The sequence below is a fragment of the Amphiura filiformis genome, unplaced genomic scaffold, assembly GCF_039555335.1.
Source record: "Amphiura filiformis unplaced genomic scaffold, Afil_fr2py scaffold_162, whole genome shotgun sequence".
NCBI lineage: Eukaryota > Metazoa > Echinodermata > Ophiuroidea > Amphilepidida > Amphiuridae > Amphiura > Amphiura filiformis.
Genome location: NW_027305626.1, coordinates 88,693 through 149,759, shown reverse-complemented (window position 1 = coordinate 149,759; position 61,067 = coordinate 88,693). Strand labels below are relative to the sequence as shown.

Genomic DNA, 61,067 nt, shown 5'->3' with positions numbered 1-61,067 from the left:
AAATCATGCATATGGGTCGGAAATGATATCCATTTGACCCCTTGAGATCTTCTTTATAGAACCACAGACCTCAATGTCTATGATAGAACCCATACCATTCCTCTTGTGTATCAGCTTTATTTATCTTAATATTTGAGTGCAAACACCGCAAGGTCATGTTCCCGACCCGCCTAAAGTATTTTAAGTGCGCTCAACAAAACTATGTTAATAAAGGCCACTCAAGAGGGTTTTGTAAATGACCTCGTGTTGCTGATTATGAAAATCAAGGCTACGAGTCTGATGTTTGTTGTTGTAGTGGTCAAATTAAAATACAAAAGGCTTTTAGTTGCAACAACCCGCTTATTGTTCCAATAAGGCCGCGATCCTAAATCAGGTCTCGACCTCTAAATATGGAGTTGTGAGACTTGAATAAGTGGACATATGACACACTTTTTGATATGGGTCGGGGTAATCCTGATGGATTTATTGGAACTCTTTATTCATGTTATTACAACTGCTTTACTCGCTGTAAAGGTACGAGAAGCAATAAATAAGTAGCCACAACACACTTACCAACCGATCCATTTATAGTTGTATCTCCAGTTCTTATCACACCAATAGATACATTTCCTTGCGTCTCGAGTACGTAATAGACAGGCTTCATGAAAGTATAGACAGCTGTAAGAAACGATTGAATGCATGAATCAGAATCTCCGATTTTTATACGGGTAAAAATCTTATACGGCCTGCTTTTAAATATAACATAACCAAGTGACCGCCCCAGATCGACACTTTGCAAATGTATTTTCACGTAGGCCTAAAAGTTTGACGAGTTGTTAGCAGTCATCTCATTTGCTCTGCGATTGTCAGTTGAGGATAGTACGCACGACTGGGTGTATTATGTGACTTTCTACCACAAGTAACCTTACCCTGGGTTGACCACTAAGTTTGAAAACTCCAGAACTTTTTACAGTTACAGGTATCGGTACATCCGACGGTGCATATCTGTCTTTATATATACCCCTTCCTTCTAGAATTCGTGTATGCATTGTGTATAATCGATCGATGATTTCTTGTGTTAAGACAACATAGGTCTACTTAATAAAAACCCATAACTTCCGATTGAATCGCTCAGCTTACATGGCCTTGTTGGATTTTGTTATTATGTTTTTATGGGTGTGCAAAAGAAGACGCCTGTGTATACGCACATGCGTGCATGTGGGGTGAGTAGGGGTTTGTGTTGTGTGTGTGGGGTGTTTCTGGGTGCGTATACGGCGTCTGAATCAATGCTGGTGCTGATGATGCTTTTATTATCTGAAACTCACCACCGGGATATTTGTCACAAGTATCCCCAATGCCGTCCCCGTCCATGTCGATTTGATCTACGTTAGGAGTAGAGACACAATTATCGCATGCATCACCAACACCGTCATTATCACTGTCTAGTTGATTAGTGTTCGATACGTTTAAGCAGTTGTCACAAGCGTCACCAATCATATCGCCATCTGTGTCGTTTTGATTAGGGTTTGGTGTTAATGGGCAATTGTCATCGCCATTCAGATCTCCATCTCCGTCAATATCTTCGTCACAAGAATCGCCTTCATTGTCTACGTCCAGGTCTGATTGGTCTTCATTACGAATGAAAACACAGTTGTCCATGTCATTCTGTATTCCATCACCATCGATATCTTTGTCGCATAGATCGCCTAGGCCGTCACTATCAGTGTCCGCCTGATCTACATTGGGTACTTTTACACAATTGTCACAATCATTCGGGATCCCATCACCATCAATATCATCATCACAAGCGTCAGCGATGCCATCTCCATCAGTGTCGTTTTGATTTAAGGTGAATGTAAAAGGACACGTGTCGTTGTCATTTGGTACTCCATCGCCGTCGATATCATTGTCACAAGCATCTCCTTCTCCGTCGTTATTGGTGTCTATTTGATTACCATTTGGTGTGTATGGACAGTTATCCATATCATCTGGTATTCCATCACCGTCAGTGTCTGAAAAAACAACCCATAGTGTTTATAGTAAAAGTGAATTTATACACCATCGTTCGCGCTTTTCCCGACGCTACAAAAAAAAGCGCTACCTCAATGACTCAGCGGTGGAGTATAAATTCAGCTTAACTTTCATCTTGAATAGAATCTCCAAAGCCAGAAAGTAATTTTCCATCATGGAATTTATATCTCGTATGATTTAAATGCTCATTCAGTGATTTGCTCATCGGGAGGATCGTAAAAATCACCAAAATTCAGACTTTGTTTCCCTGGTTACTGTCAAAGATATGCTAACATAGCCTGCTAGTGGTTAAGCTGAAAGCCATGTATCAATGACAAAATGACATTTTCCAAATTCTGTCATTTGCATACTTGCAATCATAAGAAAATGGTCATGTATTTGATTGGGGCTTCAACTTTTCATATGTTTTGATCTGACTTTTCTTTGTTTTTTGCAATTTGTTGTCATTTAAAAATAGTAGTCATAAAAAAAATGTTTTATAAATTTTTAGGTGGACCCATTATCAAAATTGGCCCTGAAAATTTGTTGAAACGCATCACGTGAAAGACCTGTTGAAATGTAAATGAATCTCGTTAATCCCTCAATTTTACGACTATGTAATGTATTGAATAACGTGTGATGTGGATCAGAGACAACATAAAGCATAATTAATGTAAGAATTAATGTTAATTTAGGGGCTATTCTTGACAGTGAAAAACTGAATTTTTCTTGCATCGTTTGTCCCCATGCCGAAAACACAAAATGAATTTCCAAACTTCTTTTTTTGTTCTTCTTTAAAAAGTATTTTTTGTTCAGATTGTCAAATTAGGTATGCAGTTGGTCCGGTGTAGTACAAATAAATAAAGTTCATTTACCGTTCATTTGGCAAAGAAGTTCACAACTCCCAAAGAAACAGGCACAAAGGGCATCCTTTACAGTACCCCACCATTTAAACCCCCATTCGCACAACTTTACAAAATGGTTATTGAAAAACAAACAGAAAATGTGTAAGTTGCTACAGACCTCAAATTTGCAGGTAGAATAATTTCTGACAAAGCAAAAAAAAATGGGGGTGAATTGGTGTGTGCAAGCGCCATTGGGTTGACAGTTGATTAAAGTCCATCTATTATAATTGTACGTGAGCAATGGGCAAACAATAGAGAAATTACCAAAAGATGTCGATTTAATATTTTTACAGGTACAACATATGACTAAAATATCAAAGCAAATCAGGGGGCAACATTGTTAGACCTAATTGATAAGCAAAATGGACTGAATTATTTGCAAAGCCATTCTGATTGGTGATTTAGAGATATCATTTAATTGAAACCAATCAGAGGCAATGGTGAGAGAGAAATTAAAAAGATGTCGGTGCATATAATGCAAGCCCTAAGGAAAGTACATTTATAACATCTCAAAAGTTGCATCTAATTTGTGTTAAATCAATCGAACAACGTAAAACCCAGTTTTAACCTTTGATCAAGGAAAAATCCCGGCGCTGTTGCCATGTTAAATGTCTAGGGAAAATACGACAAACTTGGCTCAATTTTAGATTGCCATTTGGTTTTTGGATCGTCGTGACTTTATTTCTTGAACAGTTTCAACAAATGGGTCTTAAATCGAGATAAAAGATTTGTTTGCATATACAGGGGGTAAACATAACTTGTAAACCTTAATTCTTTGGCTTACTGTATATCCCATCATGTACTATTCGAGGTATGACGTAGTGTATCGACTCCTCGTAGATTACATGTACAACATTTTACTGATGGTCACCGAGATGTCTTTTCAATTATTTTGCCTTAATATGACATACCGATTCTATACGTGAATCTCGTTAATCCCATCGATGTTACGACTATGTAATTATTGAATACACGTGTGATGTGGATAGAGTCATTGCGACATAGAGCATATCCCTCATGTCAGAGATTAGTGTTTACTTTTTGACATTCCTGACAGTGTTAAACTGAATATGTCCATCGTTTGTCCCCATCCGAAAAAACACAAAAATGAATTTCAAACTTCTATTTTGTTCTTCTGTAGAGTAAAAAGTATTTTGTTCAGATTGTCAAGATTAGGTCTTGGTCCGGTGAGTACAAATAAATAAAAGTTCATTTACCGTTCATCTGGTACAGGTTACCACCAAATGCCATATAAAAACAGGCACACAGTCCATCCTTTACACATACCCCACCATTTAAACAACCGGTTCCACAGTCTGTTCTTACAAATATGAAAAGTTATTGAAAAACAAACAAAAGAGTGTGTTAAGTTGTTACCATTAAGTTTAGGTAATAACTGTGTTTTCATTATCAATATTGGACCAATCAGCAACATTGTTAGAATAATTTCACAAAGCAAAAAAAAATGGGGTGAATTATTTGCAAAGCGCCATTCTGATTGGTGATTAAAGTGAGAGATATCATGTAATTGACCAATCAGAGGCAATGGTTGAATCAGAAATTATACAAAGATGTCGATGCATCTAATGCATGAGCCCTGTAGGAAGAGTACATTTATAACATCTCAGCAAAAGTGCATCTAATACTTTGTTAAATTTCTCGAACAACAAGTAAAGCTCACTGTTTCATAATAACTTCAAATGTCTGAAATTCACTTAATTGATATTTGCCATCTAAATGTCGGAAAATACGACAAACTTGGCTCGTTGGATTCGTCTATATTGTGTCCATGTTTGTTGTAGTCACACTCCTTTGAAATTTACATATTATCCGCATTAACGGATGAGACGAAATCACCCAGGTTTGCAACCAACATGACCTTTGTAAATCCTAACTTTTTGTTCGCAAGAGTGATTTTATTTCGCTCTGTAATTCTAGATAAGAGAATGATCTTACCTGGTGCACTAGTGTCGCATTCATCGCCTAGGCCGTCACTATCGACGTCCGCCTGATCTACATTGACAATTTTTACACAATTGTCACAAACATTTGGGATCCCATCACCATCAATATCATCATCACATGCATCACCGATGCCATCGCCATCTGTGTCGTTTTGATTGAAGGTGAATGTAAAAGGGCACGTGTCGTTGGCATTTGGTACTCCATCGCCGTCGATGTCATTGTCACAAGCATCTCCCTCACATGCACGTCGTCATCGGTATCTGTTTGATCATCATTTGGTGTTAATGGACAGATGTCCATATCATCTGGTATTCCATCACCGTCCGTGTCTGAAAAAAGTAACAACCCAGAGTTCTTTAACTTATATCTTGAATAGTAATCACGTAATGTCCCTTAAAGTCACAAAGTTAATGTTTTTTCATCATTCAATTGACCACGGTCTCCTTAGGCGTGCGATTTAATGGGATAGTAACAAAATCTAAGTCTTTAATTGAAAGTAATATATGATTGGTACAATATATGACAACAAAATGCACATATAACATAATCACACAAACACAGTAATAATTTTAACTACTCAGTACTTAACCAGCCGTCTTCTTCTAGAGTTCTTGCAATGTTATGGACGGCTGATGCATATATACTTATTTACTTGTCCTGCGAAAATCAGCGAAGTCCATTGTACACTTATACTTGCATTTATAAATCCTTGTGTATAAAATCCTCACACGAAAATGGTGCTGCTTTCCCCAAATACTTAACTCCTTGCGCAGTTCTCCAAATACTAAACTCCTTTCGCCGTTCTCCAATCTCTTTACTCCTTGCGCAGTTCTCCTACTTGACAGACTTTAGAAGCTTTGAATCAGTTATTAGCATGACACCGAAGATCACAATAAATCCCTCCTTTTTGGGATGTCTCCACACTATCTTCTCCGTTCAGCGGTTAAATATTTAAATATAGCACCTTGCTAATGCTGATTCAATATTCAACTTTGTGAATATTTTGCTGCATTATACACACAGCTCACTGTTTCATAATAATCAAATGTCTGAGTAATAAACCTGTTGATATTTGCTTTTATAGGAACCAAAACCCACATCTATTAATAGATCGTTCTATCATATTACAACACTTCCTGTGGGTGATTCCCAAATCTTATCCATTTCACAATCCAAAGGATTTTCCCATGATTATAAATAAAGAGAATCGTCTAGAGATGAAGAGGGGTCCCCAAACAATCTAAAATTAGATATGATTCAATTTGTTTTGATCACTTGATGAAAGAAAGGGAATTCCCCTAAACATGCCATAACACACTCACACTCTTTCATGATTACTTCCCCTTGTCTCATATTTCTCATGACATCCTTTCAACTTGTAAACAAAGTAAAATAATTAAATTAAATTACTGGGCCACATCACATATGCTGAATATGAATGTTTTGTACAAAAAACAACTACACCAAAAATTTAAAGAAAACCAAAAAAAGAAACAATGAATAAAAGAATCAATCTAAACAAAACGAAAATAATAAAGCAAAAACAATGGAGATCTGCGAGATGCGATAAGCTAGTGCATAGACCTTTTTCAACTGCATCTTATCATGCACTATTCGAGCAGGTATGACGTGGTACATCCTCCTCGTAGTCAGTGCATAACTAATAATCACAAAGATGTATTTGCAATTATTTAGTCATTTTTAAAAATATATCATTAAAAAAAAAGCCTAACTTTATTAAATACCAAAATGCGGAAATAGGTGTGAATTGAGACATTTATCTGTTACATCATTTTATTTATGTATTTAAAACAGTTTATAAGCGTGATAAGAAACTGTTTAATTGGAATTTCCAAAAGTTTGTTTGTACTCCTTTGGAGAGTAAAAATCTTTCTGTTTTGTCCAGATTGTTAAGATTAGGGTTGGCCCGGGTTGGAAAAATAAATCTCTGTTATACTTGGGGGGTACACACATAACCCTGTATGTAAATTGTGACTATTTTCATTTATTTTTCAGACAAAACAAAAACTAATATCTGGTGTACACTGGTAACAAAAGTTATGTATATCATTTGTGGCAATTGAACCACTTTACCTGAAATTTCAGTGACTCAAGACAAGCGGTTCAGTAAATATGATAGAAATGATGGTACATCCCAGCGGTACCTCATTTCTTATCATAAATAACGAATCGTTTATCTTGGGTCACTGAAATTTGAACAGTGTAGTAACTGGATTCCTTGACCCCTCTGAAATCAACGAATATACATAACTTTTGTTACCAGTTGTTATTAGCGAAAAATTTTCAGAAAAAAGTGCAAAAATAGTCACAAATTTATCGAAGGGTGTAGTACCCCCTTAAAAGATAAAATGTGTTTCATTTACCGTTTATTTGGCAAAGGTTGCCAGCAAACCCCACAAAACAGGCACATAGACCATCCGCAACACAGATCCCATTATTATAACAACCAGGTACACAGTCTGTTGCAAAAGAGTTATTGAAAAGAAACAAAAGAGTGTGTTTAGTTGTATAGCCATTGATATTAGGTAATAACTGTATATTACTTGTTGAGACTGAAATTGTACAAAAGGATCAATATTGATGCATCTAATGCATGCATGAGCCTTGCTGGGTAGAGTACTTTTGTTCCAGTCACACTCCTTTTTAACTTTACATACTATGTAGTAGATAAACGGTTCAAAACAGACCATTACCATAGATAATCGGTGTCTTGTTGAGGTATGGTGAGCATGTTAGTCGCTCGGAAGGCGAGACCCCGAAGACACCGATTATTTATGGTAATGGTTGAACCGTTTATCTTACATATACGGCGAGCCAAAATAAACGAATTTGGTGTAATAGTTTCCAAAAGACAAAATGGAAAAGCTGATGTATTATCTTGTAAAAGTTTAGGGTTTTCTCAAAATAAAAACACCGAGACAGTGTAATATTCCTTCCATGTGTCCTGCATTCGAGTCTATGGGTCTATCTAGTAACAAATGCAAGAGATTTAATCAAATCAATACAGAATTGATTCAATTGATTTTACGGGAGATTCTATTCAATTCATTTGTGGTCCTATCCCTCTCGAGAGCCTTATTAATTCCTCATTAATTCATAATATTAATAATGTATGTAAATAGTTCAAAGGTCAATTTCCAAAGTGGGTGGGTTATACCTAGCCAACTCTTTTAACACCATAGAATATATATTTATCTTTAATATACTTTTAGAATAAATGTCCCGAACCAAATCAACGCATATTCCTGGGTACCCTCCTCGACCTATTTTGGTTGGGGTTAGGCCGCAGATTGTTGTAGGTTTCCTACATCTAGTCTTGTGGCCTGTAATGTACTGCATTTTAGGTGCACAAAGTATCCTTGGTTGAACTGATGTAAGACCTCATGGCTCTTGTTTTGTAACCAGGCGGTGATGGAAGCGATATCGCCAATTTTGAGGTCGCCATTGGATTAACACATAATCATGAAATCTTCACAAACAATTCTAAATTTTTTATGTGGTGTCAAAGCAAACTTGAAATTATCTTACTCTAAAACCGTCGGGGTTCGACAAAGTACCCCACTGCAAGTATGTTAATTTTCCATTTGTAATTGCTAACCGTGTATTTTGAATGGGGCTGTCAGCCCTATATCTTCGCCAGCCTCGTACGTCACGTGTTGGGCTTCCTATGCCGCCTATTTGTAACCTAATTTGTCGGAATCTTGGTTTTGTTGGGAGAGGGGGGGGACAAAGGTAGATTGACACACTCGTCCTTATTATGCAGGCTTAAGTTAAGGGACATAATACAAACTAATTTGCATTATTCAATAGAGGTGTTCTTGGTGTCATTCAATATATCATCTTCATTTAAATATAATATGCATAAACTTGCATATTAATTTATGCTGATCGTATAAAATATATAAATTCAAAATTAGAGCCCTCTATAATTTGATCAATTCATAATGTACTTTGATGCAATTTAAGTTTGTTGAAATGTCCAAAAGTCAAATAATGTGGCCAGTGTTTCTAAATGCGAACATGTACTTCTCTTGTTCAAAATTTATTGACCTGACCAAGATTATCTTGACCTGACCAAGATTATCTTGACCTGTCCAAGATTATCTTGACCTGTCCACATTACTTGATATAATCGACAGTTGACTTTTAACAAAAGAAATACAATAGATAATGGAACAAAAGAAGAGGGCTAGACGTGTATCAGAAGTTACAGGTGAGACAAACCAAAACTGGTTTTCAACCAACAGACTGGAGAATTATTGTTTATGAAGTTTATCCGTGCCACTGAATTCAGGATTACGCTTTGTAATTATAAAAACACAGACAAAATAAGTGATATTACCTATGTAAAAATGTTTTTTCGTTTACAAGAGTGATTGTATTTCGTTATGAAATTTTAGATATTATATTAGAGATTTATCTTACCTGGTGGAGTAGTGTCGCATTCATCGCCAAGGCCGTCACTATCGACGTCCAACTGAGCAGGATTGACCACTTTTACACAATTGTCACAATCATTCGGGATCCCATCACCATCAATATCATCATCACATGCATCACCGATGCCATCGCCATCTGTGTCGTTTTGATTTAAGTTGAATGTAAAAAGGCACGTGTCGTTGACATCTGGTACTCCATCGCCGTCGATGTCACTTTCACATGCATCTCCCTCAAGGTCTCCATCGGTATCTGCTTGATCATCATTTAGTGTTAATGGACAGTTGTCCATATCATCTGGTATTCCATCACCGTCCGTGTCTGAAAAATAACAACCCAGAGTTCTTTAACTTGTATCTTGAATAGTAATGTCCCTTAAAGCCACAAAGTTAATGCTTTTTCATCATTCAATTTATCACGTCTCCTTAGGCGTGCAATTTAATAGGGTAGTAATATGCTAAATCTTCATGTTTTGTACAAAAAACAACTACACCAAAAAATTTCAAGAAAAACGAAAAAAGAAACAATGAACAACAGAACCAATGCAAACAAAAGGAAACTAATAAAGCGAAAACAATGGAGATCTGCGAAATGCAATAAGCTATTGCATTAAAATAGCTCTTTTCAACTGCATCCTATCATGCACTATTCAAGCAGATATGAAGTGGTACATTCTCGTAGACTGCGTGCAACTGATAATCACAAAGATGTATTTGCGATAATTTTGCCATTTTTAAAAATATCGCTATAAAAAAAGGCCTAACTTAATTAAAAAGCAAAATGCGGAAATAGGTGTGAATTGGGACATTTCTCTGTTGCATCATTTTATTTGTGTATTTAAAACATTTTATACGCTTGATAAGAAACTGATTAATTGGAATTTCCAAAAAAAACAATTTTGGATTCCTTTGTAGAGCAAAAGTCTTTTTTTTGTCCAAATTGTTAAGATTATGGTTGGTCCGGGTAGGAAAAAATCTGTTATACTTAAAAGATAAAATGTGTTTCATTTACCGTTTATTTCGCAAAGGTTGCCAGCAAACCCCACAAAACAGGCACACAGACCATCCGCAACACAGATACCACCACTGTAACAACCGGGTGCACAGTCTGTTATAAAATATAAAAGAGTTATTGAAAAAGAAACAAAGGAGTGTTTAGATTTACAACCATTAATATTAGGTAAGAACTGTATAATACTTGTTGAGGCTGAAATTGTACAAACAATGCACGCCTATTGACACCAATATTGATGCGTCTAATGCATGCATGAGCCCTACCGGATGGAGTACTTTCTGTTCCAGTCACACTCCTTTTAACTTGACATACTATCAGAAGTTACAGGTGAGACAAACCCACCATGGTTTTCAACCAACCGACTGGAGAATTATTGTTTATGAAGTTTATCCGTGCCACTGAATTCAGTATTACGCTTTGTAATTATAACAACACAGACAAAATAAGTGATATTACCTATGTAAAAATATTTTTTCGTTTACAAGAGTGATTGTATTTCGTTATGAAATTTTAGATATTATATTAGAGATTTATCTTACCTGGTGGAGTAGTGTCGCATTCATCGCCAAGGCCGTCACTATCGACGTCCAACTGAGCTGGATTGACCACTTTTACACAATTGTCACAATCATTCGGGATCCCATCACCATCAATATCATCATCACATGCATCACCGATGCCATCGCCATCTGTGTCGTTTTGATTTAAGTTGAATGTAAAAGGCACGTGTCGTTGACATCTGGTACTCCATCGCCGTCGATGTCACTTTCACAAGCATCTCCCTCAAGGTCTCCATCGGTATCTGCTTGATCATCATTTAGTGTTAATGGACAGTTGTCCATATCATCTGGTATTCCATCACCGTCCGTGTCTGAAAAATAACAACCCAGAGTTCTTTAACTTGTATCTTGAATAGTAATGTCCCTTAAAGCCACAAAGTTAATGCTTTTTCATCATTCAATTTATCACGTCTCCTTAGGCGTGCGATTTAATAGGGTAGTAATATGCTGAATCTTCATGTTTTGTACAAAAAACAACTACACCAAAAAATTTCAAGAAAAACGAAAAACGAAACAATGAACAACAGAACCAATGCAAACAAAAGGAAACTAATAAAGCGAAAACAATGGAGATCTGCGAAATGCAATAAGCTATTGCATTAAAATAGATCTTTTCAACTGCATCCTATCATGCACTATTCGAGCAGGTATGAAGTGGTACATTCTCGTAGACTGTGTACAACTGATAATCACAAAGATGTATTTGCGATAATTTTGCCATTTAAACAAATATCGTTATAAAAAAGGCCTAACTTAATTAAAAAGCAAAATGCGGAAATAGGTGTGAACTGGGACATTTCTCTGTTGCATCACTTTATTTGTGTATTTAAAACATTTTATAAGCTTGATAAGACACTGATTAATTGGAATTTCCAAAAAAAACACTTTGGATTCCTTTGTAGAGCAAAAGTCTTTTTTTGTCCAGATTGTTAAGATTATGGTTGGTCCGGGTAGGAAAAAATCTGTTATACTTAAAAGATAAAATGTGTTTCATTTACCGTTTATTTCGCAAAGGTTGCCAGCAAACCCCACAAAACAGGCACACAGACCATCCGCAACACAGATACCACCACTGTAACAACCGGGTGCACAGTCTGTTATAAAATATAAAAGAGTTATTGAAAAAGAAACAAAGGAGTGTTTAGATTTACAACCATTAATATTAGGTAAGAACTGTATAATACTTGTTGAGGCTGAAATTGTACAAACAATGCACGCCTATTGACACCAATATTGATGCGTCTAATGCATGCATGAGCCCTACCGGATGGAGTACTTTCTGTTCCAGTCACACTCCTTTTTAACTTGACATACTATCAGAAGTTACATGTGAGACAAACCCACCATGGTTTTCAACCAACCGACTGGAGAATTATTGTTTATGAAGTTTATCCGTGCCACTGAATTCAGTATTACGCTTTGTAATTATAAAAACACAGACAAAATAAGTGATATTACCTATGTAAAAATATTTTTCGTTTACAAGAGTGATTGTATTTCGTTATGAAATTTTAGATATTATATTAGAGATTTATCTTACCTGGTGGAGTAGTGTCGCATTCATCGCCAAGGCCGTCACTATCGACGTCCAACTGAGCTGGATTGACCACTTTTACACAATTGTCACAATCATTCGGGATCCCATCACCATCAATATCATCATCACATGCATCACCGATGCCATCGCCATCTGTGTCGTTTTGATTTAAGTTGAATATAAAACACTCTGTCGTTGACATCTGGTACTCCATCGCCGTCGATGTCACTTTCACAAGCATCTCCCTCAAGGTCTCCATCGGTATCTGCTTGATCATCATTTAGTGTTAATGGACAGTTGTCCATATCATCTGGTATTCCATCACCGTCCGTGTCTGAAAAATAACAACCCAAAGTTCTTTAACTTGTATCTTGAATAGTATGTCCTTAAATAATGTCCCTTAAAGCCACAAAGTTAATGCTTTTTCATCATTCAATTTATCACGTCTCCTTAGGCGTGCAATTTAATAGGGTAGTAATATGCTGAATCTTCATGTTTTGTACAAAAACAACTACACCAAAAATTTCAAGAAAAACGTAAAAAGAAACAATGAACAACAGAACCAATGCAAACAAAAGGAAACTAATAAAGCGAAAACAATGGAGATCTGCGAAATGCAATAAGCTATTGCATTAAAATAGATCTTTTCAACTGCATCCTATCATGCACTATTCGAGCAGATATGAAGTGGTACATTCTCGTAGACTGTGTACAACTGATAATCACAAAGATGTATTTGCGATAATTTGCCATTTAAAAAATATCGTTATAAAAAAGGCCTAACTTAATTAAAAAGCAAAATGCGGAAATAGGTGTGAACTGGGACATTTCTCTGTTGCATCATTTTATTTGTGTATTTAAAACATTTTATAAGCTTGATAAGAAACTGATTAATTGGAATTTCCAAAAAAAAACTTTGGATTCCTTTGTAGAGCAAAAGTCTTTTTTTTTTGTCCAGATTGTTAAGATTATGGTTGGTCCGGGTAGGAAAAAATCTGTTATACTTAAAAGATAAAATGTGTTTCATTTACCGTTTATTTCGCAAAGGTTGCCAGCAAACCCCACAAAACAGGCACACAGACCATCCGCAACACAGATACCACCACTGTAACAACCGGGTGCACAGTCTGTTATAAAATATAAAAGAGTTATTGAAAAAGAAACAAAGGAGTGTTTAGATTTACAACCATTAATATTAGGTAAGAACTGTATAATACTTGTTGAGGCTGAAATTGTACAAACAATGCACGCCTATTGACACCAATATTGATGCGTCTAATGCATGCATGAGCCCTACCGGATGGAGTACTTTCTGTTCCAGTCACACTCCGTTTTAACTTGACATACTATCAGAAGTTACAGGTGAGACAAACCCACCATGGTTTTCAACCAACCGACTGGAGAATTATTGTTTATGAAGTTTATCCGTGCCACTGAATTCAGTATTACGCTTTGTAATTATAAAAACACAGACAAAATAAGTGATATTACCTATGTAAAAATTTTTTCGTTTACAAGAGTGATTGTATTTCGTTATGAAATTTTAGATATTATATTAGAGATTTATCTTACCTGGTGGAGTAGTGTCGCATTCATCGCCAAGGCCGTCACTATCGACGTCCAACTGAGCTGGATTGACCACTTTTACACAATTGTCACAATCATTCGGGATCCCATCACCATCAATATCATCATCACATGCATCACCGATGCCATCGCCATCTGTGTCGTTTTGATTTAAGTTGAATATAAAAGGCACGTGTCGTTGACATCTGGTACTCCATCGCCGTCGATGTCACTTTCACAAGCATCTCCCTCAAGGTCTCCATCGGTATCTGCTTGATCATCATTTAGTGTTAATGGACAGTTGTCCATATCATCTGGTATTCCATCCGTCCGTGTCTGAAAAATAACAACCCAGAGTTCTTTAACTTGTATCTTGAATAGTAATGTCCCTTAAAGCCACAAAGTTAATGCTTTTTCATCATTCAATTTATCACGTCTCCTTAGGCGTGCAATTTAATAGGGTAGTAATATGCTGAATCTTCATGTTTTGTACAAAAAACAACTACACCAAAAATTTCAAGAAAAACGAAAAAAGAAACAATGAACAACAGAACCAATGCAAACAAAAGGAAACTAATAAAGCGAAAACAATGGAGATCTGCGAAATGCAATAAGCTATTGCATTAAAATAGATCTTTTCAACTGCATCCTATCATGCACTATTCGAGCAGGTATGAAGTGGTACATTCTCGTAGACTGTGTACAACTGATAATCACAAAGATGTATTTGCGATAATTTTGCCATTTAAAAAATATCGTTATAAAAAAGGCCTAACTTAATTAAAAAGCAAAATGCGGAAATAGGTGTGAACTGGGACATTTCTCTGTTGCATCACTTTATTTGTGTATTTAAAACATTTTATAAGCTTGATAAGAAACTGATTAATTGGAATTTCCAAAAAAAAAACTTTGGATTCCTTTGTAGAGCAAAAGTCTTTTTTTTTTGTCCAGATTGTTAAGATTATGGTTGGTCCGGGTAGGAAAAAATCTGTTATACTTAAAAGATAAAATGTGTTTCATTTACCGTTTATTTCGCAAAGGTTGCCAGCAAACCCCACAAAACAGGCACACAGACCATCCGCAACACAGATACCACCACTGTAACAACCGGGTGCACAGTCTGTTATAAAATATAAAAGAGTTATTGAAAAAGAAACAAAGGAGTGTTTAGATTTACAACCATTAATATTAGGTAAGAACTGTATAATACTTGTTGAGGCTGAAATTGTACAAACAATGCACGCCTATTGACACCAATATTGATGCGTCTAATGCATGCATGAGCCCTACCGGATGGAGTACTTTCTGTTCCAGTCACACTCCTTTTTAACTTGACATACTATCAGAAGTTACAGGTGAGACAAACCCACCATGTTTTCAACCAACCGACTGGAGAATTATTGTTTATGAAGTTTATCCGTGCCACTGAATTCAGTATTACGCTTTGTAATTATAAAAACACAGACAAAATAAGTGATATTACCTATGTAAAAATATTTTTTCGTTTACAAGAGTGATTGTATTTCGTTATGAAATTTTAGATATTATATTAGAGATTTATCTTACCTGGTGGAGTAGTGTCGCATTCATCGCCAAGGCCGTCACTATCGACGTCCAACTGAGCTGGATTGACCACTTTTACACAATTGTCACAATCATTCGGGATCCCATCACCATCAATATCATCATCACATGCATCACCGATGCCATCGCCATCTGTGTCGTTTTGATTTAAGTTGAATGTAAAAAGGCACGTGTCGTTGACATCTGGTACTCCATCGCCGTCGATGTCACTTTCACAAGCATCTCCCTCAAGGTCTCCATCGGTATCTGCTTGATCATCATTTAGTGTTAATGGACAGTTGTCCATATCATCTGGTATTCCATCACCGTCCGTGTCTGAAAAATAACAACCCAGAGTTCTTTAACTTGTATCTTGAATAGTAATGTCCCTTAAAGCCACAAAGTTAATGCTTTTTCATCATTCAATTTATCACGTCTCCTTAGGCGTGCGATTTAATAGGGTAGTAATATGCTGAATCTTCATGTTTTGTACAAAAAACAACTACACCAAAAAATTTCAAGAAAAACGAAAAACGAAACAATGAACAACAGAACCAATGCAAACAAAAGGAAACTAATAAAGCGAAAACAATGGAGATCTGCGAAATGCAATAAGCTATTGCATTAAAATAGATCTTTTCAACTGCATCCTATCATGCACTATTCGAGCAGGTATGAAGTGGTACATTCTCGTAGACTGTGTACAACTGATAATCACAAAGATGTATTTGCGATAATTTTGCCATTTAAACAAATATCGTTATAAAAAAAGGCCTAACTTAATTAAAAAGCAAAATGCGGAAATAGGTGTGAACTGGGACATTTCTCTGTTGCATCACTTTATTTGTGTATTTAAAACATTTTATAAGCTTGATAAGAAACTGATTAATTGGAATTTCCAAAAAAACCTTTGGATTCCTTTGTAGAGCAAAAGTCTTTTTTTTTGTCCAGATTGTTAAGATTATGGTTGGTCCGGGTAGGAAAAAATCTGTTATACTTAAAAGATAAAATGTGTTTCATTTACCGTTTATTTCGCAAAGGTTGCCAGCAAACCCCACAAAACAGGCACACAGACCATCCGCAACACAGATACCACCACTGTAACAACCGGGTGCACAGTCTGTTATAAAATATAAAAGAGTTATTGAAAAAGAAACAAAGGAGTGTTTAGATTTACAACCATTAATATTAGGTAAGAACTGTATAATACTTGTTGAGGCTGAAATTGTACAAACAATGCACGCCTATTGACACCAATATTGATGCGTCTAAATGCATGCATGAGCCCTACCGGATGGAGTACTTTCTGTTCCAGTCACACTCCTTTTTAACTTGACATACTATCAGAAGTTACAGGTGAGACAAACCCACCATGGTTTTCAACCAACCGACTGGAGAATTATTGTTTATGAAGTTTATCCGTGCCACTGAATTCAGTATTACGCTTTGTAATTATAAAACACAGACAAAATAAGTGATATTACCTATGTAAAAATATTTTTCGTTTACAAGAGTGATTGTATTTCGTTATGAAATTTTAGATATTATATTAGAGATTTATCTTACCTGGTGGAGTAGTGTCGCATTCATCGCCAAGGCCGTCACTATCGACGTCCAACTGAGCTGGATTGACCACTTTTACACAATTGTCACAATCATTCGGGATCCCATCACCATCAATATCATCATCACATGCATCACCGATGCCATCGCCATCTGTGTCGTTTTGATTTAAGTTGAATATAAAAAGGCACGTGTCGTTGACATCTGTTACTCCATCGCCGTCGATGTCACTTTCACAAGCATCTCCCTCAAGGTCTCCATCGGTATCTGCTTGATCATCATTTAGTGTTAATGGACAGTTGTCCATATCATCTGGTATTCCATCACCGTCCGTGTCTGAAAAATAACAACCCAGAGTTCTTTAACTTGTATCTTGAATAGTAATGTCCCTTAAAGCCACAAAGTTAATGCTTTTTCATCATTCAATTTATCACGTCTCCTTAGGCGTGCAATTTAATAGGGTAGTAATATGCTGAATCTTCATGTTTTGTACAAAAAACAACTACACCAAAAAATTTCAAGAAAAACGAAAAAAGAAACAATGAACAACAGAACCAATGCAAACAAAAGGAAACTAATAAAGCGAAAACAATGGAGATCTGCGAAATGCAATAAGCTATTGCATTAAAATAGATCTTTTCAACTGCATCCTATCATGCACTATTCAAGCAGGTATGAAGTGGTACATTCTCGTAGACTGTGTACAACTGATAATCACAAAGATGTATTTGCGATAATTTTGCCATTTAAAAAATATCGTTATAAAAAAGGCCTAACTTAATTAAAAAGCAAAATGCGGAAATAGGTGTGAACTGGGACATTTCTCTGTTGCATCATTTTATTTGTGTATTTAAAACATTTTATAAGCTTGATAAGAAACTGATTAATTGGAATTTCCAAAAAAAATTGGATTCCTTTGTAGAGTAAAAGTCTTTTTTTTTTTGTCCAGATTGTTAAGATTATGGTTGGTCCGGGTTGGAAAAAATCTCTGTTATACTTAAAAGATAAAATGTGTTTCATTTACCGTTTATTTCGCAAAGGTTGCCAGCAAACCCCACAAAACAGGCACACAGACCATCCGCAACACAGATACCACCACTGTAACAACCGGGTGCACAGTCTGTTATAAAATATAAAAGAGTTATTGAAAAAGAAACAAAGGAGTGTTTAGATTTACAACCATTAATATTAGGTAAGAACTGTATTATACTTGTTGAGGCTGAAATTGTACAAACAATGCACGCCTATTGACACCAATATTGATGCGTCTAATGCATGCATGAGCCCTACCGGATGGAGTACTTTCTGTTCCAGTCACACTCCTTTTTAACTTGACATACTATCAGAAGTTACAGGTGAGACAAACCCACCATGGTTTTCAACCAACCGACTGGAGAATTATTGTTTATGAAGTTTATCCGTGCCACTGAATTCAGTATTACGCTTTGTAATTATAAAAACACAGACAAAATAAGTGATATTACCTATGTAAAAATATTTTTTCGTTTACAAGAGTGATTGTATTTCGTTATGAAATTTTAGATATTATATTAGAGATTTATCTTACCTGGTGGAGTAGTGTCGCATTCATCGCCAAGGCCGTCACTATCGACGTCCAACTGAGCTGGATTGACCACTTTTACACAATTGTCACAATCATTCGGGATCCCATCACCATCAATATCATCATCACATGCATCACCGATGCCATCGCCATCTGTATCGTTTTGATTTAAGTTGAATATAAAAAGACACGTGTCGTTGACATCTGGTACTCCATCGCCGTCGATGTCACTTTCACAAGCATCTCCCTCAAGGTCTCCATCGGTATCTGCTTGATCATCATTTAGTGTTAATGGACAGTTGTCCATATCATCTGGTATTCCATCACCGTCCGTGTCTGAAAAATAACAACCCAGAGTTCTTTAACTTGTATCTTGAATAGTAATGTCCCTTAAAGCCACAAAGTTAATGCTTTTTCATCATTCAATTTATCACGTCTCCTTAGGCGTGCAATTTAATAGGGTAGTAATATGCTGAATCTTCATGTTTTGTACAAAAAACAACTACACCAAAAAATTTCAAGAAAAACGTAAAAAGAAACAATGAACAACAGAACCAATGCAAACAAAAGGAAACTAATAAAGCGAAAACAATGGAGATCTGCGAAATGCAATAAGCTATTGCATTAAAATAGATCTTTTCAACTGCATCCTATCATGCACTATTCAAGCAGGTATGAAGTGGTACATTCTCGTAGACTGTGTACAACTGATAATCACAAAGATGTATTTGCGATAATGTTGCCATTTTAAAAATATCGCTATAAAAAAAGGCCTAACTTAATTAAAAAGCAAAATGCGGAAATAGGTGTGAACTGGGACATTTCTCTGTTGCATCATTTTGTTTGTGTATTTAAAACATTTTATAAGCTTGATAAGAAACTGATTAATTGGAATTTCCAAAAAAAAATTGGATTCCTTTGTAGAGTAAAAGTCTTTTTTTTGTCCAGATTGTTAAGATTATGGTTGGTCCGGGTTGGAAAAAATCTCTGTTATACTTAAAAGATAAAATGTGTTTCATTTACCGTTTATTTCGCAAAGGTTGCCAGCAAACCCCACAAAACAGGCACACAGACCATCCGCAACACAGATACCACCACTGTAACAACCGGGTGCACAGTCTGTTATAAAATATAAAAGAGTTATTGAAAAAGAAACAAAGGAGTGTTTAGATTTACAACCATTAATATTAGGTAAGAACTGTATTATACTTGTTGAGGCTGAAATTGTACAAACAATGCACGCCTATTGACACCAATATTGATGCGTCTAATGCATGCATGAGCCCTACCGGATGGAGTACTTTCTGTTCCAGTCACACTCCTTTTTAACTTGACATACTATCAGAAGTTACAGGTGAGACAAACCCACCATGGTTTTCAACCAACCGACTGGAGAATTATTGTTTATGAAGTTTATCCGTGCCACTGAATTCAGTATTACGCTTTGTAATTATAAAAACACAGACAAAATAAGTGATATTACCTATGTAAAAATATTTTTCGTTTACAAGAGTGATTGTATTTCGTTATGAAATTTTAGATATTATATTAGAGATTTATCTTACCTGGTGGAGTAGTGTCGCATTCATCGCCAAGGCCGTCACTATCGACGTCCAACTGAGCTGGATTGACCACTTTTACACAATTGTCACAATCATTCGGGATCCCATCACCATCAATATCATCATCACATGCATCACCGATGCCATCGCCATCTGTATCGTTTTGATTTAAGTTGAATATAAAAAGACACGTGTCGTTGACATCTGGTACTCCATCGCCGTCGATGTCACTTTCACAAGCATCTCCCTCAAGGTCTCCATCGGTATCTGCTTGATCATCATTTAGTGTTAATGGACAGTTGTCCATATCATCTGGTATTCCATCACCGTCCGTGTCTGAAAAATAACAACCCAGAGTTCTTTAACTTGTATCTTGAATAGTAATGTCCCTTAAAGCCACAAAGTTAATGCTTTTTCATCATTCAATTTATCACGTCTCCTTAGGCGTGCAATTTAATAGGGTAGTAATATGCTGAATCTTCATGTTTTGTACAAAAAACAACTACACCAAAAATTTCAAGAAAAACGTAAAAAGAAACAATGAACAACAGAACCAATGCAAACAAAAGGAAACTAATAAAGCGAAAACAATGGAGATCTGCGAAATGCAATAAGCTATTGCATTAAAATAGATCTTTTCAACTGCATCCTATCATGCACTATTCAAGCAGGTATGAAGTGGTACATTCTCGTAGACTGTGTACAACTGATAATCACAAAGATGTATTTGCGATAATGTTGCCATTTAAAAAATATCGCTATAAAAAAGGCCTAACTTAATTAAAAAGCAAAATGCGGAAATAGGTGTGAACTGGGACATTTCTCTGTTGCATCATTTTGTTTGTGTATTTAAAACATTTTATAAGCTTGATAAGAAACTGATTAATTGGAATTTCCAAAAAAAAATTGGATTCCTTTGTAGAGTAAAGGTCTTTTTTTTTGTCCAGATTGTTAAGATTATGGTTGGTCCGGGTTGGAAAAAATCTGTTATACTTAAAAGATAAAATGTGTTTCATTTACCGTTTATTTCGCAAAGGTTGCCAGCAAACCCCACAAAACAGGCACACAGACCATCCGCAACACAGATACCACCACTGTAACAACCGGGTGCACAGTCTGTTATAAAATATAAAAGAGTTATTGAAAAAGAAACAAAGGACTGTTTAGATTTACAACCATTAATATTAGGTAAGAACTGTATAATACTTGTTGAGGCTGAAATTGTACAAACAATGCACGCCTATTGACACCAATATTGATGCGTCTAATGCATGCATGAGCCCTACCATACCGGATGGAGCACTCTCTGTTCCAGTCAAACTCCTTTTTAACTTTACATACTATCAAAAGTTACAGGTGAGACAAACCCACCATGCTTTTCAACCAACCGACTGGAGAATTATTGTTTATGAAGTTTATCCGTGCCACTGAATTCAGGATTACGCTTCATGATTATAAAAACACAGACAAAATAAGTGATATTACCTATGTAAAAATATATTTTCGTTTACAAGAGTGATTGTATTTCGCTATGTAATTTTAGATATTATATTAGAGATTTATCTTACCTGGTGGAGTAGTGTCGCATTCATCGCCAAGGCCGTCACTATCGACGTCCAACTGATCTGGATTGACCACTTTTACACAATTGTCACAATCATTCAGGATCCCATCACCATCAATATCATCATCACATGCATCACCGATGCCATCGCCATCTGTGTCGTTTTGATTTAAGTTGAATGTAAAACGGCACGTGTCGTTGTCATCTGGTACTCCATCGCCGTCGATGTCACTTTCACAAGCATCTCCTCAAGGTCTTCATCGGTATCTGCTTGATCATCATTTGGTGTTAATGGACAGTTGTCCATATCATCTGGTATTCCATCACCGTCCGTGTCTGAAAAATAACAACCCTGAGTTCTTTAACTTATATCTTGAATAGTAAAGTCCCTTAAAGCCACAAAGTTAATTCTTTTTTTTATCATTCAATTTATCACGTCACCTTAGGCGTACGATTTAATAGGGTAGTAATATCTTAATGTTTTATAGAAAAAAAATACACCAAAAAATTAAAGAGAAAAAAAAGAAACAATGAATAAAAGAATCAATCCAAACAAAACGAAAATAATAATGCAAAAACAATGGAGATCTGCGAGATGCGATAAGCTAGTGCATAGACCTTTTCACCTGCATCTTATCATGCACTATTCGAGCAGGTATGACGTGGTACATCCTCCTCGTAGTCAGTGTATAACTGATAATCACAAAGATGTATTTGCAATTATTTAGTCATTTTCTCTGTTATACTATGTGTTTCATTTACCGTTTATTTGGCAAAGGTTGCCAGCAAACCCCACAAAACAGGCACACAGACCATCCGCAACACAGATCCCATTATTATAACAACCGGGTACACAGTCTGTTGCAAAAGAGTTATTGAAAAGAAACAAAAGAGTGTGGTTAGTTGTACAGCCATTGATATTAGGTAATAACTGTATATTACTTGTTGCGACTGCAATTGTACAAAAGGGCACGCCAATTGAGATCAATATCGATGCATCTAATGCATGTTTGAGCCTTGCTGGGTAGAGTATTTTTGTTCCAGTCACACTCCTTTTTAACTTTACATACTATCAGAAGTTTATCTATTCCACTGAATTCAGGATTACGTTTTGTAATTATAAAAACACAGACAAAATAAGTGAAATTACCTATGTAAAAATAATTTTTCGTTTACAAGAGTGATTGTGACAATTGTGTAAATGTGGTCAATCCAGATCACCACAAGATTCTCATTAGGGCCGCCTGCGTATCGTCGCTAAGGTACTTGACTGGGACTGTGCACTACCAGTGAAGCACCAGTGTAGTACCAGCGCTATACCACTGCTGGTGGGTCCTGAGCAGTAGCAGCATTGGTACTGTGTAGGTACTCTGTGTATAGCGACGATGTACCTGTGCAGGGGGCCACAATATGAATCTTATAGTGTCAGAAAACGTTTTACTTAGGCACCAGAACCAAATTTGTCCGATCTGTAGATCGGCCATCGATGCTGCTAATTCGTTTCTATTGCCTTACCTGGAGTGTCATTGTCATTAATAATGACAGAAGCCTTGTGGACGGGTTCCAGGACAATCTGGCCAGCTGCAGCCGCTGGTGTAGGGTCATCAAATTCAATTTCGATAAGTAGCTGTTCAAGTCCTTCTTCAATATCATCATCAGTTATTTGCAGCGTGATTTCTTTCATGTATTCACCCGAGAGGAATGTCACTTCTCCGTTAACTGGAATAAAGGCGTCTGTGTCATCAAAGAAGTCAGCTGATAAGGACGTTGCTTTGAGCTCTGTAAGAAACAATTATGCTAGTAGGCGATTGACAGATATTCCCGAATATTTACACGTTCGGAATAACATCTAACCGTTTCGATACCTTAAATGATGTTTACTAATTTTTGAGTAATAAGGCAAAACAAATGTTTGCTTGCTCTCCACCGACCGACTCCAAAAATGGGCACAACCAGGGTCGGCCCTTAAAAAAATTTTATTTTTAATTTTTAGTTCATAATTTTAATGGTTTTTTATTACTTTTTTCTGTGTGTAAATTTCGTTTCAAAGCTAAATTTGGACAACAACAGTTTCTTTAGAAGAAATTCATTGCTGTAAACTCATTATATATCATTTATAACTGTCCATTCCTGCATCAATGTGTCCAATAAACTTGGCGTCTTATCTTGCGTATTGAAGGTATGAAGTGAAGTATTGATGTATCTTTCCACATGACCAATGTTCATTGCCTACAGGCTTATACAGTAGTGAGTCATTAAAAATATATATATAATTTTTCCGACCGTCCGACCCACCCCAAAAATCCAACTGGAGGTCAAGCAAACAAATATTGGCCTAATTGTGTGTGCCAATGTGCATAAATGCAGCTGTGATTACATAATTTTTAGAGTTTTTTAAAGCTACAAGGAAATTATACAAGCAAACGTTGGTATTTGTTATCTTACTTGTTGTTGTCTCAATACTAAGATCCCCTCGCCTCATAACAGTGAAAATAAGATTTCCAGAACCTTCATCGATCAAATATTCCGTACAATCTAAGAAGTATAGTGTTTCTGTAAATAGGAAAATATCATTAAACATGAAATGTTACTGAATGTATTAAACACACATTGTACATTGAGATGGATATTAACTGTTTCGATTCCGGGGAACAATATAACATACCGTAAAACCCCGTCTACAAGCATATATAGTGTTTTTTATGAACAAAGCTAAATGCAAGCGTTAATACACCAATATAATAGATTGGTCTTAAAATATTACTTGTTTGTATATGCTTAGATCCGTAATTTATTTGTTCAAATTCCATAATGGCGCCTAAATTAATGTAGCTTTCATCAGAGGCACTCTATGCTTGTAGACGGGGTTTTACGGTATTTAATGCAAACTAGCTTCATTAAACGCGAGACATGAAAATGACGTCAGACACCAGTATTGTCACATACAAAATCGCCGACAATTATAATTGAAGACAGAGATAAAAAGACTAGTTTTCGACGTTCTATCAACCAGGCCAAAAATATCGTACTGCGCAGGTCAACGACCAATCACGTCGCGCCTTTGCACTGACGTCAGACGCAAACTAGTCTTTTTAATTCGGTCTTCAATTATACAATGACAACCCGGCAAGTAGGTGTAGTATAACTTGTCGAGGAAACGTAACTTCTCTAAACATGAAGCGGCTGCAGACGACCAGTTTAAAATTTTGTTTAGAATTTCAATGACCATTTGGAATCAGCATGAAAAATGCATTAAAAATTAGCACTGAAAACTTAAACTAGTCAGGCAGTTGCTTGACTAACTTAAAGCTAGTCAAGCAGGTTAGTCCGGCCCGCCTGACCAACTTAACATTAGTCAAGCCCGTAGCTCAAGCTAGTCCAGCTTGCAATTTTGATAAGCTAGTCAAGTCTGCTTGACTAACGTGTAATGCGGTGCTTGACTAGCTTACAATATCGATGGCTTGTAACTTGAAGATACAAACCGGCTTGACTAGCTTTAGGTTAGTCAAGCCGGCTTGACTAGCTTTAGGTTAGTCAGCCAATGACTTTCGTAACTTTCATTTTACAATACTAAATTGCGCAACCGCTTTGCACGTAAATGCTCAACACAAAGGAAATTGCTTTGAAATGGCTACCCCATTTATAATATACGTAGTTGTCTAGTAATAGTTAAATAATATTATCGGAATGGAAAGTTTAGGATTGACAAGTACAACCTGGCACTAGCATCATTGTTAATAACACTGCTGTTTATATTTGTAAAAGCTTTCTGATGGTTTTAATGTAATTTAGTGATATTTTGGATATTCACATGCGATTACAGAGTTTAAAATCTAAGGTAAGCATACTAAACATTATAAGTACTAATATTATGTTCTATGAATTGTAAGTGCCTCCGTGGTCTAGTGGTGAGTGTATAGGGTTTGTAATCTCTAGGTCCGAGTTCAATTCCCAATGAAGGTAAGTGGTCATAAATGTGTTGTCATCATGATTACCAGGTAAGCGGATTTTCTTCAGTTTCAAAACGCAAAACTATGAGAATAAATCCCACCCGACAAGATAAATATCCACATTTGTCTCTTTTTTTAAATTTTTTACCAGTAACGTGGTTTGTAGCACGCTAGTCAAGCAGCTGCCTGACTAGCTTAGAACTGCTTGACTAACGTTAGGTTAGTCAAGATGGACACCATCTGGACTAACTTAAAGTTAGTCATAAACTAGTCGAGAGACTAACCTAACGTTAGTCAAGCAGGCTTGACTAACGTCCAAGCTAGTCAGGCAACTTCCCAGCAAACACAAAAACGTTTTAAAAACGTTTTAAATAAGTTATATTTCGGCTTTAGGTTTAGGTAAAAACGTTTTAATAACATTAATATGTCGGGTTATATAAAGGTCATGATAACGTTTTAAACGTTTTGTATGAAAACACACTACAACAATATTTTTAAATGTTTTGAAAAAATGTTATTGTAAACAATTTTTTGCAAACATTTTTGCCAAATATTGTGTCAATACTTAAATAACATTATGTTAAAATATTTGAACCCAGAAACCACAGAAATGTTCTTCTTTTAAAACCTTTTAATAACATTTAAATGTCGGGTTATATAAAGGTCATGAAAACGTTTTTAAAACGTTATTGAAAATATTTTGGGCAAACTTTTTTCGCAAAATATGTTTTCAACCCCAAAATAACATTCTGTTTAGAATGTTTTGTATCAAGTTTTCAAGAATGTTTTTGGAATGTTATTAACACGTTTTTATACCCTTTATATAACCCGACATTTAAACGTTTTCTGTAAAACGTTTTTGTTTGCTGAGCAGTAGATTATCAAAAAATGGTTTTTTTAAGGTTATGAAGACGTTTATACTCTTAATATACCCTTTATATAACCCGACATTTAAACGTTTTCTGACAACCTTTTATAACCTTTTGCGAATGATGTCGAAAAAGTTTTGTGTTTGCTGGGTTAGTCAAGCCGGCTCGACTAACGTCAAGTTGGTCAAGCACGTTAGTCAAGCAGGCTTGACTAGCCTTACGTTAGTCAAGATGGACACCATCTGGACTAACTTTACGTTAGTCAAGCTGACCAATTAAAGTTTAGTATTAGTTCAGTGGTTCTAAAGATAGCTCTTGATATTTTGAGAAAATATCTCGAATCCGCAATGAATGGTGATATGGCATAAACTGATGACGTATCTCTACACAAATTAAATGATGGCATAAACTGATGACGTATCTCTATATTGTCTATATTAAGATATATAAATGACTGAGCGCTATCGTTTTGCTATTTTTTTTTTCTTACAAATTTTCAAAAAGGTATTTATTTATTTATTTATAACATTTGGCCGAAGCCAGGCTAAGCCCAATAGTGCTCAGAGGCTACTAAATTCGACGGGACAGGGATGATGGGAATAGGTCCGATTTTAGATGCAGGAGGAAAACCGGAGCACCCGGAGAAAAACCTGCAAGGACGAGCATGGATCGGCAACCAAACTCACATGTGGCACCGCGGGGAATTCAACCCCGGCCACAGCGGTGAGAAGCGAGAGAGATAACCACTACACTAACCCGCCCTCCCCAAACATGCCAAAGATATACTTACTTCCATCATCATCGTATATATTTAGTACAGCTTTTTGAAGTTCACCTAACACGTGTCCCGCATCGTTTGCTGTCGTTGCATTGGTGAATGCTATTGATATACGGACTTGCTCGGTATCTTCAACTAATTGATCATCTTCTATATCCAAGGTTATTTCCTCACACTTGCTATTAGCTGGAAAATCCACTACTCCTTGTATCATTGTAAAACCACCAAATTCGCCGTAATCAGATGCATTGGCTGATAGACCAACGGCATCGGCAGTAAAGGCTGCGTGTATCAAAATATTACAACAATAATGACGATGATGACGATGATGATGATGATGATGATGATGATGATGATGATGATGATGATGATGATGATGATGATGATGTCTAGTATTGGTTCAGTGGTTCTTAAGATAGCTCTTGATATTTTGAAGAAAAACAATAGCTCAAAACTTTTTTATGTTAAAGGCTATGGCTTGGGCACAGAGCATTAAGGAATTCTGATCAACACGGTATTTTGAAAACCTCCGGTGCTAATAACACCCTGCACCTTTAGAAACTGACTATAATAAACGTGTTCAAGTATTATTCCGTAATCTCTATACACAGAACTGAGGGCTCAAAATCCATGAAGGATAAGGACAAAGGATAAGAATTAGAGAACCACTGTGCCATGAAGTCCTCACTACTTAGTTTTTAAGGGAATTCACTAATGCTAACATGTAAGCAATATGCTCAAGAAGAAATGGAGGGTTTAGAGCCAGAACCACCTATGTCCATTTGTTTTCTCAATTACATGTTTCTCATTGTGGCAACAAATGGACGGCTAATTATACCCTCCATAATAAATACTAGTCACTTTGGGGTATATGCATGCTCACTTGAACAGTTAGTTAGACGCAAGTGACCATGCATATACCCCAAAGCCACTTACAATTTCTTATGGAGGGCAGAATTAACCGCCCATTTGTTACCGAAATGAGTAACATGTAATTGAGAAAACAAATGGTCATAGGTGGTTCTGGCTCTAAGCCCTCGAAATAAAACAATTTGTATTAAGAAAAAACCAAGAGCCTAATGGGAGATAATGACAGAATGTTGCAACACCACTCACCTATAGATTCGGTATCGGCTAAATAACCACTTCTACACACTGTAATGGTTGCGTATCCATCATCCACATCCTCATTTACATAATATTCAGCACATTCTAAATAATACTCGGCCCCTATTATAAGAAAAGAAAAAAATAAAAAGACTAGTCTGCGTATGCCGTCACTTCCAATCAAACACCCTATGACCCTTGACTGGTTTGTTTTAACCAATATCAAAATAGCGCGTAAAAGGAAGGTTGATTCATCTGGTGCCAATCGGAGAAAAGGGATCGCAGGAAATAACGAAAAAGAACGTACTCTTACAGCAAGTTTTCTAGGCACATGTATTATTATTGAGCTGCGCTTCACGCAGTTGGGACGTATACATACGAGGGTCGGCCAGTATGTAATGAAAGTTGACCTTTGACCCCATATATTGAATGTTTGTTTGGAATTTCTTTAGGATCACATAATTAAGACTGAACATTTGCCTTTCAAACCACACACATGCAATAGATTACAGCAAAGGCACACGTTGAACGTCGAAGAACGGCAAAAGTGCATAATGAATATGGCTAGTTTTGGGCATGAATAAGCATTATAGTTTGATCAGCTCGTAATAAGCGGGAAATGTTAGGCTTTTACCACTACGCCGAAAAGTAGACCCACGCAGATGACCTGCCTGGTCTTTATTTTGTGTGTTAAAGAAAGTATACAAAGTATAGGACTTGAATTAATAATTTGTGATGCTTCTGGCGAGATGTCACAAGAAAATTTTCAAAATAAAATATTTTGATATTAATCCGCGATGTTATAAGGCCCGCCGATTACGAGCTGATCAAAGTATAGATCCTGGGTTTCCCGTTGGTAAAATACGAGACTTGCTATTAAACTTGGGTGGAATAAATAAAACCAACCCATTCATTTGCAGGATTAGAAATGATTATGTAACAGTAAGAAAAAAAAAGCTCAGTACAATTTAAAACGTATACGATATGCAATATTTCGTCGACATGATTTAAATTTTACAACAGAGCGTGCAATATTAATTTTGTCTGTCTTCAACATGTCTTGACTGACAAAGAGAACAGTATTTACCATGAAAAATCATTGACATATACATGTATTTAATTTTACAGCAGAATGTGAAATATTTATTTATCTTTTAATCTGTCACAAGTGGGAAAAGATAATCATTATACCTGTATCATGATAAAACAGTAAAACAATTTTGTATTGTTGTGTAATCGATGCATTCTTTTGATTTCACGAAGGAACTCTTGATAAACTTGATGCTATCAGTGATCTACATGTAGGCCAACAGCCCTCTTCCCTAGCACAATAATTGTGATTTTACCAATGTTTACCCTTTCGTTGTTAATTAAATATATCTCGAGATTAAAACAAGCAAATTGAACAGAACAAACGGCATGTATATAAAAGCTAAGAGTGCGCACTTGACGTTGATGTAAGCACCATGTCACAACAGTATTTTCTATATACCAAAGAGGGCGTTTTTGACTGGCACAAATTTGTATTGAGACAGGCTTTATTACTATTCAAACGACAGCACTATCCGTGCTTTAATTCTCGAGAAAATCTTAAATAAACAACAATACCTCCTTTCAGCCTCTTATTGACCTTACAAATACGACTAACTTTCAGCCAGTGACTCTAGACCATTGATTTTATGCTAATGCTGTTACGTAATCAAGTGTGTGATATAACTTTTACACGTGTTGTTTGAAAGACAAAGGTGCAGTGTTTATGTGATCATAGAGAAATGCCATGAAAATAATCCATATATGGGGTCACTAGTCAACTTTCATTACATACTGACCGACCCTCGTAAGACGTAAATAAGACGAATAGGGATATATGTACAAAGTTTATACGTCAAAACGTAAGACGAATAGCGATATGTACACATTTTATACGTCACTGATTCAATGATACACGTGCACGGTAGTGTATATGCACGAAATGTGTTAGCCATTACTTGATCGGTGATTTCGGAATAAACCGGAGATCTACGGATTTTTACTCTAATTAAAGCACTTCAGGCTTAGGGGCTGTGCAATAATTATGAGCCCTGGGGGGGGTAACATTGGGGGGGAAAGAACTTTTGGCAAGCCGAGAGGGTTCGCCGACGAGTATGATTACCCGCGGAGTGCCTCTCTCTTAGGCCTAAAAAGAAATTGTTTAATTGGCGTAACCGTACCGACACTAAAAGTAGGCCCTATCCTAAACTTTTTTTGAAAAACAAACAAATTAAACTTTAAAAAAGGAAGAAAAGTTCCAATGCCTTCATCATACGCAATTTACAGGTTTAAAAGCGTGTATAAAAATCCCTACCCACCTACCATATTTTATATGTTGCGTCAATGAAACAGTTTTTTCTAGACCTTATGAGTAGTTTTATGCAGTTTTATTCAAATCACCTGGAAAGTCGTCATCTGCTATGGTTACAATGGCCTTGTTGAGTGGTGGACAAACTTTTTCATCAGCCTGAGTGCCATTAGTAAATTCGACTGAAACAAGAAATTGTTCCACGTTTTCTTCAAACATATCGTCTACAATTGTCAACATAACCGTCTTTTCCTCATCTCCAGGGAGAAATTCCACTTCCACTTTCCCTAGAACCAATGCTGCATAGTCAAGGGTGCTCTCCGCTGACTGATCAGTTACTAACAGGTCTGTAACGGTAAACGTTTAACTGTGTAAGTGATATAGTCACAAAGGTGACTTTGTTGAAATTGTTTGCGAGTGCAACTTTTGATTCTTTTTACATAATGAACCATTGTGATCGAACGCAATGATGCGTGACGCTAGAAATTGGTCGAGATATGTAAAACAAAAGGGATACTAATTGATACATTTTATCATTTTGCACAATATTTTCCATGGTTCTGTTCGCCGTAGAAGTAGTAACAGGATTAACTACATTAGCAATAGGTGAAAACATATTTTGAATGTATTGCCCATCACTATAAGTAAGCTGCACTCATCACCTGTCATGTCTGTTTTTGTGTGCAATCAATCATAGATTGAATACCTGTCAGGCTGATATGAATATAATGAATATATGAATACATGAATATAATACCACTCTTTTCAAACACAAGTCGTGTTCACACAGTCGGATATAACTGAGTTATTACCGGTATTAAGCGACTTATTACCGATTAAGGGACTTAAGTCCGACCGTGTTAACACGACTACACTAATATTGCAGGTGCGAGTGAAACGTCCATCACGATCCAGGTCTTTATGGTTATTCTTTGATACACGATGGAGAGTTATGTGCAGCGTCCATCTAGTGAAGGGTAATACAAAATTTGTTTTCACCTATTGCTATGGTAATTAATCCTGGTACAACTTCTACGGCGAATAGCATTGGTAAATAATTGAAAAACCGTACGTCTATAGCTGCATATAAGGCTGTGAAACTATAATTTTCCGAAATGACTTTTTATCATCACGTCAAACATTAATTCATGGTTTGTGTTTACCGATGAATGAATTGAGACTTGGATCTCCTTGTCGTAGTATGGTAATGTTTATATCACCGTCACCCTCTGTCACAAAAAACTCCATGCATTCAAAAATGTAACATGTTCCTAGTAACAGAAAGCAATAAATAGAACAAACGTTTATTCGCTTCTCGGAATTAAGACAAACACAGAGGTACAACGTATTTCGGAGGGCGGCTAGAATGTAATACATTAGAACATTATTAGAAAAAAAACTTTGACCAAGTTTCAAGGCAAAAGTATGCAAAATAAAAGTACCCCGATCATTTATGCATGGATTTTTAGCACTTGAAAATATTGGCAAAAATTACATATTAATGAGCCTTTCCAGTCGTCATTTTAGCTTGATAAAAACAACGAGATACAATGGAAATATAAATTGATAGGGGCCTATATTAGGAAAAACCGTATGTCCGATTTGCTTCATACAGAAGGCATATTGATCAGTGTAATTTGCTCTACTCAATAAATCTGTTTAAAACATGCTCAGAGCATTTTATAATATCCCGAAATATTTTCCTATTACACCCTACCAGTGAGTGAAACCTGAACTTACCATCAGGGTAGGGGTCACATGCATCACCGATGTCATCCCCGTCCGTGTCCTTCTGAACTGGGTTAAAGTCATTGACGCAGTTATCACATATATCACCGAGACCATCATTATCGGTATCCTGTTGAGCCTGATTTGTGTCATTGACGCAGTTATCACATAAATCACCTACACCATCATTATCGGTATCCGTTTGGTCTAGACCTGTCACTGTGTCACAGTTGTCACATGCATCACCAAAAATATCGTTGTCACTATTCATTTGATTTGCGTTAGTGGTATTGACGCAGTTATCACATAAATCACCTACACCATCATTATCGGTATCCGTTTGGTCTAGACTTGTCACTGTGTCACAGTTGTCACATGCATCACCCAGAATATCGTTGTCGCTATTTATTTGATTTGCGTTAGTGGTATTGACGCAGTTGTCACATACATCACCTACACCATCATTATCGGTATCCGTTTGGTCTAGACTTGTCACAGTGTCACAGTTGTCACATGCATCACCAAGAGTATCGTTGTCACTATTTATTTGATTTACGTTAGTGGTATTGACGCAGTTGTCACATACATCACCGACACCATCATTATCGGTATCCTGTTGAGCCTGATTCATGTCATTGAGGCAGTTATCACATAAATCACCGACACCATCGTTATCAGTATCCTGTTGGTCTAGACTTGTCACAGTGTCACAGTTGTCACATGCATCACCCAGAATATCGCTGTCACTATTTATTTGATTTGCGTTAGTGGTATTGACGCAGTTGTCACATACATCACCGATACCATCATTATCGGTATCCTGTTGAGCCTGATTTATGTCATTGACGCAGTTATCACACAAATCACCGACACCATCATTATCGGTATCCTGTTGGTCTTCGTTTGTCACTGTGTCACAGTTGTCACATGCATCACCCAGAGTATCGTTGTCACTATTTATTTGATTTACGTTAGTGGTATTGACGCAGTTATCACACAAATCACCGACACCATCATTATCGGTATCCGTTTGGTCTAGACTTGTCACTGTGTCACAGTTGTCACATGCATCACCCAAAATATCGTTGTCACTATTCATTTGATTTGCGTTTGTGTCATTGACGCAGTTATCACATACATCGCCGACACCATCATTATCGGTATCTTGTTGAGCCTGATTTGTGTCATTGACGCAGTTGTCACATAAATCACCGACACCATCATTATCGGTATCCGTTTGGTCTTCGTTTGTCACTGTGTCACAGTTGTCACATGCATCACCAAGAATATCATTGTCACTATTTATTTGATTTGCGTTAGTGGTATTGACGCAGTTATCACATACATCACCGACACCATCATTATCGGTATCCTGTTGGTCTTCGTTTGTCACTGTGTCACAGTTGTCACATGCATCACCCAGAGTATCGTTATCACTATTTGTTTGATTTGTGTTAGTGGTATTGACGCAGTTGTCAACCTGGTCAATAATTCCATCCATGTCTTGGTCGTCTGTAAGATAAGGATAATTCAGTGAGTATAGAGTGCATTCCGGGGAGGGGGGCTTCAATATAAAATTGATATAGTTGTAGGGCTGGCACTTTCACAGTAAGGGGCATTCGGTGAGAGAAAAATGTAAAAATATGGGGTCATTGGGTGAGAACATGACCTTTTTTGTGAATGGAAACTTTGGGTGAGAGCCGAAACAGCGCCACAGTAACTGCGAACATTGAATTTTTAGTTTTAAATGGCTTCAAATTTCTTTTATTTTTCAAAATAAGTAACAAAATCAGTGATAAATGAAAGTTGCTGTTCAAATTGAAAAATACGGGCCTTTGGGTGACAGATCAAATGGAAAAATAAGGGTTCTTCGGATGACAGAGCATGTGTTCGTATGGTGTCTTTGGGTGACAGCGACGCTGAAAAAGGGGTCGTAGCAGTCCTATTCATACACGTCACATCCAAAGTGGGAGTCCCCCTCCCCCCTCCCCTCCGAGTGCATTGTCAAGATAATCGCACGAGACCGTAGAATTATTGCATTTAGCTCGAGAGCCTGTAAGTGTTAGTTTACCTCACTAACTTAGGGACCTGGTTAAATACAGTAACAGCTTCAATATTACTAGTCGGTTTAACGCGTCGTGTCGAGTAGGCTGCGATCATTCAGCGTGCAAATTGAGTTCAAAGTGTATGATAAATATTGTGTCCCATAAAAGAGAGATAAATGACGATTTTGAAAAGCCGGGGTTTTGAGTAGGAAACCAGGTTTATGGATAAAAAAACCTTGTTCCTGATCGAAACCAGGTTTTGGATCAAAACTCAGATTGCAAAACTGACTACCATGTCCATATCATATGCTATCCATCATGGCTTCCATGCACACACAGTGTATTGCTCAATGTAGTAAAGATAATCTTTGAGTTGGAGCAAATTTCTCAAAATTGGTAGTGATTAATGTTACCAAACTTATGCCATGATGAAATATAATCATTTTGAAGATAAAATGTGCAGATTGAACAATGTTTTTAAAATTGAGTTCTTAAAAATGTTCTTAAAAGACTACCGCTATTCATTTGAAATAATGCACTTATTGTTCAGTTATTTTCAATGGCAGCCATCTATGATCATGCTTGAGGTTGCGCACAAACAAACCATGGGTTTTGAGGCCTTATATTTTTTGTTGTATGTGAAAAAGATCGCTTAAATTTTCAGGATGATCTTATTTCATGTTGTTATAAGCAAATATAATGTTCCAGATAACGCTAGTTAATAAATATATTAAGAAAAAGTACCTTAAAATTGCACTTTCTGTTAGTATTCCTTTTTGGACTTAAACTTTTTAACATGTTCTAGCAGCTGCAGCCCTATATAAAACCGTGACACTCGAAAGGCCATATCTCTGGAATGAAATGTCCGATTAAGATTATTTAAACGCCATAAAGTACTTCAATTTTTAGTGGATATGCCTACCAATAATATAGCATCTGCACATGACGATACATAACACTTCTGGAAATGTTTTAAATTGATTATGATAGGCCCTTCTACAAATGGGACCCAAGTTTCAAAAAGTGAGCAAAGGTGGGTTTTGGTTTGTATAATTGCTGCTTTCTTTACGTGGATTTTGGTGGATTACATTTTACATCAAACTTACCTGCACTAACGATCAACGTCACGCACCTTTGCTCGGTATACTTGCTGCAATTGAAAACAAAGTTCAAATTTAAGTATTTTACGTTATTTACAGGGACGGATCCATGTTTCTGTAGGGGCGCTCATGAAAAGGTGTCCGGCTCGCTTCCCTCCTAAAATGTTACAATAAATATGACTGGCCTTTCTGGGGAAGCCCGAGAGGGCACTTAGGAGTTGAAAAATGGCCTAACAAATAGTCAAAAATTTAGTTTTTCCATTTTTAGAGGGGTCCATGTCCTCACCCTTGATCAGCCCTGGCACACATTACCAACATATGGTCATCCGCAGAAAAAAAATTAATCGGTACTGCAGTTGGTTCTAATAAATGGCGACATTATTTCTTTGATCAGTTTGTAGCACAATACTAACTAGAGCGGTTACCGCATAATAGCTGTACCATGTGGCTTCAACCAAGGGGGGGGGACTTTGCTCTCTTTCATTTCGCACCTAAGGGGGTCATACCTTCTTGGCATTTCGAAATATGAAAAGGATTCAAATATGATTGCTGACCCAGGGTCTCATGAGGAGTGTCACCCCGGTAGGGAAATAATCTTTAAAATAGGCCTATTCTTTTTATGGGAGGCACTTTTACACAGATTTGCGGACATGATTTATTAGGGGTGCTAATATTAATTTATACAGGGCGCAATTAAAGATATAATTAATTAATTAATTAATTAATTAATTAATTAATTAATTTGTTTGTTTAAGATTATGATTACTACATGTACTAGTAGCTGATTGCACCACAAGTGTAAGATTTATGGGTTACCCTGCTGACCCCATATTAGAAGCCCAATTGCCCTCGTGGCATTTAAAGATATGTCAATTACAGACCAAAGCGTTAGTCAGTTAGTAACATACACTATTAAAGGCTGGTCCATTTCATGGTCCAGCAAAAAGGATAAAGCAATCATTCGAGTTTTTTGAAAAGAAAAAAAACATGAACACGCTTTTGATCTCATTAACATGGTGCGTAAACGAAGGATATTCAAACGGATTCTAACAATTATGTATAAATGGCACGTTTGGGGCTCCAGCAACTGACATACATTATGAACATTTTGAGAGAGGATTGAACCCCGCTCGCTTGACAACCCGTCTAGAGTTTTTAGTTGGTACTGGGACAATCTCAACTAACGTCGCCATGGTTTAACTCTCTCATTGTGTTTCAGCGGCCAATTTAAACAATAAAGAAGGGTGCGGACTATTCGCCAGCGAAGTGTTACGTGTAATCCGATTATCACCATGTCAACTGGATCACGCTTTTGAGTTGTGCACCACGATCGAAAGGATCGCAACACAAAGTCTATGGCATGTACTACAGATTCCAAAATGTAGATTTAGAAATTTTTCGGCGCGAATTCGAACGGAGAGATTTCCTATTAACAACAAAAAAAAGTTCTTTTGTCAGATTTAGTTTCTTACAATAATTAATGTACATTCTGGAATTATGCAGATCCAGTTTGTCATTTTACTTCCTCACAATCGCATAAAATTCCAAGATGGCTACCACCGAAATAAAAGGTAGAGGAAGAACACATTTTGGAAGAATCTGGCATTTTCTTTCGCAATCTAATTAATTAATGACCTTATAGGGTATCTATTATTTTGTGGAAGACTATATGTACCGTGACACTACACACGCAGTCCTATTACATTAGACACCCCTTTGACCGTGTCTTTTAAGATGAAAAAGGGGTTTATTCCATCACATTCAAGCCAACAGTTCCTATAATAAAATGATTTCAAACATTTCTCAACATTTATACCAAACTAGACTGAATGCAGTCATCAGTCAACTGAATGACAGATCAACAATTAGCAATTTTATAAGAACGAGTAACAATGTAAGGACCTAATAAACTAAACCTTTATTGTCCTTCTTCATTTGTTGCTGCCATATATCACATTTATGTATCTTTTTGCCCCTCGAGATCATCATCAATTTGCTGTGACATGTCTTTCCTCTTCAATCGTATGATTGTTTCATCTAAACCCTGGTCGTCTTCACGTGAAGGTTGCATTACGTCAATAAAGTGCGTTGACAGCTTATTGGTGATATCTGTTTGTACCAATCCTTCCTGAGCATCTTCAATTCCTTGACTAATAATATCAACAGCGCCTCCCGATAGCAGCAGCATGCAACCCGGTAGACGAACAGGTGGTTTATCATGTTATAATCAGCTTTGAATCTCCGAGTATGACACACAATGCCACTTGAAGATCCGTTGCTTGCTTTTGCGCAAGATTCGTAACGATGTTTCCAATCAGTATAGCTGACAAGGACTTCTTCAACTTTGGCGACACAGCTGCTAGGAAATTTTGTGGTGTGTCAGATACTGATTATGCAGCCAGATCCTTGTCGACATGGTCGATGAGGATATTGTAGTGTGACTTATCAATGCGAATGTCTTTGTACTCTCGCACTGACTGTTCGGCTATTCTTCGAATGCCTTTTTGCATCAAAGATTCAACGACAACATTGTGGAATACAAAACTACTAGAATAACATTGTAATGAAATGACTAGTATCTTTCCGGCAAAGTGTGTTTGGGTTCTTCATTGGCAGAGTAGCCTGCGATCAGCAGAAGTTTAATATGATTTCCAAATGTGTGCAGCATTCCAGACACAATTCAGCATAATTCCAAATGCGACTCCTATCTCCAGATAGCCTGGGACAGCTACATCATGTTTTTGAACTTCATCAGTTGCATCTTCTCATCAAAGTGACACGACATCACAGCATGTATTGTTTTTCGCGTGAAGATCACTCACAACGGTTTCTAAACGTCCTCTGATCTCATTTACCCAGCGGATCACCGCGGTTCGCGCATTTTGCTATCAGATACTCTATACGTTTTGCCATCACGTTCATGGATAGATCTGCACACATATGCAGGCGTCCATCTGTCTGAATTTTTTTAATCTTTTTGAATTTCACACACTGTCTCATAGTAAGGACAAGGTTTCTTGAAGTCGAGATGTGGGGAAGATCGACGTAGTCGTTTGGCGGACTAGGGTACAACAATCTTTTGCATATTTGCCAAGATTAGTTTTGCTTGTGTACTTAGCACAATTTCTATGATAGTTAATCTTAAGAAATTTATCATCACCCATTGTCCTTTCCAGATTGCTATACAAACCATACTCATAATCTTGAGTTATTGATTATTATTTGTTTTAGCTACCTGAACGGTTCCGCCATTATGCACTATGTGCTGGGGAGACTCGAACTGGCAGTATACATGAATGGGAATTGAACCAGTCATATAACATTTTATGTAAGGTTACGTAGTTCTTCCTTTCATGTATGCTGCCAGCTCGAGGCTCTCCCCGCACATAGTACATAATGGCGGAACCATGTAATAGCGAATACGTGCTGATTTAGGGGTTCATTCATAGGATTGAGGGCATGTTCGCTGTTTAATCAACGATCACATAAATCAACGATCATGCCTGAAATCCTATGAATGAACCCCGTTCATACATACCCAACATTCTGAACATTGTTAGCAATTCAATACAAATGAAAATAATAAGGGTTTACAAGTTTAAATAACATTTCCATACCGTTTTCCATCAAAAATTGGTTGAAAATGAGTAGACCTACTTGCAGGAAGCAGCTCGGCTCACAAGGTCAACGGCCTTCAACGCGTTCATCTTTTGCGCTCCGCGTGAGATGGGCGCGGTGACATGCGCGTGTATGCAACACTAGCAAATCGTGGATCACGTTAATTGGGTTCCAACGCTGGATTAGCGATGGAACATTTAAAAAAAAAGGATAAGGTTAGTTGTGGAGGAAAAATTAATAACAGCACGCAGAATGTTGCGTCGGGCATAAACAATCGTTTAGTCATGAAATATCTGAATGAACCCCTAATTCCGAGAGCAACGATGAGCATTATAACATTCGTTCCCGTATCGGAATTGGAAGATAAGTTGAAACAAAAACATTCAAAAAATGTGCTTGGATATGTAGTTTTCAATAGATTTACCACCTTTGCCTTGCTATAACATTGAATTGCGTTATCAGTTGACATAATGGAAAAAAAGGAGTTTTTAGGGGGAAGTGTTATAGCTTTCGTTCAATATTTAAAAAAAATCTGATTGGATGAAGGGAAAACTTGAGGTTTTGACAAAAAGAAATCACAGATATCTATTTTTCACTAGATCTCACACAGTTCTTATGATGCTATGCACCCAACCGTGTAGTATAACTGTAGACTACACTCGCTGTGCTGGAAATATCTGTGTACTCGGGTGCATCGAGGTGGAAACTGTGCGTAGATGCATTTATAAGAGAATCGTTTTTGTAGTCAAACCTTTTCTTATGATAATCTTATAAGTTTAAGGGATCTGGAATGAGCGTTTTGAGCGTTTCGACAGTATTTTTTGTGGGACATGAGAGCACAACAGACATGTCGAATTGCATTCTGAATACGAAGAATGTCTTTCTGATATCAAATAATTTTCATTTTTTAAATTCACGATATAATACAAATTTTATGGCAAATTATTAAAATTTGATATTTTTCACATTTTGATACGAAGTAAAGTTTATAAATCTAATGATATATTCTTAGAGTGTATGTAGCTGGGAGGAAAAGCCGACGATCAATTGAAAATTTTGACCCTTCGTATTGAAGATATGGATTTTGTCCCAAAAAGACCTAATTTTTTGGGTGTTTTGGGGAAAAATCCATATCTTCAATACGAAAGGTTAAAATTTTCAATTGATCGTCGGCTTTTCATCCCACTTTAATGTGTAAGATGCTTTAATGTCCCACAATAAATACTGTCCATAGGTTCCACCCTTAAGTCATGTATCGTGAGCAAATATAATGCATTTTAAATATACAGTAGTATTAAAGTTAGAAGTAATATATAAAAAACAAAATGATAACAGTGAATTTATAACATACCAGCTATCATCAGCTGTAAAGCAGAGTAAATGACTGCCTATTTGGGCCACAGTGGGAGTCCATTCCACATCAACATAGGACTCGTCACCATCAATTTGAAGACTTGACTTTGTTAATCCATTTGGCGATATGGTTGTAACAGCTTCCACTCTGAAAAAAAAATATTATGTTTATAATTAAAGGGGCATTTCGTGATCCACAGCCTCATCCCCCCACTTTTCCCAAAAAAAGTTGAGATTTTTACACCACTCTCTGGCTACATAATGTTTATGTACCAAATATTTCTTGCAGATTAATTCGTTTAGCAAAAATATCGCCAAATTTGAATTTCGTTCTGGTGCACCAGAACGAAATTACAACACATTGTCTATGGAGCAATGTAATACATATAATCATGCATAACTCGCAAACGCAAAATTGGAATCAACTGAAATTTTGGAAATAAGCTTTTTTCGTGGATATCTACTGAAAAAGAGGATGCGAGGATCACGAAATCCTCCTTTAAAAGGGATATTAAAAAGTCACGTATGAGAAACCAGTGGCGTAAATTTCTTTGTGACGTGGGGGTTGTGGGGTTGGAAAAATTCTTCAAGTATAGTGAATTCAGCACCTTTTGGTGACATAATAAGTTTGTGGCACAAATTTTGCCATTTTGAAGCTAAACTGTTGAAATATGGTGCAAAATGTAATAAATTCGCCAAAAATTTGCACTTTGGGGGCTAAAAGGGCCAAATATGAGGTTAATTTGGTCAGAAACCTACATACAGGCGTCAACAGGGGGGATTGTATGGACCACCCCCTGGCAAAATATGCGAGGATCCCCCCCTCCACCCCCACCCATCTACGCCTATGCGCCTAACCAGTGTAGATGTCAGATGTTTTACTATCCAATCCATATGAATTTGTAAGCGCTCTTTAATTAAGCAAAGTCATTGTACACTGAATTTACAATCGTATAACAAATCAGGCGAAACTAGTAACTTTTCGCACAAGATTTGCAATTTAAAGAGAATTGGTCATTGCTCATTGAAATGAAGCTAATATAATTATGGACAATATAAGTGTGCTCTTTCATTTAATGACATAAAATCTGAAAAATATTGTAAGGATCACTTGAGATTTTGACTTTTAAAACCTACATTTTGGTCAAAAATTGTGCTTTGTTTTCAACAGATTTACAACATTCGCCTTGCTATAAACATTGAATTGCGTTATCTGTTGACGTAATGACAAAAAGTGTTTTTAGGGGACGTGTTAGCTTTCGTTCGATAAAAAAAAATTCTGATTGCATGAAGGGCACACTTGAGGTTTTAACAAAAAACAATCACAGATTTCTATTTGCCACTAAATCTCACACAGCTCTTATGATGCTATGCACTCAAACCGTGTAGTAAAATACTGTCTGCGTAGAGTCTAGACTCGCTGTGCTGACAAAAACCAATCAAAGAGGACCATTTTTCATAGAAGCTCCACAGCTCATGCAATGCTATGCACTCAACCGTGTAGTGTAATCAAAGACTGTGTGGAGACAATTCACTCCTTGCTTGAGAGCTCTTGGACGAAAATGTGTGCTTAGGTGTAATCGTTTTTGTATAGCAACCTTTCCATATGAGCTTGATATTGTTTTAGTTTACATCTCAAATTTATTTGCAAACATTTTTGGATTCTTTGAACTGGTGACGGTTGATTACATTTTTAATGACATTTATTAGTAGTTAAAAGTATATTTTATGTGCTAATCAAATATGACACACCTTTTGGAACTTTGTGAAGAACACATTTCAGTTGATGATATTTTATGATTCAATCAACTTGGTTTATCATTGTTTGTTTTTAGTTTAGATGGTTTTTTTGTTTTGTTTTTTGTTTGTTTTTTCGAATTGTTGCAAAATTCATTATAATAGCTACGATGCAGTATAAGTCATTCAATTTCTGGACTTATAATAGCCATATACAGATGTAGAGTAAGCTTCAACTATATTTATAAATGTGGTTTTTTTTAATATAAATACGTACGTGACCCATATGGACACAACATACCAAGACGAAGACCAAGCGCCTTAACCATTCGACCACGCATCAACCTAAGCAATTGCTTGATATCCAAGCGGCTATATAATAAATATTGTATGCAATAAGGTGATTACAATCGCGTCCGCACAATGGCTGTTAGAATAAACAAGCATATCGCTCTGAAAATTGAAAACCTCGTTTTTTACAAAAACAAAAGCTTCAATTTGGAGTGAAAATGAAATGGAATAGCGAGCCTGCAAGAATGTTGAGAAATAATGTAGGTAGTTAGATGTCTAAATTAACGTTCCGCCCAAGATATCGATAATATAACAAAACAGTTTTTTTGTTTTTGTAATTCAAGATTCTCCAAAATGTCCCCCCCAAACGAACTTCTCGGCATGGTTTTATACGGGGCACACAAAATAACATGGAATAACATGGAATGCGTCTTTGATCTTGTGGTGCGTAAAAATTTTCAAACGGATTTTGACAATTTGTATAAACATACAAAAATAATGTAAAGCTACATCCAACGCGCCAACATTTCTCTCATTGGGATATTTTTAAATTGCTGAGAAAAAAAATCGATTTTATAGAACAAGTTTATACGTCTTTTATACGTTTTATACGTTTCTTTCTGAGCCAATAAAAAGGCGTCATGAACATAACTTTTACTTACGGTATACCCGCAGGACTCTCTTGTGCTCTGATTTCTTGGGTCCAAGTAGTTCCTTGAAGAATCCCGAAGACATCCCCATCGGCTGGCGTGGGTGGTTCCACAAACGATGGAGTCTCGTCACAAGCAGCAGCTGATACGCACACACACACAAGAAATTGTAATGGAACTGTACTTAGAGCTGGGTCGCCGGGGGTGTATGGGTCCATGAAATCTTCTATTGCCACGGCTATACCAAAACATTCGGGGGGCGGATCCCGACCATCAGTCAAGGCGAAAGGACTGTTTACAGTTACTATACAGTTTTCCTAAAATAAGCGAAAAAGAAGAAAATAAATTTAATATCGAAAGTTAAAGCCAAATTGTAACATTTCCGTAAAAACAGATTAGAAACGATATCTTTTCCATAAATTGTTAGCTTTTACTGTCAGACATGTCCCCTTTTAATTTTGAGCTGAACAACTGAGGTCAAACAGAAAATTGCAATTTTCTACCAGCGCCAATGCGTGTTACTCCGTCGGTCGTGCTACGGTTACGATCCTTTGATGTGTGTGTATGACCGTCCCGCACGACATACGTCTTGTGTTATGAACATCGCATACGTGTTTGACTAACATTTCCATCGTAATAATAAGTTTATATGGTTTATTCACAATCTCAGATTTTGACAAAACTACAGCAGCTAAAGTTTTGATTTTTGCAGGGTGTCTTAGTTACTATTAGGTACATTACAATCATGTAAAAAATATAATTTTAAAGATTACCATGATCACATGTTTGCATGGGAGGCCATCTATTTCTTCATTTATTTCTTATTTATTAGGCATTTCAAATAAAACAAAGAACAATTGGAACCAAGGATTTGAAGCAGTTAAACTATTGTAGAAATAAATATTCGTAATGTCATGAATGTGGCGGGGAATGTCAGACCCTTTTTTTTTTAATAATAATAATAATAATAATAATAATAATAATAATAATAATAATAATAATAATAATAATAATAATAATAATAAAAAATAAAAAATAAATAAATAGATTTATAAAGCGCCTTTCTCCAGATCTTGGAGGACTCAAAGCGCTGTAATTTCGCTGCAATGGTGAATCATCACAATCAGATCGCATCAACTAGGTTGCTGCCGAACGGCGCACACCTATCCGCATTTAGATTGTAACATCCACCAATTATCTGTGCAGCTCCCCAAATTCCATTGGGTGAAGGAAGTTTTGATAACCAAACAACTAATCACCGATTTTTGCGATACAGGGGAAACCGGAGATCCCGGAGAAAACCTGCGAGAGCGAGCATGGAATCGGGATAAACCAAGTGCACATGAGTCCTTGGGCCGCGCCGGGGCTTGAACCCGGGACCTCAGTGGTGCAAAGCGAGGGAACTACCGCTGCGCTAATAATAATAATAATAATAATAATAATCCACGCAGCTCCCCATGTGCCAAAATAAAAGAAAACGAGGAGGCTAGACAAAAGCCAAAATAAAAGAAAACGAGGAGGCTAGACAAAACGCACATAGGAAGCGACGAGGAAAATGAGTACATCATATTTCATAATATCAATAAGCACATAAGCATAATTTAATTGTAAATATAGAATTGCACTACAACCCAAGAACAGCATATCGAGCACACCACCGCATGAAAACAATCAAAAAGCTGTGACCGGCACAGACGAAAACATGGTAAAAAACCTGGAGAGGAGAGGTTGCCAGCACATCACTCTCAGCAATATTCCAGAGGTCTTGCTCCCTAGAATAGAAAAATGGGCAGGGTCGACTAAATAATATACAAATAGCAATATTTTCAGCAATATTTTCACAAAATACATTAATATAGTTTTATAATTAAATATACAGATAATTTAAACAATCAGATTAATACTAGCATCCAACATGTCCAAACAGCTTATCGAGCATATCACACCTTTCCGCGAAATCCACACAGGAGAGAAAATGCGAAAAATTGAGAAAGCCCCGGAGAGGAGAGGTTGCCAGCACACCGTGCTGGACAAGATAAATATCACGTCCCATAAAACATAAATTGGCTGGGTAATAAATGGTATTGCACGGAACAAAATACATTATAAACAACCGGATAATATACGAAGCAACATATTTAAAACAGTGGTTGGAAACATCAAACCGTGGCTGGCATAGCAATGGCATAAATAAACCCTGGAGAGGAGAGGTTACCAGCACATGCACTCTCAGCAAGATTTCAATATCTTCCTCCCTAGATGGCAAAGTTAAATGGGCAGGGTTACTCGGAATAAACAACACATACTGCAGTTACTGTCCGTTTTCCTATACACAATACACAGTGCTCTTTCCCATTGACGCGTGACCTTTTTAAATAGCCCTACGTTAACAGTATGGGGATATGACTAGTTAACGTCGCTGTGTGAAAAATAACCGGCCAATATTAAAAGTACTCTTCTAAAGTTCTAGAAAATATAGTTTTTAACATGTCCTAAATTATTAGCTAATTTAGATGTTTGGAAATATTCGTACTTTGGTGTTTTAGTTAATGTTATAGGTAATAGTACATTGCCTAGTTAACGTCGCTGTGTGAAAAATACCCGGCCAATATTAAAAGTACTCTTCTAAAATTCTAGACAATAAAGTTTTGTAACATGTCCTAAATTTTTAGCTAATTTAGGTGTTTGGAGAGGGTCGTACTTTTGTGTTTTAGGAAGGACATGTAAACGACAGATAACACCAAAAATATCAAGAAATTATTTCCAAACCGTGTTAAGTCAAAAATCATTATGTTGCTCATTTTCAAGAATGCTGGTTTACAAAAAGCACGCCATTGTCTGATTTCGTGAACAAAGCCACACATAACATTGTTTCCTTTCGTTTCCTTTATAATCGGTTACCCAACTGAAGCTATGAATACCAGCTTTATTGCGATATCGCACATGAAAACAGTCACTTGTGCACAACCAGAGAAGATCCGATTTAATCAGTTGAGCTGTTTCAATGAGTGTTATCTTGGTTTAATAGCTTTTAATGGGGTTAAGTCCTGCAAAGGTCGAGATGAATTCTACTGTAGACATGACTGCATCATGACATGAAGAATAAATTGCGCACATATATTTGATGAAAAATGAATTACGATGAATCACCATTGACGTACTCTCTAAAGAGATGTGTCTTCAGTCAGACTGGAAAATGCCGAGAGTAGTAGCGTGGCGAATTTCACTGGGAAGATCGTTCCATAATTTCGCGGCCGCGAAGGCAAATGACCTATCACCATAGAACTTTGTAGATGACTTAATGACTTTCAGTCGACATTCAGCATATGATCTCAGCGATCTTGTTGGTACATAGACGTGAATGATGTCAGATATAAAACATGGTGACATGCCATGAAGAGCTTTATATATAACAAGTATGATCTTATAGGCCACTCTTTGTTTTATTGGGAGCCAATGAAGCTCTTCCAGAGCGGGTGTGATATGCTCATGTCGCGAGACGCGCAGAACTTTTGCGATCTCGCGATCCGGCAATCCATACAACAGCGAATTACATGTATTAAGTTTAAATGTTACGAAGCCATGAACCAACTTAGTGGAAGATTCGATATCCGGGCGAAAGTTTGACAGGATATTATGATCTAGACTTGGCTTTTTCAGGAGAGGAACGATCCGAGCACACTTAAGGGATGTAGGAAATACACCAGATGACAGAGATTCGTTTACAATTCTAGTGATCACAGGGAGAAGGTCATCACGGCATAGTCTAAAAACGCTAGTCGGAGATGGATTGAGTGGGCAAGAAATGATCGACGATTTGATAGTGGAAGTGCTATTTGCGTCAAGTCCATTGAATTGGATAAGTGTTTTGCGTCTTCATGGTCGGGAAGATTACAAGTTGACTGTGGTGTAGATATTTTGTCAACCACACGGAATAGATCACGCTGATTCAGTTCAGTTTTTGATCTTTCAAGGAGAAGTTTGTATTCCTCACATTGCTCTTCGTACAGCTCTTTATGAACGGTGAGATCAGTTTGCAACCACTTGCGCTAGCAACGCCGGCGTTCTTGTTTTGCGGCTCTCTGCGAGTCGGTATACCACGGTGCATGTGAACACAATACCACAGTTCGTTCTACCTCCGGGCGTGAACATTAAGGGTATTGGATATGGTATAGTTGTATCCGCTGATCATTTCCTCAAGACCCTTAACAGAAGACATGGTGTCCAATGAAGACTGGATATCTTGGCGAAATTCCGCGTCATTTATGTTTCGAATAAGACGGGATTTTACTCGCTTGGTACAAGGTCCAGGACGGGTGATCTTTACAAAGCATTTGATGACAAAATGATCCGATGGCAAACACTTTTTAACCTTATGAGAGGTTACAAGATCGGTATCTTTTCTAGAGATCAATAGGTAAAGCATATGACCTGCAATGTGGGTTGGTTCAGTGATGTGCTGCTACAAGTTGTGAATGTCCAAGATGTTGAGGAAAGTACGAGTATCATGATCTTCTGGTATTTCAAGATGGATATTAAAATCACCGGTGATGAGTAGGTTTTCAGCACTGAGTGGTTCAAGAAGTGATGATATCTCTTCGAAAAACATGGTAGTGCCTAGCTTGTTCTTTTTATTCAGCTTTGGACGGTATATTACAAGAAGTTGAAGACACGTGGATGCGGACGTAATGTGAAGATTCATAATTTATACTCCATTGATTTAATTTCAAAATTCAAACGTGTCCTTAACACTAAATTTTAGCCCGTCGCGAATTAGAACAGCTAGTCCTCCACCTCTATATACCATTTTGACGATGAGCGTGGTGAACGTGATAATTCGGCAAGGTATTTTGATTGTCGGCGATGGCACGGTTGTTATTCGTCACCGGTTAACCATGTTTCCGTCAAAGCCAAAATATCAATTTGATTGCTGATTACAAAATCACATAAGGCGGTTGATTTGTGTTTCGCCTTAGGGGTACTACACCTGTGGTAAATTTGTGACTATTTTTGCATTTTTCTCAAAAATAATAACACACTGGTAACAAAAGTTATGTATATTAGGGCAAGGAATCCAATTACTACACTGAAATTTCAGTGAACCAAGACAAGCGGTTTAGTAAATATGATAGGAAATGAGGTACATCCTAGCGGTACCTCATTTTCTATCACAAGTATCTAACCGCTTGTCTTGGGTCACTGAAATTTAGATTTTAGTAATTGGATTCCTTGCCCCTATAATATACATAACTTTTGTTACCAGGGTGTTATTAGTTTTTGAGAAAAATGCAAAAATAGTCCCAAATTTATTGAGGGGTGTAGTACCCCCTTAACAGATCTTGCGTTCCAACATGCGAAGCGAATTCCAGAGGCATTATGGGTACGCTGCACACCACTTCTGGGAATTTCAATAAGATTGGATTGATTAACTCCAGAAGTATTTACCGCCGTGCATTTTGGGATTCTATTTGTAATAGTTCTGGTAATCGATCTTTTCTTGTGACGACCAGATTTACATCCACGAGGAGATTTCCATTGTGAAAGACTCGGATAATCATTATTTATCACACCCTTCCGTGCGGAACGAATAGGCGCTGATTTGTAGGGAAGCGTTGGATAGAGTGATCAAGAAAAGAATCAATTTTGGCTTTATAATGGTGAAAAATAAGGTGATCAGGATACCTACTATTCGGACAGATTTCATTTAAAACAGGAATATCATTGCAACAGTCAACATTGAAGAGACACTTAGATACAAGTTCAAATGGACATATTCGCACAATTGTGAGAAATAACTGAGGTTGCAAACACTACAAATGAACATTGTACTCCACCTCACGACGCTTCTGATGGAGAATAGCATTTTCAAGACGCTTCGTGTTGGGCATCCAGACTGGGGAGCAATAATCGAGGATAGGCAAGATCATGGATAATTGGAGAAAAACCTGGGGGACATTCCATGCCACATGGAAAATAAAACCAAGAAATGTGTTGCTTCTTGCTATCCTTAACATGACCATCCCAATATTCTGAGATAATGACATCCACAAGGGGAAGCTTTTTTACCTGTTCGAGATTGATATTGGTAATACTTTAGACTGACTGATATGCAGTACATTAAGTGATTGATATACATTTACATTTGTGGTAGGATTTGATTGAAGCGAATAAAAAACCGAAAACCCCATACTGAAAGCTCGTCAAGATACAAAATGTGTAAGTCCCCTCATTAGCATTGTCAATTGCACGATAGAGAAATGCGTCTTCGGCAAATTGGCCGATACCAGAAGTCCTGGCCTAGATCAATTGCATTAATGGTGAAGAACAGAGCCCTGTGGATGCCTGAAGGGACCAAGACCAGTTAGCATTCTGAAAGAAACTGATCCTAAAGTGTTTTTCCAAGTTTAGAAATCAGAAGTTTATACCGTCAAAAGCTTTACTGTAGTCTCGAGAAATTAATTCCAAGAGTTCGTTCCAAGAGTTCATTTGTTTTTATAGCGTACGGAGGGGGTCAGCTACGATGCTTTCAAACATTTTACAGACAATACTAGTCAGAGCAATGGGCCTGTAATTAGTGACCAAAAACTGAAAATTGAATATGCTCGACTTCAGACTGATTTTGCTTGATCACACCACAATAACACCATACGACGATAGTCTCCGTGCGTTAAAAAAAGTCTGGGCTTGCTATCGATAAAGATATTTTTGCCATTCTTTCTGCTCGGACTATCGCATATCGCTAGAGTCTGCAAAAAGACTTCACTACAAAAACAAACTGACATGACGAGTTGCAATCAGCGTATACTTTTCCGCATTGTTAACAAACTCGCTATAGCCAAGATGCTATATACCAGACTCTTGCTCTCTAGACAATCTCACAACGCAATTCCAGGATTTCTTTGATTCAAAGGTGGACAACATTTTGCTCTCAGCTTGTCAGTACTGATCCGGGAGCACTGTCTGTCGATATATCTGATTCCTGTAAATATGCATGAGCTAGCAAAGTTTCGTAGGGTTATTGATGACGAAGTTCGCAAGAACATCATACAGTCATCAAAAACATCTTATACCCTTGACCCCATTCCGACGTGGTTGCTCTCAGAGATGCTTGATTCGCTCTTACCGGCCATCATCAACATTATAAATGAGTCAGTACATGTAAAATCAAAATCCAGTTGGTCTTAACTCCACAGTGCTGTGATTGCGTTAAAATCTCCTTGTTATCTCGAAAATCTCTCCATATCATGACCTTGATGCGTATCATAAGAATCAAAAATTCAGTTAGTAAACAAACTCATCAGTGATTGCGTTTACCGTTTCATTCTAGAAAAAATCTTTGAATCTTATCAGCTTGTGTCGCAGCATAAAAATCAATGTTTTCTGCCATCTCGAAAAATCTAGATCCATCTCCTGATCTATGGCGCAGATCACAAAACAGCCATATGTAAAACAACTACGTTTTCCGAGGAATGAGTTCACTCGGGAGTTCACTGGTACATTACTTTAACACAGACTGCTGCTTTGCATGCACACATCTACATAAGGTGTGTGCAATAAAACTGCAGTCTTGCGATTTACTTAAGTTTATCTGTTTAGGATGCTCCCAGTTGCTCAAACTCAGTATTATGATGCATAAAACTTCCATGGATATCTTAAATGAGGTTCGTTCTACAGTCATAGGAAGATATATAATGTGCAATATCACACTCTCCAGTTATGCACAACACACGAACCTGTGCCACGAGCTGTCCGATCAAAGGATGTAAACAAACCGCTGTGAGAGCTGATTTCAGGTAAGTTATTGTTGACAAGGGTTTACTTTTTACGCTTTCACAGTAAGGAGACATTCGGTGAGAGCAAAATATAATAATAGGGGGTCATTGGGTGAGAGCATGATTTTTGGCATTCGGTGAGAGCAAAATGTTTAAAAAATATAGGGTCATTAAGTAGAACATGACCTTTTATTAAAATAGAACCTTTGGGTGAAAGCCGAAATAGTGCCACAGAAACCTCGAACATTGAATTTATAGTTTTACGATCAGCACTAAATGTGAGCTGGAAAATGCATATGACCAATACGGAATTGTATGGGGACATTCCACCTGTAACCTCGAAAATCAGCACAAAACGGCTACGGTTTGCAGGACCAGGGCCGTTCCGACCATTAGGCCAGGTAAGGCGGTCGCCTAGGGCGGCAAACGCAGAGGGGGGCAAAAAAAGGGGGGGGGGTGAAAACGGAAATATCGGGAATGGACAAAGAAAAGGGAAGAAAACATGAGGGCGGATAAAAAGAAAAAATGGGCAGTATACAAAAAGGTCAAAACTGATGCGTTTTCAAGGGGGTAACCCACCTTAACACTTTTTTGGTATGCTTTGGTGGGGCGGCAGGGAGAGGCTTTGTCTAGGGCGACAAAATCCCTAGGAACGGCCCTGTGCAGGACGCTTAATTTCTTTCTGCAACCATAATGGGCCGCAATATAATCACTAACCGCATAGTCCGAGGCAAGGTTCATTATTGTCAGGGTTAGGGTCTTAGGGTTAGGGTTTTATGGTTAGAGTTAGGGTAAGGGTTAGGGGTTAGGGTTAGGGTTAGGGTTAGGGTTAGGATTTATGGTTTAGGGTTTAGGGTTAGGGTTAGGGTTAGTGTTAGGGTTAGGGTTAGGGTTAGGATTATATTCGTATTTATTAGTACTAATATACTAGTAATAGTATATTGTGTGTATGCACTTTATTCCGTAACCAATAAGTATCATAAACAAACACCTTTCTGGCACAACGAATCATAGCACTTTGGGTACATAGACTTTGGGTACATAGATTGTGGGTTCGAACCCCAGGTAAACCGTTGTAGAATTTTATAGGCGTATAATTACATGTATGTACTATGTGTTATCGCATTGCGGCCCATTATGGTTGCAGAAATAAATAACGCGTGCATGACTCTGTAAGAGAGCCAAAGGGAGGATTACATCTGATCTGGTTACACACAAGGAAAAATAATCAAAGGACGTCCCAAGAAGACCTTTGTGGACCTGCTTCAACAAGACACAGTGGCAGAAATTGAGACCACATGCAGGACAGGCGGTTATGGCGAGCCATCATTGATGCCCGACAGCAAGAGTCGACGGAGTAAGTAGTAAGTAAGTAAGTAAGTATTACAAATTCGGAATTGCAAAATGTGTAATACATTTGCAATTCAATTAATACGTAAATTTGACGATATTTATCTACAGAGTTCCTATCCTTTCTGTATAGTGGTCAATGCATGAGGATTTGGTCACGCTTGCTGGTCTTGCTATGTCGTGCCCATGGTCGTTGTGAACACAGCGGGTATTCAAAGTATGCACACCAATTAGTGTTCTATATATTAACAAACTTGATTTTGAACTTGCAATCAGAACACTTAAGGTTATTAATTATTTTAAACTGTTAGAAGAATTAAACTAGATATATTGCATCCCTGTAAGGCTGCAAAGTCCAGCCGTGACCTTAAGTGACTTCACAGTTATCTGACAGTGTTTGAAAATGGTGCCTTCGATCCCATATACGCTAATTTTAGTCATATGAAGTTTATTATTGTGATTTTTATAACGTACATATCTCTAACATTAATATAAGGCGTAATCGTCTTGTTGTTTTCCTTGAAAGACGGTATAAAAAGAACACTTCAAAAATGTACATACCTTATACGAGAGCTCATAGCATATAGCAATGTGTTGCAATAAAAAAAAATGTGATATAGCGTCCGACTTTAGAAAATTTAATAGTGATGGTAATCGATCAGTGTCATAGGGTTTTTGCACGGAAGGTCATTAGTTCAAATCATCCTCCAGACACGCTCCAGAAGACATACAAATGCACGCAGTACAATACCAATCACCTGTTTAACTGGTATTGATCAAAGTAAATATTTTGTACTCCATGCATTTGCATATCTGTTGGAGCGTGTCTGTAGGATGATTTGAACTAATGACCTTCCGTGCAAGCACTCTATATGGGAATTAAATGAAACGCCTCAAGTCAATTTCTTTAGTATTATTAACATGCATGACTGACCAAGAGTAAATAGAACCTCTGAATAGAAAGGACTATTATCTTTGTACCAAAGCTGGACAATCTACATTCATAGATTATGTTCTGTGAATAGCTGTCTATAAGATGATTATGTAACAGTATCAATAACTTGTGATCTACTCTGTAGTTTAGTGCGGTATGCTCTCAAATTTTGCCTAACTATACATCTTATATACATCTTATGATTTTTAACGGTGTGTAGAGTAGCCTGCATTAGTGCCTAACTCTGTTATATTGGCTGTTAAGTTAGGCAAATTGTTTTACAATCACCGTTAGAAAGTGTTTGGTTTGCGAAATTGCAATTTTCATTTTAAAATCATTTAAATTGGATAAAATGTTCAATTTTACCCCCCTTTTGACCTCTGGTGACCTTGAAATGACCTCCATCATATTTTGAATCCTACCGTGATTACATATACTAATTTTCAATTGAATTGGGCAAATTTCAAAATGTTACCCCTTTTGACCCCAAAAGAGACCCCTCCCCATGTCCAAGCCAAATCTGATTATAACCCTATATGCGCCCAATGCTATAGTCATTTTGGCATTATTCTGATGATCACAGCACTTAATATGCAGGAAAAAGTGAACTTTAAGGTGATTTTCAGTAATCAACACTATTTTACCCCTTCATGACCTTGAACTCAAAATCCGTGTTTACCCCATAGACACCAGCTAATGTCAGTGCATATGTGTCAATCTCATCTCTGTACTATGTAATCTGTAGGAAAAGAAGCATTTTGAAAGTATTTGGTTATGTGCAGAAAAAATCCCCTTAATGACCTTTGACCCCAAATCTGTGTTTACCCCATAGACTCCAACTATAGTCGATGCCGATGACCAAGTCTCATTGCGCTACCATGTAATCTGTAAAAGAAGAAGCATTTTTGGTAAAAATCGAATTTTTAGCCAAAATTACTCATGCGTGACATTTGACCCCAAATGGGTCATGTCAAATGTAAGGCCTGGTGTAGTGGAGCCTTTGCCCAAGTTTGGTTAGAATCGGTCAAATAATTAGGGAGCTAGAGCCAATTATGTTAAATGTTGACAGAAAGAAAGAAAGAACTAGATATATTGCATCCTCAGAAGGCTGCGAAGTCCAGCCGTGACCTTGAAGTGACATCTGATGACCTTGAAAAGATTTGAAACACAATTGCATTTTCGTGAAAGATGTAGGCATGAAATTTAATAACAATCTAGCTAATAAAATAATTTGACCTTTGTTGACCTCTAATGACCTTGAAATGACCTCCATTTTGTTTTAAATCATATTAATATTATATATTCTAATTTAAATTTAGATTGGACGAATTTTGGAATTTTAACCCTTTTGACCTTTAGTTGACCTCTGGTGACCTTGAAATGACCTCCATCATATTTAGAATCATATCGTGATCACATATACTAATTTTCATTCGAATTGGACAAATTTTAGAATTTTACCCCTTTTGACCCCCAACAGACCCCTCCCCATGTTCAAGCCAAACCTTATTATAACCCTATATGCACCCAATGTTATAGTCATTTTGGCATTATTCTGATGATAACAGCACTTAATATGCAGGAAAAAGTGAACTTTAAGGTGATTTTCAGTAATCAACCCTATTTTACCCCTTCATGACCTTGAACTCAAAATCCGTGTTTACCCTATAGACACCAGCTAATGTCAGTGCATATGTGTCAATCTCATCTCTGTACTATGTAATCTGTAGGAAAGGAAGCATTTTGAAAGTATTTGGTTATGTGCAGAAAAAATCCCTTAATGACCTTTGACCCCAAATCTGTGTTTACCCCATAGACTCCAACTATAGTCGATGCCGATGACCAAGTCTCATTGCGCTACCATGTAATCTGTAAAAGAAGAAGTAATTTTGGCTAAAAATGCGATTTTTACCAAAATTACTCATGCGTGACATTTGACCCCAAATGGGTCATGTCAAATGTAAAGCCTGGTGTAGTGGAGCCTTTGCCCAAGTTTGGTCAGAATCGGTCAAATAATTAGGGAGCTAGAGCCAATTATGTTAAATGTTGACAGAAAGAAAGAAAGAAAGAAAGAAGAAGAGACCACTGGGATTCAAGAGTCCAGCCGTTGCTCGGCTGGACTAACTAGATATATTGCATCCCTGTAAGGCTGCGAAGTCTAGCCGTGACCTTGAAATGACCTTGAAATGACCTTGAAATGACCATCACCACGTTTTGCATCATATCCACATAACATATACTAATTTTCATTCAAATTGAACAAACTTTGTAATTTGACCCCTTTTGACCTTTGGTTGACCTCTGGTGACCTTGAAATGACCTCCACAATATTTTGAATCATATCAAGATCACATATACTAATTTTCATTTAAATTGGACAAACTTTAGAATTTTACCCTTTTGACCCCAAAACAGACCCCTCCTCCATGTTTAAGCCAAATCTGATTACAATCGTATATAAACATAATGCTACAGCCCTTTTGGCATTATTCTTATGATCACAGCACTTAATATGCAGAAAATATTGAATTTTAAAGTGATTTTCAGTAATCAACCATTTTTGCCCCCTGTATGACCTTGAACTCAAAATCTGTGAGGACCCCATAGACACCAGCTAATGCCAATGAATATGTGTCAGTCGCATCTCCGTACCATATAATCTGTAGGAAAAGAAGCATTTTGAAGGTATTTGGTTATGTACCGGAAATACCCCTTAATGACCTTTGACCCCAAATCTGTGAGGACCCCATAGGCCCCGGCTATAGCCAAGGTCAATGTATAAATCTCATTACTGTACCACGTAATCTGTAGGAGAAGAAGCATTTTTGGTAAAAATCACATTTTTAGCCAAAATTACTCATGCATGACGTTTGACCCCAAATGGGTCATGTCAAATGTAAAGGCTGGGGTAGTGGAGCTTGTGCCCAAGTTTGGTCATAATCGGTCAAATAATAAAGGAGCTAGAGCAAATTATGTTAAATGTTGACAGAAAAAAGAAGAAGAAGAAGAAGAAGAAGAAGAAGAAGAAGAAGAAGAAGAAGAAGAAGAAGAAGAAGAAGAAGAAGAAGAAGAAGAAGAAGAAGAACTAGATATATTGCATCCTTAGTAAGGCTGCGAAGTCTAGCCGTGACCTTGAAATGACCTCTGATGACCTGGAAATGACCTTCACCACATATTTTGCATCATATCCACATAACGTATACTAATTTCGATTCAAATTGAACAAAAAGTTTGCAATTTGACCCCTTTTGACCTTTTGGTTGACCTCTGGTGACCTTGAAATGACATCCATTATATTTTGAATCATATCAAGATCACATACACTAATTTTCATTTAAATTGGACAAACTTTAGAACTTGACCCCTTTTGACCTTTGGTTGACCTCTGGTGACCTTGAAATGACCTCCAATATATTTTGAATCATATCAAGATCACATATACTAATTTTCATTTCAATCGGACAAACTTTAGAATTTTACCCTTTTGACCCCAAAACAGACCCTCCTCCATGTTTAAGCCAAATCTGATTACAATCGTATATGAACATAATGCTAGAGCCCTTTTGGCATTATTCGGATGATCACAGCACGTAATATGCAGAAAATATTGAATTTTAAAGTGATTTTCAGTAATCAACCATTTTTGTCCCCTGTATGACCTTGAACTCAAGATCTGTGAGAACCCCATAGACACCAACTAATGTCAATGCATATGTGTCAGTCGCATCTCTGTACCATAGAATCTGTAGGAAAAGAAGCATTTTGAAGGTATTTGGTTATGTGCCGGAAATACCACCTTAATGACCTTTGACCCCAAATCTGTGAGGACCCCATAGGCCCCGGCTATAGCCAAGGTCAATGTATAAATCTCATTACTGTACCATGTAATCTGTAGGAGAAGAAGTATTTTGGTAAAAATCCAATTTTTAGCCAAAATTACTCATGCATGACGTTTGACCCCAAATGGGTCATGTCAAATGTAAAGGCTGGGGTAGTGGAGCTTGTGCCCAAGTTTGGTCATAATCGGTCAAATAATAAAGGAGCTAGAGCAAATTATGTTAAATGTTGACAGAAAGAAGAAGAAGAACTAGATATATTGCATCCTTAGTAAGGCTGCGAAGTCTAGCCGTGACCTTGAAATGACCTCTGATGACCTGGAAATGACCTTCACCACATATTTTGCATCATATCCACATAACGTATACTAATTTCGATTCAAATTGAACAAACTTTGCAATTTGACCCCTTTTGACCTTTGGTTGACCTCTGGTGACCTTGAAATGACATCCATTATATTTTGAATCATATCAAGATCACATACACTATTTTTCATTTAAATTGGACAAACTTTAGAACTTGACCCCTTTTGACCTTTGCTTGACCTCTGGTGACCTTGAAGTGACCTCCAATATATTTTGAATCATATCAAGATCACATATACTAATTTTCATTTCAATCGGACAAACTTTAGAATTTTACCCCTTTTGACCCCAAAACAGACCCCTCCTCCATGTTTAAGCCAAATCTGATTACAATCGTATATGAACATAATGCTAGAGCCCTTTTGACATTATTCGGATGATCACAGCACGTAATATGCAGAAAATATTGAATTTTAAAGTGATTTTCAGTAATCAACCATTTTTGTCCCCTGTATGACCTTGAACTCAAAATCTGTGAGGACCCCATAGACACCAACTAATGTCAATGCATATGTGTCAGTCGCATCTCTGTACCATAGAATCTGTAGGAAAAGAAGCATTTTGAAGGTATTTGGTTATGTGCCGGAAATACCACCTTAATGACCTTTGACCCAAAATCTGTGAGGACCCCATAGGCCCCGGCTATAGCCAAGGTCAATGTATAAATCTCATTACTGTATCATGTAATCTGTAGGAGAAGAAGCATTTTTGGTAAAAATTAAATTTTTAGCCAAAATTACTCATGCATGACGTTTGACCCCAAATGGGTCATGTCAAATGTAAAGGCTGGGGTAGTGGAGCTTGTGCCCAAGTTTGGTCATAATCGGTCAAATAATAAAGGAGCTAGAGCAAATTATGTTAAATGTTGACAGAAAGAAGAAGAACTAGACTAAGCTGTGGTCTAACCCACGAACACAGCCGTGTTGTTACCCCTAATGACCTTTGACCCCAAAATATATGAAAACGGCCATAGATATTGGCTAATGTAAATGCATGGGTGCATGCGGCACCACTTTGCTATGTTACTTGTGGCAGAAGGGGCATTTTGAAGGTTTTTCGTCTCAGACCGGAAGTGACCCCTTAATGACATTTGACCCCAAATAAAAAATACCACATATGAATTGGGTACCCACAATTCATGTGTGAACATACCGTTACTGTCCTATGTTTTTCTTAGCAAATAAAAAATTGTGACGGTTTTTCGTTTTATACCGGAAGTGACCCCTTAATGACATTTGACCCCAAATAAAAAAATACCACATATGAATTGGGCACCCACAATTCATGTGTGAACATACCGTTACTGTCCTATGTTTTTCTTAGTAAATAAAAAAAATTGAAGGTTTTTCGTTTTATACCGGAAGTGACCCCTTAATGACCTTTGACCCCAAATCTGTGAGGACCCCATAGACACTGGGTAATAACAATGCATGTATGCAAGTGGTGTTACTGTCCTACGTAATTTGTGGGAGAAGAAGCATTTTAAAGGTATTTCGTTTTGTACCGGAAGTGGCCCCTTAATGACCTTTTGACCCTAAATAAAAAAAAAAATTCCACATATACACAGGGTAATTATAATTTATGTGTGAACATACCGTTACTGTCCTATGTTTTTCTTAGCAAATAAACATTTTTGAAGGTTTTTAATTTTATACCGGAAGTGACCCCTTAATGACCTTTGACCCCAAATCTGTGAGGACCCCATAGACGCTGGGTAATAGCAATGCATGTGTGCAAGTGGGGTCACCGTCATACGTAATCTGTAGGAGAAGAAGCATTTTGAGTTGAAATCACGTTTTTGACCCCTATGACCCCAGCATGACCTTTGACCCCACGAGTTTCATGTGACAAGTAGGGGCATGGTCAATGATGGTTGTGACCAAGTTAGGTCCAAATCGGTGTAAGCATGTGAGTGCTAGAGTAAATGTAGTGGTCGGCAGAAAGAAAGAAAGAAAGAACCTGTAAGAAAAAAGACACAGCCGTGACTAACGTCACGGCTGTGTAACGAGACCTGATTGCGTTCGCCTGCGACCGCGAGCATGCACAGCCAGCAGTGACAAATGAGTTATGACCCCGAATCTGTGAGAACCGGAAGTGATCCCTTAATTACCTTTGACCCCGCAAAAATATTACATAGTGCTTAGGATGTCATAAGGAATATTCCTGGTGAATTTCAGCTTAATCGGAACTTATACATGGATTTTGATTTTTTTAAATTTTGATTGACCTTTTGACCCCTTAATGACCTTTGATCTCAATGAAAAAAACACCATATGTACACCCACAAAATGCATTGTTCTAATTTTAATTACAAAATTCTACTTTGTTTAGTTGTTGAGATAAAAATTCTTAAAGTTATTTAGCTAAAAACAGGAAGTGACCCCTTAATGACCTTTGACCCCAAAATAAAAATACCATGCATACATCAGGTAACACTAATTCATGTATGATGATTATATTACTCTGGTCTGTTTACATTTTGAGATAAAAAATTTTAAACTTTTTGATAATTTTGATTTTTGACCGGAAGTAACCCCTCAATGACCTATGACCCCAAAACTGTAGGCATCCTAAAGACCCTAGCTAGTAGCGATGCATGTGTGCTAATGGCGACTCTCTGCTATGTAATATGTAAAGACAGTGATTTTTTGAATATTTTTTACAAATTTTTCAGACTTTTACCGGAAGTGACCCCTTAATGACCTTTGATCCCAATTCTGTGAAGGACTTTTAGACACTGGCTATAGGTGATGTATGTGTGCAAGTGACGTCACGATGCTATGTCATATGTGGGAGGAGTAGCATTTTTAGTGAAAATCACGTTTTTGGCCACTGACCGGAAGTGGATCACATTTGATCGGAAGTTGATCATGTGACATCTGTGGCACCACCCAATAGTCCTAGTGACCAACTATGATCAACATGGCTGAAAGCATGTGGCTACGATGGTTGATTTAATGATGTTGACAGAAAGAAGAAGAAGAAGAAGAAGAAGAAGAAGAAGAAGAACGCGGTAAAAAGAATGCACAGCGCCGATGGCGGCTGTGCAACGAGATCTGATTGCGTTCGCCTGCGACCGCGAGGATGCACAGCCAGCAGTGACAAATGAGTTATGACTCCGAATCTGTGAGAACCGGAAGTGATCCCTTAAATACCTTTGACCCCGCAAAAATATTACATAGTGCTTAGGATGTCATAAGGAATATTCCTGGTGAATTTTCAGCTTAATCGGAACTTATACATGGATTTTGATTTTTTTTAAATTTATGATTGACCTTTTGACCCCCTTAATGACCTTTGACCTCAATGAAAAAAAACCCTCATGTACACCGACAAAATGCATTGTTCCAATTCTAATTAAAAAATTCTACTTTGTTTAGTTGTCGAGATAAAAATTCTTAAAGGTATTTAGCTAAAAACAGGAAGTGACCCCTT

The 61,067-nt window shown here is 37.2% G+C and overlaps 1 protein-coding gene across 1 annotated transcript; it reads right to left on the bottom strand.

Annotated features, from left to right (window-relative positions):
• Positions 1-552: 552 nt before the first annotated feature.
• On the bottom strand, positions 553-22,126 carry LOC140145175 (uncharacterized; the record flags this gene model as incomplete). Its single annotated transcript, XM_072166950.1, has 21 exons — positions 21,815-22,126; positions 21,267-21,362; positions 20,250-20,582; positions 19,708-19,803; positions 18,688-19,020; positions 18,145-18,240; positions 17,124-17,456; positions 16,582-16,677; positions 15,561-15,893; positions 15,019-15,114; positions 14,559-14,592; positions 14,001-14,200; positions 13,460-13,555; positions 12,567-12,762; positions 10,871-11,070; positions 10,329-10,424; positions 9,306-9,638; positions 5,039-5,188; positions 4,851-4,907; positions 1,305-1,991; positions 553-657 (listed from the first exon to the last, which is right to left on the bottom strand). Coding segments are annotated over exons 3-21 (3,841 nt in total), but the record flags the coding sequence as incomplete, so codon positions are not given.
• Positions 22,127-61,067: the final 38,941 nt, after the last annotated feature.